Below are 72,089 nucleotides of genomic sequence, written 5' to 3'. Positions count from 1 at the left end.
AAAAATGACTTTCTTACCACAATTAATATATTTGTTTCAAGCGATCCCAATATATATTCCAAAATACTTTTTCAAAAAACTAGATTCCACTATCACTAATTTTATATGGGATTACAGAGCACACGGAATTCAACGAAAGCATTTGTGAAAACCTAAAGAAGTTGGGGGTTTATCATTATCTAACTTTATGTATTACTACTGGGCAGTGCATATTAAGAACATAATGTACTGGCTGGATAGTTCCACTCAGCAGTTGGAGTGGATAAGAATGGAGAAAGAGGAGTACTATCCACACGATATAGGAACGATCCTGCTCTCACCGATAAAATTGAATAGTATAATATATAAGAAGAACCCAATTATTCACAATACAATACGAATTTGGAAACAAATAAAAGTATCCTTGAAATTAAATAATCTATCAGTACTAACCCCGCTATTGAACAACCCCGCATTCAACCCATCTCTCATCGACAAAACATATCAACAATGGGATAGACTGGGGATTAGGAAAGTAGAGGATATGTATGAATTGGGCAAACTGTTATCATTTCAACATTTAAAATTTAAATTTAAACTGAAGGATAATCAATATTTTAAATATATACAGATATGTGACTTTATGAAGAAATATACACATAGATTTCAAACTATATTTTTAGACCCTTTAGAAGAAGCAATGAATATTAAGGCTGATTAACAAAAACTAATATCATACTTTTATAATAATATATTAAATAGAGAATTACCCTCAATAGAAGCACTAAGAGAAGATTGGGAACATGAGCTAATGATAAAGATCTCGAAGGATAGATAACCATATAACCATATAACAATTACAGCACGGAAACAGACCATCTCGACCCTTCTAGTCCGTGCCGAACACATAATCTCCCCTAGTCCCATATACCTGCGCTCAGACCATAACCCTCCATTCGTCCATATAACTATCCAATTCATTTTTAAATGATAAAAACGAACCTGCCTCCACCACCTGCACTGGAAGCTCATTCCACACAGCTACCACTCTCTGAGTAAAGAAGTTCCCCCTCATGTTATCCCTAAACTTCAGTCCCTTAATTCTCAAGTCATGTCCCCTTGTTTGAATCTTCCCTACTCTCAGTGGGAAAAGCTTTTCCACGTCAACTCTGTCTATCCCTCTCATCATTTTAAAAACCTCTATCAAGTCCCCCCTTAACCTTCTGCGCTCCAAAGAATAAAGCCCTAACTTGTTCAACCTTTCTCTGTAATTTAGTTGCTGAATCCCAGGCAACATTCTAGTAAATCTCCTCTGTACTCTCTCTATTTTGTTGACATCCTTCCTATAATTAGGTGACCAAAATTGTACACCATACTCCAGAATTGGCCTCACCAATGCCTTGTACAATTTTAACATTACATCCCAACTTCTATACTCAATGCTCTGATTTATAAAGGCCAGCACACCAAAAGCTTTATTTACCACCCTATCTACATGAGATTCCACTTCCAGGGAACTGTGCACAGTTATTCCCAGATCCCTCTGTTCACCTACATTCTTCAATTCCCTACCATTTACCATGTACGTCCTATTTTGATTTGTCCTGCCAAGATGTAGCACCTCACACTTATCAGCATTAAACTCCATCTGCCATCTTTCAGCCCACTCTTCCAACTGGCATAAAATGACTCTCTGTAGACTTTGAAACTCTACTTCATTACCCGCAACCCCACCTATCTTAGTATCATCTGCATACTTACTAATCCAATTTACCACACCATCATCCACACCATCATCCAAATCATTGATGTACATGACAAACAACAGTGGACCCAACACAGATCCCTGTGGCACCCCACTCGTCACTGGCCTCCAACCTGACAAACAACCATCCACCATTACTCTCTGGCATCTCCCATTCAGCCACTGTTGAATCCATCTTGCTACTCCACCATTAATACCCAACCATTGTACCTTCTTAACCAACCTTCCATGAGGAACGTTGTCAAAGGCCTTACTGAAGTCCATATACACAACATCCACTGCTTTACCCTCATCAATTTCCCGAGTAACACCTTCAAAAAATTCAAGAAGATTAGTCAAACATGACCTTCCAGGCACAAATCCATGTTGACTGTTCCTAATCAGACCCTGTTTATCCAGATGCTTATATATATTATCTCTAAGTATTCTTTCCATTAATTTGCCCACCACTGACGTCAAACTAACAGGTCTATAATTGCTAGTTTACTCTTAGACCCCTTTTTAAACAATGGAACAACATGCGCAGTACACCAATCCTCCGGCACTATTCCCGTTTCTAATGACATTTGAAATATTTCTGCCATAGCCCCTGCTATTTCTACACTAACTTCCCTCAATGTCCTAGGGAATATCCTGTCCGGACCTGGAGACTTATCCACTTTTATATTTCTCAAAAGTGTCAGTACTTCCTCTTCTTTGATCCTCATAGTTTCCATAGCTACTCTACTTGTTTCCCTTACCTCACATAATTCAATATCCTTCTCCTTGGTGAATACCGAAGAAAAGAAACGGTTCAATATCTCCCCCATCTCTTTTGGCTCTGCAGATAGTTGTCCACTCTGACTCTCTAATGGACCAATTTTATCCCTCGTTATCCTTTTGCTATTAATATAGCGGTAGAAACCCTTCGGATTTACTTTTACCTAACTTGCCAAAGCAACCTCATATCCTCTTTTAGCTTTTCTAATTTCTTTCTTAAGATTCTTTTTACATTCTTTATACTCCTCAAGCACCTCATTTACTCCATGCTGCCTATAATTATTGTAGATCTCCCTCTTTTTCCGAACCAAGTGTCCAATTTCCCTTGAAAGCCATGGCTCTTTACAATTTGTACGATTTCCTTTCATCCAAACAGGGACATAAAGATTCTGTACTCTTAAAATTTCACCTTTAAATGTACTCCATTTCTCTTCCACATCTTTCCCATAAAACAAACTGTCCCAATTTACTCCTTTGGGAAAAGTATTTGATGAATACACATAATTGTTCTATTAATGCAAGATAATTTAATTCAATTCAAATTATTACATAGACTATATTTTTCTAAAACGAGGTTGAATAAATTTTATCCAAACGTCGCTCCCAGATGCGATAAATGTTTGTTTCAAAACGCTAATATAACACATTCATTAATAGGATGTACAAAGTTGAATAAATTTTGTAGTGATATATTTGATATATTTACAAAGCTTTTTAAGTCCACAATAGAACCTAAAACGGAATGGATTATATTTGGAATAATAGTAGAAGATATCAATTTAAATAAAGACCAAAATGTTTTTATTTAATTATGGGTTAATAATTGGAAAGAAATTGATACTTAAATTTTGGAAAAATACAACCATACCAACTGTTAAAATGTGGATTAGGAATATGATGGACATAGCACGCCTTGAAGAAATGAGACTCCGACTAATAGATAAATATGACCAATTCTTAAGGAGTTGGTCTCCTTTCATCGACTTTTTGGAATCAAGTGATGCAGCGGTACCGTAAAGATTGCTGATTTCAGTTCATGCCGTGGATAGATCTACATCTCCGAATAAAGATTTGAAAATTTCTCTTTTAAGGGGCCTTCTCTCCTATTTCTACTTTCTACTTTTTCTTTTTTTTATATACACACTTCACGTTTTTCTATTCTCTACCATCTATTTTTCCTCTTTTTCACCTTTCTATTGTTTTCTTTTTCTTGCCTTACTTCCCTTCTCAAAACATAAAAGTAGAGGTTGTACATAGAATGGATTACGGTATGACATAGTTGGCACCTAAAATTAGGTTACACTGTACTGTTTTGTACTGTATTAACTTCTAATAAAATAAACAAAACATAAAAATAAAAAAACTATGATTATGTTTATGTATTTTTACTTGAATGGTATGGAAAAGGGAATGACCTTGTACCTCAGTACATATGACAAATAAGAAGAATTGCAAGTCCCTGGTCCAACCAAGACCCATTCCATAGAAGGTCGGAAGCTACAGATGAAAATGTGGGAGCCAAACTAAGATAAATAGACAATAGACAATAGGCGCTATAGACAACAGGTGCAGGAGTAGGCCATTTGGCCCTTTGAGACAGCACCGCCATTCAATGTGATCATGGCTGATCATCCACAATCAGTACCCCATTCCTGCCTTCTCCCCATATCCCCTGACTCCGCTATTTTTAAGAGCCCTATCTAGCTCTCTCTTGAAAATATCCAGATTCACCAGACTCACAACTCTCTGTGAGAAAAAGTGTTTCCTCGTCTCTGTTCTAAATGGCTTACTCCTTATTTTTAAACTGTTGCCTCTGGTTCTGGACTCCCCCAACATCGGGAACATGACCAGTGAGCCTAAATGAATCATAGTTAATCACAGATGAAATGCCAGATGACTGGAGGGTGATTAATGCTCTGCCCCTATTGAAGAACTTCAAGGAAAAGCCAGGAATCTATAGACCAGTGAGCCTAAATTCTGTGGTACACAAAATTGCTGGAGAAACTCAGCGGGTGCAGCAGCATCTATGGAGCGAAGGAAATGGGCGACGTTTCGGGCCGAAACCCTTCTTCAGACTGATGGTGGGTGGGAGGGAGAAGGAAGGAAAAAGGGAGGAAAAAGGGAGGAGGAGGAGCCCGAGGGCGGGGCGATGGGAGGAGACAGCTCGAGGGTTAAGGAAGGGGAGGAGACAGCAAGGGCTAGCAAAATTGGGAGAATTCAACGTTAATGCCATCAGGATGCAAACTGCCCAGGCGGAATATGAGGTGCTGCTCCTCCAATTTCTGGTGTTGCTCACTCTGGCAATGGAGGAGACCCAGGACAGAGAGGTCGGATTGGGAATAGGAGGGGGAGTTGAAGTGCTGAGCCACCGGGAGTTCAGGTTGGTTATTGCGGACTGAGCGGAGGTGTTCGGCGAAACGATCGCCCAACCTACGCATAGTCTCCCCGATGTAGATCAGCTGGCATCTAGAGCAGTGGATGCAGTAGATGAGGTTGGAGGAGATACAGGTGAACCTTTGTCGCACCTGGAACGACTGCTTGGGTCCTTGAATGGAGTCGAGGGGGGAGGTGACGGGACAGGTGTTGCATTTCTTGCGGTTGCAACGGAAAGTGCCCGGGAAGGGGGTGGTATGGGAGGGAAGGGAAGAATTGACAAGGGAGTTGCGGAGGGAGCGGTCTTTGCGGCAGGCAGACATGGGGGGAGATGGGAAGATGTGGCGAGTGGTGAGGTCACGTTGGAGGTGGCGGAAATGGCGGAGGATTATGTGTTGTATTTGCCGGCTGGTGGGGTGAAAGGTGAGGACCAGGGGGACTCTGCCCTTGTTGCGAGAGCGGGGATGGGGAGAGAGAGCAGTGTTGCGTGGTATGGATGAGACCCTGGTGCGAGCCTCATCTATGGTGGTGGAGGGGAATCCCCGTTCCCCGAAGACGAGCCTAAATTCTGTGGTGGGCAAGTTACTGGAGAGGTTTCTGAGAGATAAGATATAAAAGAATAGTGAAAGGCTTGGAGAGAGTGGATATGGAGAGGATGTTTCCACAAGTGGGAGAGTCTAGGACTAGAGGTCACAGCCTCAGAATTAAAGGACATTTTGTTAGGAAGCAGATGAGGAGGATTTTCTTTAGTCAGAGGATGGTGAATCTGTGGAATTCTTTGCCACAGAGGCTGTGGAGGCAAAGTCGGTGGATATATTTAAGGCAGAGGTAGATAATTGATTAGTATGGTTGTCAGGGGTTATGGGGAGAAGGCAGGAGAATGGGGTTAGGAGGGAGAGATAGATCAGCCATGATTGAATGGCGGAATTCTACTATCACTTATGATCTTATGAATTTTGATAAACAATATCTGATTAGGGATAGTCAGCATGGTTTCATATGTGGGAGTTCATGCCTTACCAGATTGGTGAGGGCAAGGCTGTAGATGTTTCCATATGGACTTCACTAAGGCCTTTAATAAGGTTCCACATGATAGGTTGCTCTGGGAGGTTAGGTTACGTGATATCCAAGGAGAGCTAACTAACTGGATACAGAATTGTTTTTTCCGAAGAGAACGGAGGGTGGTGGTGGAAGGTTGTTGTTTCGGATTGGAGGCCTGTGACTAGTGAGGTGCTTCAGGTATCGCTGTTTGTGGTTTATATCAACAACTTGGATGGGAATGGGCAAGGCATCATTTGTAAGTTTGCAGGTGACACCAAAGGTGGTATCATAGACATTGAAGATGGTTATCAAACATAACAGCAGCTTCCTGATCAGTTGGGCAAGTGGGCTGAAGAATGGTTAATTAAGTTTAATGCAGAGAAGCGCAAGGTGTTGCACTTTGGGTAGTCAAACCAGGAGTGGACCTTCACGGTGAATGGTTGGGCCATGGGGAGTGATGTAGAACTAAGAGTATAATAGAGGTTTTAGGTTTGGATTTATTGTTGTCACATGCACTGAAATACAACTTGGTTTCACGTGCTATCTAATCAGATAACACTACAAATAAATACAATCACGTCAATCTCAAGTACAAGAGGAAGAGGGCAAGACAGAATGCAGAATATAGTTCTCAGCATTGTAGCCCACCAATTCCAGAGACAAAGTTTGATGTCTGTAATGGGATGGAGGCGAATCCTAGCTCAGTTCCCTGAAAGTGGCATCAGAAGTAGAGAGTCAAGATATTGAGTATTACCTTTCACCTCATCACAAACAGCACATAAACAGCACATCATTTTTGCCACCTCCAATGGGATCCCACCACTAGCAATATATTCCCATCTCCCCCTCTTTCCACTTTCCGCAAAGACCGTTCCCTCCACAACTTCCTAGTTAACTCATCCCTTCCCACCCAAACCACCCCCTCCCCAGGTACCTTCCCTAGCAACCCAGGAGATGCAACACCTGCCCCTATACCTCTTACCTCGACTCTGTCCAGGGACCCCAACAGTCCTTTTCAGGTGAGGCAGAGGTTCACTTGCACGTCCTCCAACCTCATCTACTGCGTCCACTGTTCGATGTGTTGATTCCAATATATACAAGATACAAGATACATTTATTTGTCACACCATACAGCCATACAGGAAAAATAAAGAACACAACATAGAGTTGATAGAATTCAACATAAAACATCCCCACACAGCAGAATCAAACTTTCCCACTGTGAGGGAAGGCACCAAAGTCAGTCTCTTCCTCTGATGTTCCTCAATGTTCACCCATGGTCGGGGCTTCCCTGAGCCCTCCGCAGTCGCCGCTACGGGCGGCCCAATGTTCAGGCCCGCTCGCCGGAGTGATGTAAGTCCGGTGTCGGGGCTGGGGGACATCCTCAGCAGCCTGGACAGCCGAGTCGGCCACGGCTCCCAAAGTCCCCTGGCCACGCTAGGCGGAGATGCAATGCTCTATATTCAAGTAATCCTTGCTTTCCTTCTCTTTTTTCATCCCTCCCCCACCCTAGGCGTCGTACTAGTTTCACTGTCGTCCTGTTGAATTTCACTCTCTGTATCACTCGCTATCACCTTCCCCACAGCCAACAATGGACCTGTGTGGGCTCCACCTTTCCTTGATCATCATTGGGGGGGGGGCTTTCTGGAGTGCTAGCATGGGTGGTGTGTCGAAGGGTCTGGTTTCCCGAGGGCTAGTATGGACATTGTGGGCCGAATGGATTCTTGGGCTGGCAGCTCAGCCACTCAGGCATGGCACCTCACTAACTCCAGCCTGGCAGGCTGGCAGCTCAGAAACTGCAGGAAATTCTGCCGGAAACAGGTGAGAGACTGTTGGAGAGAAGGGGGAGAGGGTGGACAATCAATTTTAGACTTTTTCTTCTTTTTTTACAGCTGCAAAAAAAACGCAGTTGCAAAAGGCACACAGTTGCAAAAGGCACAGTTCAAAAACACATAAAGGGCACTCACAGGTCAGTATTCTCAGTTCTGTAGATATCCAGCTCAGTTGCGACACTCTCCCTCGCCCATATTGCAGAGACTGAGCCACGCCCACACATCCGGGTTTTATAGTTCCTCTCCACTCCCACCGGAAGGGGCGTGGCCTTCATGGCATGATTGACAGGAGAGAGAATCTCAACATTTTTTAAACATTAAAATGTATTTTATTTTTCATCGATGGGAATAATTCTCTGGTCCTGACAGCTGGAGGGGGACTCTGAGTAAGGTGGCCAAAAATCATGGCTGTAAGTGGTCGCGTTTTTTCTAAAATTAATATACAATGCAAACAGGAAGTGGTCAAGTTTAAACTTTTACTTGTATAGATTACCCGAACTCGAGGACCTAAGCCATTGCGAAAGTTTGTTCAGGCTATGACTTTATTCCATGGAGCACAGGAGGATAAAGGGTGATTTTTAGGGCCGCATAAATTTTTTGATTAATCCCACTGGACAATTAGTTGGGAAAAGTCTTCTCACAATAATATTGTGCTTTAGAACTTCAATGCAGACCTCAAACTGATAGGGACACTGGTACTGATTGTAACAGGTTTCCAGTTGATACAAAAAAGAGAAGCACCCAAAGTATCTGCCTACACCTAGTTTAACAGCAATGTGTTTGGCAGGATCTGTATTGGATTCACCACTTTCATATATTTATGAGTATGTTGCCTTAGATTCTCAAAGTAATTTAACCTGATAACTGGGTCCCAGACTACATCAAGGGAATAGAGAAACTGGACAATCCAGGAAGGAAGAGTTTCCACCTACTCCTCAGGCAATTAATCATTGTCCTCACAAAGCCCTTCTCCACAAGATCCTCCAAACCCTCCAAGATTGGCTCTCTTTAATGGCCCTGTCCCATGGTACGAGTTCATTCCAAGAGTTCTTCCGAGTTTGCCCTGATTCGAACACGGAGATTTACGGTAATGGCCACTCGTCGGTACTCGGGGCTCTCGTGGACATTTTTCAACATGTTGAAAAATCTTCACGAGTCTTCCCGTGCTTACCTGCCATTAGGGAGTCTTCCCCAGTACCTGCCGTTAGCGTTATGAGCTGCTAAGAAACGTCCCCGAGCTCCAACGTACCCGCTACGTTCATTCTCCGTGCTTACCACGAGTTTGATTTTTTTTTAAACTCGGGAGAGCTCTTGGAATTAACTTGTACCGTGGGACAGGGCCATTATTCTTCTCCCAAATACACAATTGCTGTCCATAGGTTTTACATTCCTCAATGTGATGTTCCAAAAGTTCAACACTCACATTTACCAAGCTGCGGGTCAAGGAAAGTGCATTCACGTCGTGGCCCCTGTTTCCACCAATCTTTCCACCACCACCACCACAACAAGCACAAGAAGTGACAAGACAGACACCATTGTATGCAGATGCCGAGAAGTGTGTTCAGCTCTGGCTGAACAACTAATCTTGTGTCTGGACTCGATAAAAATAAGAAGATTTACCAATCTCTTCAACACCACCATGTCTGCTCAGATCATCCTTATCTGCTGCCTGGTTGGTGTGCGGGCATTCTCTCAGTCACTTGAACAAGTACAGCTATCAAACAAGCAGTCAAGGTAAACAAACAGCAGAAACAAGGAACTGCAGATGCTGGTTGACAATGAAAAGACACAAGGTGCTGGAGTAACACAACAGGTCAGGCAGCATCTCTGGAGAACATGGATAGGTGAGAATTCGGCTCGTTAAGAATAGTCCCAACTCGAAACGCCTCGTATCCATGTTCTCCAGATATGCTGCGTGAGTTACTGCAGCAATTTGTGCAAACAAACAGCCTTGTTTTCATTCAACACTGTTCATGGATAACTGCTTTTAAGTGCCCAGTAATCACATAACACCATGGCAATGAGTGGATAGAGACTGAGAAGAGGTTTCACAGATGATCTTGTTTATAAATACAAAATAATTTTATCCACTAATATCCTTTAACAAAGGATAACTGGCTTGGCTCACGATCAGCTCCAAAACTGCTTTAATGACCCCTAATGACCTGGTTGGAAAATGATGGGTTAACAATGTGAATATTCCTTTCACAGAAATCGTGTGCGTACATTACTGGGAACAAATGTTGGCATATGTAGAAATTCAGGGTATTTCCCCACTCAAATTCATAAGGAAATCTGCAGATCTACAGACCAATAGAATATGCAACATTTGTTGCATTTGCAGAGATGCAACACCTGGCCCTATACCCCCAACTTTGTCCAGGGACCCCACAGTCCTTTCAGCTTAGGCAGGTTCATGTGCACCTCCTCCAACCTCGTCTACTGTACCCGTGATACTCCAATGTATTAGAGTACCTGTTGTGGACTCTAATACATTGGTGAGACCAAACGTAGACTGGGCGATCATTTCACTGAACACCTTTGTTCAGTACGCCTGGACCTACCTGATCTCCCAGTTGCCAAACACTTTAATTCCGCTTCCCATTCCTACACTGACCTTTCTACCCTAGGCCTCCTCCATTGTCAGAGTGAGGCCCAATGCAAATTGGAGGAACGGCATCTCATACAGTATTTCACTTGGGCAGCTTACAACCCAGTGGTATGAATATTGATTTCTCTAACTTCAAGTGCCCTTGCATCCCCCCCCCCCCCCCCCCCACCCTCTCTAACCATCCCTCCTACACCCAAGTTGTACCAGCTTCAAAGTCCCCTTGCTGTGTCTCATTGTCTGTAACTCGTTTTCACCCAGGTCACAGCTAACAATGCCCTGATTCCTTATATCATCATTACTTTTCTGCATATATTTAATTCATTTGTTCTATATCTCTCTACATTACCGTCTACGTATATATTTTGTTATTATTTCCCCTGCGTCTCAGTCTTTGTGACCCTATACATCACCTATTCCTTTTTTCCAGAGATGCTGTCAGACCCGCTGAGTTACTCCAGTTTTTTGTGTCTATCTTCGATTTAAACCAGCATCTGCAGTTCCTTCCTACACAAGAGAATATGAATTCCTCCCCAGTGGATTCCTCCCCGAAGAAATGATCATAAAATATCATCATAAATATGAGGTTTGGCCATTTGCCGAGGTCTCCTTCAGCACTATTTTTGAACAGTTAACTTGTCCAAGTTTGATGATTTGTTGTATATGATGTGATGGGTTTGTATTTGACATGAGTGACACACGATGAAAATAACAATGTGCGTCAAATTACACGACACCTCATGTTGCCAGTTTTTTTTTTAGTTTTTTTTTAAATTTATTTATTAAAAGTACAATAATACACACCACATATATCTTATTACATTTGTTGTACACCTTCATTTTTTGAGCTTTAAGAAAGGTAGAAATAAAGGAAGTATGATAGTGAGAAAGAGTCGTGATAGTGCGAGAAAGTGTTGGGGGAAAAAAAGCCCATTAGAAAAGAGTTAGAGAAGAAAGTTAAGAAATAGACCCTAGAAAAGAGAGGAAAAAAAGGGAAGCAGTTGCTCTATTATAAAAAACTACGCAAAAAGGGATATACCAACCATATTTTTCATCCCCCGTTACCAGATCCTGGCACCATTTATTTTGTAAATTACTGTTGCACCTTATACTTGTAGTAAGTTCATAAATGCAGACCACGTCTTTTCAAAGTGGTCTGCTTTACCTGCAAGGAGGAGTCTCATATCTTCCAGGTGTAATGTTTCAAACATATATATATTATATTTGAATATTTGAAATCCACATATATGTTATATTTGAAATCCACATTTTTATTGTTGGTATACGAGCGTTTTTCCAGAATTTGAGTATGAGCTTTTTTCCCATTATTACCCCGTAATTAAATAAATTATTTTGGAACACGTTTAGTTCACTACCTTCAATTATTCCAAAGATAATCCATTCTGCTTTTGGTATCAGTTTCATTTAAAATAATTTTGTGAAGATTTCAAAGATTTTGGTCCAGAATTTTTGGATTTTTATACAAAAAAGAAATGAGTGCGCTATAGTAGCTTCTTGAGACTGGCATTTATCACAAATGGGTGAGACGTTAGGGAAAAGTTTATTTATTTTGGTTTTTGAATAGTATAATCTATGTAATGTTTTGAATTAAATTAGAGTGTGTCTTACGTTAATCGAGCATTTATGCACATACAGTAAGTGTTTATCCCAGCTCTCGTTTGAAATTTTTATAGCTAGTTCTTGTTCCCAGTCTCTTCTAATACTGTCGGTTGAAGGTATTTCTATATTTAAAATAGTGTTATATAAATATGATATTAAGTTTGCTGATTCGGCCTTTGTCTTCATTGCTTCGTCCAGTAAGTCTGGAGGCATATTATGATAGACTTTTGTATATTTTTTTCAGATAGTCACATATTTGAAAGTATCTGTATTTAAAATATTGATTATTTTTCAAATTATATTTCAGTTGTAATTGTTGGATTGATAGTCATTTTCCCAATTCATACAAGTCTCTGAGCATTTTGATTCCTATTCTTTCCCATTATGTAAATGATTTATCTATACTAGAGGGTTTAAACAACGGATTATTGACTATTGGTGATAAAAGAGATAGATTTCTTAATTTTAGATTCTGTTTTATTTGATTCAAGTTCTAATTGTGCTATGTATAATTGGATTTTTATTGTAATTTATGTTATTCAGATTCATTGGTGAGAGGAGAATCGCTCCTATATTATACGGGGAGCGGTCCTCTCTCTCCATTACAATCCAGTCCACTTGCTGGGCAGAGTTGTCCAGCAGGTGAATCATATTTTTAATATTTACTGCCCAATTACATAAAGTTCCGGAGTGCTAGACCACCCAGCTCTTTGGGTTTGCTCAGATGCGTTCTTTGTATTCTGTGGGATTTATAGTCCCATATAAAATTTGTGATGTCTGAGTCCAGTTTTTTGAAAAACTTTTTGGAAGGTATATAGGGATTGATTGAAATAGATATAGGATTTGTGGTAGAAAGATCATTTTTATAGCATTTATTCGACCTATTAAAGACATCGGGAGCGTTTTCCAGAATTTGATTAAAGTATTTCGTTTCTTAAGTGAGGGATTATAATTGGCATTAAACATAGCTTGATAATTTCTAGTAATTTCAATTCCCAAATATTTAAATTTTTCTGTAGCTATTTTAAAGGGAAATTTTAAGAGATGTGTTGAGTCTTTCGGTTTTATCAACATAATTTCACTTTTGTTCCAATTTATTCTGTATCCTGAGAAAGATCCAAAGTCCTCAATTAGATTTAATATGTTTGGTATACTAATTTGGGGTTTTGTGATGTACAGTAGTACATCGTCTGCGTATAAAGATATTATGTTATTTGAATATTTTGTATTTTAACCGGAAATATCCGGGTGTGTTCTGGTGCATTCAGCTAGAGGTTCAATTACCAGAGCAAATAACAGCGGTATAATGAGCATCTTTGTCTATTGACCCTTGATAAATGGAATTTCGTACATAGTATATTATTAGTTAATATTCTAGCCGTAGGTTTGTTATATAATAATTTTATCCATGCGATGAAGTTCTCTTCAATTTGAAAATTTTGCAATACTTTAATCAAGTAATCCCATTCTACTTGATCAAATGTTCAGTTTTATCAAAATAATTTCACTTTTGTTCCAATTTATTCTGTATCCTGAGAAAGATCCAAAGCCCTCAATTAGATTTAATATGTTTGGTATACTAATTTGGGGTTTTGTGATGTACAGTAGTACATCGTCTGCGTATAAAGATATTATGTTATTTGAATATTTTGTATTTTAACCGTAAATATCCGGGTGTGTTCTGATGCATTCAGCTAGAGGTTCAATTACCAGAGCAAATAACAGCGGTATAATGAGCATCCTTGTGTATTGACCCTTGATAATTGGAATTTCGTAGATAGTATATTATTAGTTAATATTCTAGCCGTAGGTTTGTTATATAATAATTTTATCCATGCGATGAAGTTCTCTTCAATTTGAAATGTTTGCAATACTTTAATCATGTAATCCAATTCTACTTGATCAAATGCGTTTTCTGCATCCAATGAAATAATTGATAACTCTTGTTCCTCAGGTTTGTGTGAATGCATTTTATTAAGCAGATGTCTTAGGTTATTAAATGAGTGTCTCTTCGGTATGAATCCCATTTGATCTGCGTTTAATAATTTACTAACATACTTACTTAGTCTTCTAGCTAGTGTTTTCGCTGATATTTTTTGATCCGTATTTAACAATGCAATAGCTCGGTATGATCCGGGTCTTCTATGTCTTTATCTTTTTTAAGTATTAATATAATCGTTGATTCTGCTAGTGTTTCAGGTAGGATTTGTTCTTTAAAAGCATATGTATACATTTTTTGTAAATGTTGTAAAAACTTTTATAAAATTCATTACTGAATCCATCTGGTCCTGGTATTTTTCCATTCTTTAATGTGTTTATTGTGTCTTCTATTTCCTTAGATGTAATTGGTGCTCCCAATTCCTCTTGTTCCTTCAATTCGAGTTTTGGAAGATTACAATTCTCCAGAAACTTTATTATTGTTTGTTTGCGTTTTGGATGTGTATAAATTCTGGTAAAATTGAGCGAATCTTTTATTGATTTCATTGGGTAGTGTTAATAATTCCCCTCTATCTGATTTAATCTTTAAAATTGTGTGGTCTTTTACCAGTTTTTTCAGTTGGCGTGCTAGAGGTTTGTGGGGTTTATCCCCAAATTCAAAATGTTCCTGTTTTGTAATTTGGAATAGTCTTATAACTTTATCTGATAATAACTTATTTAGTTTAAATTTCAATATTAATATTTTATTATGTTTATCCACAGTTGGATCTTTAGCATTATCTATATCTAGTTGACTGATTTGTTCTTCTAATTGTCTTTGTTTGTTCTTATTCTTTTTGTTTTGAAAAGCTTGGTATGAGATAATGACTCCTCTAATAAATGCTTCAAAGGATTCCCATAGTAAACTGGGCAATATATCTGGTGTATCGTTGGTCTCAAAAAATGAGTCCATCTGTTGTTTTAGATATATACTCCCTTGTGGGTCTTTTAAAATTTGCGAATTAAACCTTCAAAAAGATTTATTCGTAGACATTCCTTTCAGTTTTAAAAAGAAAGTTAGCGAGGAGTGATCTGAAATCATATTGGTGTGACATTTAGGGTTCATAGTATAAGGGATTAGTTTTGTATCCACTAGGAAATAATTTATACGTGGGTATGTTTTGTGTACCATTGAATAAAACGAGTATTCCCTTCCAGTCAGATTCACGATCCTCCAAACATCTGTTATGTTTGTATTTTTTCTGGAAGTGGCTGCGGCTCGCCTGCAGTCCGTTTTTTAAAAACTTTTTTGTGTTGTTATTTTTGTCTTGTTTAGTTAAGTTTTTGGTTTATAGGTTTGTGTTATGTGTGGGGGGTTGAAACAGGGCTTTCCGTCACTCCCTTCGGGGGAATGCAACTTTCTTGTCGTATCTCCTTCTCTGCCTCCGTCTGCGCTGAGGCCTCATGGCGGAGCTGGCAACCTCGGGGCTCCGGAGGCAGAGCCTGTCCGGACTCGCCCTGGGCTCGCTCCCGTGAGGGCGGCCCGGCTCAGGGCTGGACCGGCGCTCCCGTGAGGGGTTGAGACGCTCCCGTGAGGGCGTTCCGGCTCGAGGGTAACGGCGCTCCCGTGAGGGCGGCCTGGCCATGGGCCAGTAGACGACATCGTCAACAGCTGCATCTGCTGGACTGGAGGGCGGTAGCTTCGACCACCCCCGGGCCGCGGAGTTTGAACCGGCCCGTTCGCAGAGCTCGGTGAGCTGCGGGACTAACTTACCATCGCCCGGTGTGGTATCGCCTCAGCGCAGAGGGAGAAGAGGAGGGAAGAGACAGCAGCCCTAAGATTTTTGCCTCCATCACAGTGAGGAGGTGCTTGGTGGACTCACTGAGGTGGATGTTAATTTGTGTTTACTGTCTGTTCTGTTGTTTATTATTGTATGTATGGCTGCAGGTAACGACATTTCGTTCAGACCGTAAAGTCTGAATGACAAATAAAGGATCTAATCTAATTCTAATTCTAATTGTTTGTGTATGTATTTATGAGTTCACTAGTTTTAGATTTCATAATACCTCTCTGTTCTTGCATCGATTTATCTAAATACGGGTCTGAAACACAATTAAAGTCTCCTCCAATTATAACATTTTGGTAGTTGAACTCTGCGATTGTATTCAAGATTTTATTAAAAAATTGAGGATTATCAAAATTGGGCGCATATATATTTACCAAGGTGATTGGTGTAGCATGGATCTCTCCTGTAACTATGAGATATCTCCCTTCCTTATCTGATATAATGTTCTTTGATTTAAATGGTATGCCTTTGCAAATAATAATTGCCGTACCTCTGGATTTCGAGGTGTGGGAAGAGTGATATGTTTGGCCTATCCAATTCGCCCTCAATCTCATCTGATCTTGGTGTTTAAGATGCGTTTCTTGTAAAAAAAAAGTAATGTTCGTGTTTTATGATTTCAACTGAGCTAGTATCTTGCCCCTTTTGATAGGTTCATTAATACCCCTTATGTTCCAGCTACAGAATGTGATTCCTCCCATTTTCTTTTGTTTATTGTCTTGCATTTTAGCTGATTTTAATACCCTTAATTCTTATGATGCATCCATACCTCAGGTCTCTGGATAATTGGGGAACGTTTACGCTACTAAATTCTTCTGGTAGATCCCTTTTGCGATTGTCATTTTAAAGAAAACCCCACATGGTTGTGACATATTGTGATTAAAAAAAATTTGAAAAAGTGAAATGTAAAGTGAAGTGAAAGTGAACAACAAGTCGGTGGGATTTGACATCAATTCGACTTCCAATGTTGATGTTGTATTGTATTGTATTGTATATCTTTATTGTCATTTCCTGAGTATTCGCATACCCAGAGGAAACAAAAAAAAACGTTGCTCAACCAGTGTCCATTCAGTGTGCATGAAAAAATAAATAGAAATAAAAATACATGTATCATGAACAAATTTAACACTCTACTAAACATTCAACAGCCGTTCCGACCGGCAGCGGCACAACAGTGGCTCTGCTGCAGTGTGGGGGTTTGTGCGCGATACTTGGCAGGGGGCAAAGTCCATTTAACAGACTTATAGCCTGTGGGAAGAAGCTGAGGAGCATCCTGCTGGTTTTGCAGCTAATGCTCCTGTACCTCTTCCCAGATGGGAGGATGGAGAAAATGTCATGCGATGGGTGGTAAGGGTCTTTGATGATGGAGATGGCTCTGTTGATACATCTCTTCCTGTATATGTCCAGCAGGAAGGGGAGTGGAGCACCAATAATCCTGCTTGCGGTCTTCACTATCCTGTCTAGTTGGTGCCGTTCGTACGCCTTGCAGCTCCCGAACCAGGAAGTGATGCCGTAGGTCAGTGTGCTCTCGACAGTCCCCCTATAAAAAGTCTGTAGGTGTGTAGTGGGGAGACCTGCTTTACGTAGTCTTCGGAGAGGGTGAAGTCGCTGCTGGGCTCTCTTGACCAGAGCTGTGGCGTTGGCCGTGGACGTCAGGTCATCAGACAGATGTAGTCCTAAGAACTTCATGCTGCTGACCCTTTCCACATCAGCTCCGTCGATGTGCAGAGGTGTATGGTGTTGTTTCCCCGCCCTCCTGAAGTCAACCACCATCTCCTTAGTTTTTCCCACGTTAAGAATGAGGTTGTGGGATTTGCACCAACCTGTGAGCAGCTCCACCTCCATCCTGTACGCCGATTCATCATTGTCACTGATGAGACCCACCACTGTTGTGTCATCAGCGAACTTGTTGATGAAGTTGTTATTGAGTTATTGTTATACAATTAGCTCCGCTCCCTTTATTACTCTTAGCATAGGAGGGCCGGACCTTTTCAAAATCAGTTGTATTTCACCCGATTACACTATATATATATTTCATTAAGACTTATCAAATTGTATGTTCAGCTACTGTGAAACGTATGTATCTAACACTTTTATCTGCTAACTGTTTATAGTTATAGTTATACCTTCGATAATAGGGGTTAAGGGGCTGAAGGGGTTAACCAGAATCAGGCTCTTGGAACTATGCCAGGTGCCTGATTCTCCTCCCCTCCCCCCAGAAGTACATAGCACTAAAACTTAAGATATTATCTACGTTAGTTCTAAAATTTGTTATTTGTTATTTCCTTATCTCTGCTTAACTGTCCCCCTCTATATACGGGATAGTCTGACTTTATAAAACGTTATTACATTCTGCCCCATTATATAGTTCTGGTTAGCCTCCATTTCTATTTCTATATTAGTGTTGTTAATTATTGTTAATTCTCTATGTTTTGTGAAACTATTTTAAAATCTTAAACCGCCATTTGTCCTTGTGATGTTTTCCATGTTTGGCTCTCCTCTTCGTCGCTCCCTTGTTAATCAGTCTTTTCTTCGTTTTAAACAAAGAATGCACTTGAATTAAATTCCAAAGCGTCCGAGAAAGATAAGGTGTCTAGACCAATGCACATGGAGATGTTCCTCCATTTTAGAGAATGGTGTTTCTTCCCTTATCTTCGGGCGTTCTCTGTGAACTAATAAAGAGAAAGAGTTTGTCCATACCGTCCCGCTGCATTCATTAATCATCCATTTCTTCCACAATCTCTTGGGCATATTTGTGTGCTGCCTCCGGATTTATAAACGCTTTCTCCTTTCCCTTGTAAGTAATTCGCATCTTGGCTGGATAAAAAACGCCGTATCTGACATCTTGAACTCCTTGGAGAATCTGTCTAGTCTGTGAGAAATGTTGCCAGTTTTGTATGCAATGAACACGTGTTTTCTTTAAAGGAAAAGGCAGTGTTTGGAAACTAATCTTCAATTCATATTACTAATTGGATCACCGGCAACGCCAACTGAAGTCAAAAAACTTGATACAACTCTGAACCGCTTGAAAGTAACAAATCACCGAAAAATAAATATTTATCAGATAACTAAAAACCATCATGTTCTAGCCAGTCAGGAACCTTTAAATATTTAGTCGTGGTTGACTGGTAATTTCTGCAGTAAACGTACGATGCCCAAACTCCACCTGTAACTTCTACAAGAAACATGTACATATGGTTGCCAGGACTAGAGGGTGTGAGCTATAGGGGGGAGTGGTTGAGCTGGGTCTCTATTCCATGGAGCGCAGGGGGATGAGGGGTGATCTTATAGAGGTGTATAAGATCATGAGAGGAATAGATCAAGTAGATGTACAGAGTCTCTTGCCCAGAGTAGAAGAATCGATGACCAGAGGACATAGGTTTAAGGTGAAGGGGAAAAGACTTAATCGGAAAAGGGTGGTGGGTGTATGGAACAAGCTGCCAGAGGAGGTAGTTGAGGCAGGGACTATCCCAACGTTTTAAGAAACAGATAGACAGGTACATGGATAGGACAGGTTTGGAAGGATATGGACCAAATGCGGGCAGGTGGGACTAGTGTAGCTGGGACATGTTGGCTAGTGTGGGCGAGTTGGGCCGAAGGGCCTGTTTCCACACTGTATCTATGACTCTATGACTCTATGACTGTGGTGGTGGCTGGTCACAAACGACGATAGCATAGTTGTGCATTTGCAAAAACCTGTGCGTGGGAGAGGTGAAGTTGGAGAGCCTGTTGTACACGAGCAGCCCCACCCTCTCAGCCGCAGCAGCTGGATTCCAATAGCAGAGTTAGTCGTTACGGTTGGAAAGTCCCTTGGCTGCACTGGATGGCCACATCTTCTTTCGTGCTCGGACATGCCATTTACTCCACAGTGCGCTGCTGAGCCCACTTCTTTTTTTTTACCAAAATTAATTTTAATCAATTATTTACAAGAATAATATGTACAATACAAACAATACCAACAAACCCACCACCATAGCACAAAGTAAAACAAATATTTTTAAATAATAAATATACTGAAAATGAAACAACTATGTTACAATCCTTGTCAAGGATACATCCCACCCCCTGTGGTATCCAGCTGTCCTGGAAATCTCCAGGAGGGGGCGTGCAGCCCCTCTCCAGTATCACAATAGACAATAGACAATAGACAATAGACAATAAGTGCAGGAGTAGGCCATTCGGCCCTTCGAGCCAGCACCACCATTTTATGTGATCATGGCTGATCATCCCCAATCAGTACCCCGTTCCTGCATTCTCCCTATATCCACTGACTCTGCTATTTTTAAGAGCCCTATCTAGCTCTCTCTTGAAAGCATCCAGAGAACTGGCCTCCACCGCCCTCTGAGGCAGAGAATTCCACACTCACCACTCTCTGTGAGAAAAAATGTTTCCTCATCTCCGTTCTAAATGGCTCATCCTTCTAAACTCCAGAGTGTACAAGCCCAGCTGCTCCATTCTCTCAGCACATGACAGTCCCGCCATCTCAGGAATTAACCTTGTAAACCTACGCTGCACTCCCTCCATAGCAAGAATGTCCTTCCTCAAATTAGGGGACCAAAACAGCACACAATACTCCAGGTGTGGTCTCGCCCAGGCGTGGACGTAACCCCGGGGGCAGACTCATCTACCGTCTGGCGCCGTGACTTACAGATGGGCAACTTGGCCAGGCCTATGAACAAACACAACCAGGACATCTTCAGCCCTACCCTCTCCCCTAAGCACAGGGTGACCAAAGATGAGCATGGTGGATGTGAAGTGCAGCCACTGAACCATCTTCCTGGCCGTTGAACCCTCCAGTGGATTTCCTCCACCCAATCTAGTGGACCAGACTTTGCCTGCTCGGCTGAGCCAGTCTCTAAACTCACTGGAGGGTTCAAGACCCACTGGCTACCCTCGCACCCCATCCAAAGTGGTTTAGGTGGAATAGCAAAGTAACAGTCTACCTAGTTAATTAAAGCTGGTCTGTCAGGACAAAGATCAGTTGTGATTGAAGTAGAAACACATGACTGTGAGACATAAAACCCCACAGTTTTCTGGAAATCTGAAGAAAGAATGTTGAATTAATGCAAGTCAGGCAGTATCATAGCAGAGAAAAAAGTGTGGTAGACTGTTGACCATGCATTTGAACCATCCAGGGAACGGCTGATCAACTGACGTTGAATTCAGTATCAAGTTCTAAAGGTTAGAGGTGCCCAGCAAAGGTTAGATACTCTTCCAGCTTCCACTCAAACAGACAGAGCAACTAGGAATGGGATGAACAATTAAGCTCAGAAATGTTTTGCACATCAAACAGCTAATTTCCATTTAGTTTCTTCTGTCAGCAGCAAATCATGGATATCTGCAGAGGCCAAGAATCAGAGCACTAAGGAAATAGACCAACATTAATCTCTATAATACTAAAACTCTTCATCTTGTTTGTTTTGTGTGTGTGTGTGTGTGTGTGTGTGTGTGTGTGTGTGTGTGTGTGTGTGTGTGTGTGTGTGTGTGTGTGTGTGTGTGTGTGTGTGTGTGTGTGTGTGTGTGTGTGTGTGTGTGGTGTGGGTGTGTGTGTGTGTGTGTGTGGTGTGTGTGTGTGTGTGTGTGTGTGTGTGTGTGTGTGTGTGTGTGTGTGTGTGTGTGTGTGTGTGTGTGTGTGTGTGTGTGTGGGTGTGTGTGTATGTGTATGTTCCCAGAGTGTCTCCGAAGATCCTCCAGTGCTTCTATGCAGCGGCGGTGGAAAGCATCTTGTCCGGGAACATTACCATCTGGTTCGGGAATTGCTCTGCCAAGGACAAGAAGGCTCTGCAGAGAGTAGTGCGTTCGGCCGAACGCACTATGGGAACTTCACTCACCCCCCTGCAGGAACTAAACAACAGGAGGTGCAACTCCAGGGCAAACAAAATCATGAGAGACCTCTTCCACCCCTGCAACGGACTGTTCCAGCCGCTACGGTCAGGCAAACGCCTCCGTTGCCATGCAGTGAGAACGGAGAGGTTGAGAAGGAGTTTCTTCCCAGAGGCAATTCGGACTGTAAACGCCTTTCTCACCAGGGACTAACTGTACAGAACGTTTTTCCTTCTATTATTTATTATGTAAAATAATATGTGTGTTATGATTGTGTTTATAATTTGTTTGGTTGTTTTGTTGTTCCGCGAGCATTGCCACTTTCATTTCACTGCACATCTCGTATGTGTATGTGACAAATAAACTTGACTTGACTTGACTTGATGTGTGTGTGTGTGTGGTTAATCTTCCTATTTTTTACATTATTTTCCTATTTTCTTCCAAACACTAGGCCACAGCCTTCCCATTTTCACACATCTAACATCTTTCCAGTTGAGGCAATAAACATCTTCCCGGCACATTCCCACCTATATTTCCGAAGTTTTTAATTGATTCAGGATCAGTTCCTGTGGATTGGAGGATAGGTAATGTTATCCCACTTTTCAAGAAAGGAGCGAGAGAAAAAACGGGGAATTACAGACCAGTTAGCCTGACTTCGGTGGTGGGAAAGATGCTGGAGTCAATTATTAAAGAGGCATTAATGGGGTTAATGGATTTGGATAGAGGTAAAAGGATTAGTCCAAGTCAACATGGACTTATGAAAGGGAACTCATGCTTGACTAATCTTCTGGAATTTTTTGAGGATGTGACAAGTAAAATGGATGAAGGGGAGCCAGTGGATGTAGTGTATCTAGGATTTCAGAAAGCCTTTGATAAGGTCCCGCACGGGAGACTGGTGACTAAAATTAGAGCACATGGTATTGGGTGTAGGGTGTTGACATGGATAGAAAATTGGTTGGCAGACAGGAAGGAAAGGGTAGGAGTGAACGGGTCCTTTTCAGAGTGGCGAGTGGAGTGATTTGGAAGAGGGAATTCGGAGCAACACTAGCAAGTTTGAAGATACTGAATTCATATGCTGATAAATGTGAGGTGCTACACCTTGGCAGGACAAATCAAAATAGGACGTACATGGTAAATGGTAGGGAATTGAAGAATACAGTTTAACAGAGGGATCTGGGAATAACCGTGCATAGTTCCTTGAAGGTGGAATCTCATATAGATAGGGTGGTAAAGAAAGCTTTTGGTATGCTAGCCTTTATAAATCAGAGCATTGAGTATAGAAGCTGGGATGTAATGTTAAAATTGTACAAGGCATTGGTGAGACCAAATCTGGAGTTTGGTGTACAATTTTGGTCGCCCAATTACAGGAAGGATGTCAACAAAATAGAGAGAGTACAGAGAAGATTTACTAGAATGTTGCCTGGGTTTCAACAACTAAGTTACAGAGATATGTTGAATAAGTTAGGTCTTTATTCTCTGGAGCACAGAAGGTTAAGGGGGGACTTGATAGAGGTCTTTAAAATGATGAGAGGGATAGACAGAGTTGATGTGGACAAGCTTTTCCCTTTGAGAATAGGGAAGATTCAAACAAGAGGACATGACTTCAGAATTAAGGGACAGAAGTTTAGGGGTAACATGAGGGGGAACCTCTTTACTCAGAGAGTGGTAGCGGTGTGGAATGAGCTTCCAGTGGAAGTGGTGTCGGCAGGTTCATTGGTATCATTTAAAAATAAATTAGATAGGCATATGGATGAGAAAGGAATGGAGGGTTATGGTATGAGTGCAGGCAGGTGGGACTAAGGGAAAAAAGTTGTTCGGCACGGATTTGTAGGGCCGAGATGGCCTGTTTCCGTGCTGTAATTGTTATATGGTTATATATGGTTAAGTTTGCGGATGACACAAAACTGGGTGGAAGTGTGAACTGTGAAGAGCATGTTAAGAGGTTGCAGGGTGACGTGGACTGGTTGAGTGAGTGGGCAGATGCGTGGCAGATACAGTATCTATATTGCTAAGTCTCTGATCTTGACCGCTTTTGGCCCGCTGTGGCGCGATTTCCGACAGAACGCCATCACCTATGGCCGTCATTTTTGGCCACCTTGCTCGGAGCCCCCCTCCGCCTTCCGGGAGTGGAGGATTTTTCCCGTTGTTGAAAAATGAGAAAGATATTAATGTTTTTAGAAAATTCCCCATTCTCTCTGCTTCCCCCTGCTGGCGGCAGGGGGAGGGACTATAAAACCCAGTAGTGTCTTGCCTCACTCAGTCTCTGCCAGACCCAGGAAGCAAGAGGATCACAGCTTTCTGAGCTGCGAATAACACTGACCCCACGTCTACTCCACTGTGAGTCCCCTCGATGCGGCTGTAAAGGGGCTGCTGCCCAATTATTTGCCTCGTTTTTTTTTTTTAAGTTTGTGTTCACAAAATTAATGTTGGTTGTCAGGTGGCTGCTTGCTGCCCAATTGTTTGCCTTGGCTTGGCTTTTAAAATCGTTGCAACCGTTGGCTGCCAGCCCAAGAATCCTTTGGGCCCACAATGTCTATACTAGCCCTCTGGAAACCAGTACCTTCGGCCTGCAACAACCAACACTAGCGCAACAGAAAGCCCCCCCCCCACTGGCGAGCAATATTGTAATTGGTGGAGAGGTGGAATATTGCGTTGGTGACCAGCCCTCCCATGTGATGCTGGGACCCAATGGTTTCCACTTAGTCTAGTATACTTTTAAAACTCTGAGTGTGTGGGTGTGTGTCATTTTTGCCTTTGAATTGTATTTCCTCGAAAACCAGACGCAAAACAGCGGTGATTTTTACATATTTCGATAGGGATTTAACTTATTTCAGAAATCCACTCCTCTCTCAATTTGCTCAACTATTTCCCCAGATTTTGAATAAAGTTGTTCACAAAACTCACTTTAAAAAAAATAATCGCCGCTTGCCAGCTGCTGACGTCACAATGCCCACATGCCCACCAATCGAGGCCCACCTGCCTCATGCCCTCTGCCTCTGTGGTGAATGCAGTTGCCATCAATGCACATGCACAGTTTTCCACAAGTCACGTTACTCCCACTCCCCCCCCCCTTTATTCAAAACGCGCAGAAAGAACAAGCGTTCTGCGGATCTGGAGGTCACCGCCGCTCGCTCACAGCCGCCGCTTGCTCACAGCCGCAAACCGAACGCACTGCCAGTCGCAAGTCTTTTGAAAAAACCTTGCGAGCGGGCAAGCGAGCTTTGAAAAAAACCTTGCGACTTTGTCACTCTGACAATGGAGGAGGCTCAGAACAGAAAGGTTGGTGTGGGAATTGGAGGGGGAGTTAAAGTGTTTTGCAACCCTGCCTGTCTTTTTGTCTTTTTTTTGTTATTTTTAGTGTGTTTTAAAAGTATGTGTTAATGTTCTCTGGTTTGTTTTATGTAGGTGGGAAGAGCGGGGGAAACTTTTTTTCAATCTCTTACCTTGCAGGAGATGCGATTGTTTTCCGGATCGTATCTCCGGTTGCTCTGCGGCCTAACATCATGGAGCTGGCAGCCTTGCTCAGGACTGGCTTGATCGCTCTGACGCGGAGGGCCCCGCCGCCGGCTACGGGAGCCAAGATTGTCCCATCATCAGAGGCTTGAGGCCCCCGACCGCAGGAGAACAAAGAAGGGAAGAGATTGAATTTTTTTTCACCTTCCATCAGTGAGGAATGTGGAGGAGTCACTGTGGTGGATGTTTATGTTAAAATGTATTTTGTGCTTTGTTACTTTTCATTGGTATGACTGTCTGGCAAATGAAATTCCTCGTATGTTGCAAAACATACTTGGCTAATAAAGCATGATTATGATCATGATTTGCAGGCGATCCAATACATATCCTTTCACTTACCTTCCACGATCCACATACCAAATAGTCTTTCCTGGTGGCACGGCAATTCACATCTACTCTTCCCAATCTAGTGAACTGCATTCAGTGTTCACAATAAGTTCTCCTCTACATTAAAAAAGTTAAACCCGGATCAGATATCTGAAGATGGACACGAAAAGCTGAAATAACTCAGCGGGTCAGACAGCATCTTTGGTGAAAAGGAATAGGAGATGTTTCAGGTTGAGACCCGTCTTCAGACTGAGAGTCAGGGGAAAGGGAAACAAGAGATATAGACGGTGATACAGAGAGATATAGAACAAATGAATGAAAATAACAACGATGAAGAAAACTGGCCATTGTTAGCTGTGGCCTATCTGAAGGGTGGGGCACCCAGGTTTAGTTGACTGGGACAACTCTGAGTTTCCTGTTGTCGGGCACTTGTTTTCTCTGGAAGTACAACAAGCTTCTTTTCTCTCCTTCCCAGTTCTTGCAAATTTACAACAGTACAGCACAGGAAAAGGCCCTTCGGCCCACAATGTTTGTGTCATACTTGATGCCGTTAAACTGCCAGTACATGATCCATATCCCTCTATTCCCTGCACTTCCATGTGCCTATATAAAAGCCTCTTACATACTACTATTGTACCTGTCTCCACCACAACCCCTGGCAATACATTTCAGGCTCCCACTACCAAGTAAAACATTTGTCCTACACATCTCCATTAAACTTTACCCCTCCCACCTTATAGCAATATCCTGTAGTGTTGGACATTCCCTGTATCACCTCTATCATCCATTTGAGTATAGGAGCAGGGAGGTTCTACTGCTGTTATACAGGGTCTTGGTGAGACGTCACCTGGTGTATTGTGTACAGTTTTGGTCTCCAAATCTGAGGAAATACATTCTTGCCATAGAGGGAGTACAGAGAAGGTTCACCAGACTGATTCCTGGGATGGCAGGACTTTCATATGAAGAAAGACTGGAAAGACTCGGCTTGTACTCGCTAGAATTTAGAAGATTGAGGGGGGATCTTATAGAAACTTACAAAATTCTTAAGGGGTTGGACAGGCTAGATGTAGGAAGATTGTTCCTGATGTTGGGGAAGTCCAGGACAAGGGGTCACAGTTTAAGGATAAGGGGGAAATCTTTTAGGACCGAGATGAGGAAACCATTTTTCACACAGAAAGAGGTGAATCTCTGGAATTCTCTGCCACAGAAGGTAGTTGAGGCCAGTTCATTGGCTATATTTAAGAGGGAGTTAGATGTGGCCCTTGTGTTTAAAGGGATCAGGGGGTATGGAGAGAAGGCAGGTACAGGATACTCAGTTGGATGATCAGCCATGATCATATTGAAGGCTCGAAGGGCCAAATGGCCTACTCCTGCACCTATTTTCCATGTTTCTATTAGCCTTCTGCACTCCATTGAATAAAGTCCTAGCTTGTCCAATCTCTCCCTCTAGCTAAGGCTCGTCAGTCCTGACAACTGTCTCATAAATCTCTGCACTGTTTCTGGCTTAGAGATATCCTATAGCAGGGTGACCAAAACTGAACACAATACCCCAAAATTTAACCTCACTAAAGTCTTTGAACAACTTCTATACTCAATACCGTGACTGATGAAGGTCAATGTACCAAAAGCCTCCTGTACCACCCTCTCTATCTGTGACGCCACTTTGGGCAAATTGTGCATCTCCATTCCTCTACTCTGCAACAAACTCCAGTCTTCTGATATTCATTGTGAAGGTCCTGCCCTGGGTTTGACGTCCCAAAACACCTCACTCCTATCTGCATTGAACTCTATTCGTCATTCTTCAGCCCAGCTGATCAAGAACCTGCTGTGATTTTGATTAACCTCCTCACTGTCTACGACACCACCTACTTTAGTATAATCTGCAAATTGACCAATCACGCCTTGCACATTCTCATCCAAATTGTGAATATAAAAACCAGAAAACAGCAATGGGCCAACACCGATTCCTGAGGCCCACCACTAGTGACAGACTTCCATTCCAAAAAAAAACCTTCCACCAACACAATCTTCCTTCCATGAGGCCAATTCTGCATCCAGTAGCTAACTTCCTTTGGATCCCATGCGAGCTAACCTTCCAGAGCAGCCTACCATGTGGAACATTATCAAAGGCCTTAATGAAATCCATAAAGACGTATATGGCCTTGCCCTTGTCAACCTTCTTGATTACTTCTTCAAAAAACTCGATCAAACTTGCGAGACATGACCTCCCACGCACACCCCTTGCATTGGTGATCATTTTCCAATGTTCTATAGATTCAGGATCAGTTCCTGTGGATTGGAGGATAGCTAATGTTATCACACTTTTTAAGAAAGGCGGGAGAGAGAAAACGGAATCATAGACCAGTTATCCTAACATCGATGGTGGGGAAGATGCTGGAGTCAATTATAAAAGATGAGATAGCCGCACATTTGGATAGCAGTAACAGGATCGGTCCGAGTCAGCATGGATTTACGAAGGGGAAATCATGCTTGACTAATCTTCTGGAATTTTTTGAGGATGTAACGAGGAAAGTGTACAAGGGAGGGTCAGTGGATGTAGTGTACCTGGACTTTCAGAAAGCATTTGATAAGGTCCCACATAGGAGATTAGTGGGCAAAATTAGAGCACATGGTTTTGAGGGTAGGGTACTGACATGGATAGAGAAGTGCTTGGCAGACAGGTAACAAAGAGTACGGATTAACGGGTCCCTTTCAGAATGGCAGGCAGTGACTAGTGGGGCACCGCAAGGTTCAGTGCTGGGACCACAGCTATTTACAATATACATTAATGATTTAGATGAAGGGATTAAAAGTAACATTAGCAAGTTTGCAATGACACAAAGCTGAGTGGCAGTATGAACTGTGTGTGAGGAGGATGTTATGAGGATGCAGGGAGACTTGGGCAGGTTGGATGAGTGGGCAGATGCAGTTTAATGTGGATAAATGTGAGGTTATCCGCATTGGTAGCAAAAACAGGAAGGCAGATTATTAACTAAGTGGTGTCAAGTTGGGAGAAGAGGAAGTGCAACGGGATCTGGGGGTCCTTGTTCATCAGTCACTGAAAGTAAGCATGCAGGTACAGCAGGCAGTGAAAAAAGAGAATGGCAATAGCCTTCATAACAAGAGGAGTATAGGAACATAGAGGTCCTTCTGCAGTTGTACAGGGCCCATAATGAGACCACACCTGGAGTATTGTGTGCAGTTTTGGTCTCCAAATTTAGGAAGGACATTCTTGCTATTGAAGGAGTGCAGCTCATGAGGTTAATCCCCGTGATGGCGGGACAGTCATATGTTGATAGAATGGAGTGGCTGGGCTTGTATGCTCTGGAATTTAGAAGGATGAGAAGGCTCTTATTGAAACATATAGGATTATTAAAAGTTTGGACACGCTAGAGGCAGGAAACATGTTCCCGATGTTGGGGGAGTCCAGAATCAGAGGGCACAGTTTAAGAATAAGGGATAAGCCATTTAGAACGGAGATGAGGAAATACTTTTTCACACAGAGGGTTGTGAATCTGCCTCATGAGACAAATTCTCGGGATGCTTTCAAGAGAGAGTAAGATAGAGCTCTTGAAGATAGCGGAGACAGGGGATATGGGGAGAAGGCAGGAACGGGGTACTGATTGTGGACGATCAGCCATGATAACAGTGAACGATGGTGCTGGCTCGAAGGGCCAAATGGCTTACAGTTGCATCTATGGTCTAAAGAAGGGTTTCGACCCGAAACGTTGCCTATTTCCATCGCTCCATAGATGCTGCTGCACCCGCTGAGTTTCTCCAGCATTTTTGTGTACCACGTTAACTATCTTTAGTCAGCCTGTCTAGCTACATGCATTTACTTCTTATTCGTCAGAATTCTCTCTAGGAACGTATCTACCACAGACATTAGGTTCACTGGCCTACAGTTCCCAGGCTTTACCTTGCAACCCTTTATAGAGGTACAACATTAGACACCCTCCGATCATCTGGTACCTCACCCAAGCACTTTTCTGTTTATTTTTATGAATATAAACAACAAACCAAGGAACTGATTGCGGACTTTGGAAGGGGTAGGAGGGGGACCCACAGCCCCATTTATATCAACGGGTCGATGGTTGAAAGGGTCAAGAACTTCTAATTCCTGGGCGTGCACATCTCTGAAGATCTTTCCTGCTCCGAGAACACTAACGCAATTATCAAGAAAGCTCATCAGCGCCTCTACTTCCTGAGAAGGTTACGGAGAGTCGGGTTGTCAAGGAAGACTCTCTAACTTCTACAGGTGCACAGTAGAGAGCATGCTGACCAGTTGCATCGTGGCTTGGTTCGGCAATTTGAGCACCCTGGAGAGGAAAAGACTAAAAAAAGTAGTAAACATTGCCCAGTCCATCATCAGCTCCGACGTTCCTTCCATCGAGGGGATTTATCGCAGTCGCTGCCTCAAAAAGGCTGGCAGTATCATCAAAGACCCACACCATCCTGGCCACACACTCATCTCCCTGCTACCTTAGAAACATAGAAATTAAGGGCAGGAGTAGGCCATTCGGCCCTTTGAGCCTGCACCGCCATTCAATATGATCATGGCTGATCATCCAACTCAGTATCCCGTACCTGCCTTCTCTCCATACCCTCTGATCCCCTAAGCCACATCTAACTCCCCCTTAAATATAGCCAATGAACTGGCCTCAACTTCCCTCTGTGGCAGAGAATTCCAGAGATTCACCACTCTGTGTGAAAAAAGTTTTTCTCATCTCGGTTTTAAAGGATTTCCCCGTTATCCTTAAGCTGTGACCCCTTGTCCTGGACTTCCCAAACATCGGGACCAATCTTCCTGCATCTAGCCTGTCCAACCCCTTAAGAATTTTGTAAGTTTCTATAAGATTCCCTCTCAATCTCCTAAATTCTAGAGAGTATAAACCAAATCTATCCAGTCTTTCTTCATAAGACAGTCCTGACATCCCAGGAATCAGTCTGGTGAACCTTCTCTGCACTCCCTCTATGGCAAGAATGTCCTTCCTCAGATTTGGAGACCAAAACTGTACGCAATACTCCAGGTGTGGTCTCACCAAGACCCTGTACAACTGCAATAGAACCTCCCTGCTCCTACACTCAAATCCTTTTGATATGAAAGCTAACATACCATTCGCTTTCTTCACTGCCTGCTGCACCTGCATGCCTACTTTCAATGACTGGTGTACCATGACACCCAGGTCTCGCTGCATCTCCCCTTTTCCTAATCGGCCACCATTTAGATAAGTCTGCTTTCCTGTTTTTGCCACCAAAATGGATAACCTCACATTTATCCACATTATACTGCATCTGCCAAACATTTGCCCACTCACCCAGCCTATCCAAGTCAACTTGCAGTCTCCTAGCATCCTCCTCACAGCTAACACTGCCCCCCAGCTTAGTGTCATCCGCAAATTTGGAGATATTGCCTTCAATTCCCTCATCCAGATCATTAATATATATTGTAAATAGCTGGGGTCCCAGCACGGAGCCTTGCGGTACTCACTATTCACTGCCCGCCATTGCGAAAAGGACCCGTTTACTCCTACTCTTTGCTTCCTGTTTGCCAGCCAGTTCTCTATCCACATCAATACTGAACCCACAATGCCGTGTGCTTTATGTTTGTATACTAATCTCTTATGTGGGACCTTGTCGAAAGCCTTCTGGAAGTCCAGATATAACACATCCACTGGTTCTCCCCTATCCACTCTACTAGTTACATCCTCGAAAAATTCTATAAGATTCGTCAGATATGATTTACCTTTCTTATATCCATGCTGACTTTGTCCAATGATTTCACCACTTTCCAAATGTGCTGCTATCCCATCTTTAATAACTGACTCTAGCGGTTAGACTAACTGGTCTGTAATTCCCCGTTTTCTCTCTCCCTCCCTTCTTAAAAAGTGGGGTTACGTTTGCTACCCGCCAATCCGCTGGAACTACTCCAGAATCTAAAGAGTTTTGAAAGATTATTGCTAATGCATCCACTATTTCTGGAGCTACTTTCTTAAGTACTCTGGGATGCAGCCTATCTGGCCCTGGGGATTTATCGGCCTTTAATCCATTCAATTTACCCAACACCACTTCCCGACTAACCTGGATTTCACTCAATTCCTCCAACTCCTTTGACCCGCGGTCCCCTTCTATTTCCGGCAGATTATTTATGTCTTCCTTCGTGAAGCCGGAACCAAAGTAGTTATTCAATTGGTCCACCATATCCTTGTTCCCCATGATCAACTCACCTGTTTCTGACTGCAAGGGACCTACATTTGTTTTAACTAATCTCTTTCTTTTCACATATCTATTTAAACTTTTGCAGTCAGTTTTTATGTTCCCTGCCAGTTTTCTTTCATAATCTATATTTCCTTTTGTAATTAAGCCCTTTGTCCTCCTCTGCTGGTCTCTGAATTTCTCCCAGTCCTCTGGTATGCTGCTTTTTCTGGCTAATTTGTACGCATCATCCTTCGCTTTGATACTATCCCTGATTTCCCTTGTTATCCACGGATGCACTACCTTCCCTGATTTATTCTTTTGCCATACTGGGATGAACAATTTTTGTAGTTTATCCATGCAGTCTTTAAATGTCTTCCATTGCATATCCACCGTCAACCCTTTCATAATTAATTGCCAATCAATCTTGGCCAATTCACGTCTCATACCCTCAAAGTTACCTTTCTTTAAGTTCAGAACCATTGTTTCTGAATTAACGATGTCGCTCTCCATCCTAATGAAGAACTCAACCATATTATGGGCACTCTTGCCCAAGGGGGCACGTAAAACAAGACTGCTAACTAACCCTTCCTCATTACTCAATACCCAGTCTAAAATAGCCTGCTCTCTCGTTGGTTCCTCGACATGTTGATTTAGATAACTATCCCGCATACATTCAAAGAAATCCTCTTCCTCAGCACCCCAGCCAATTTGATTCACCCAATCTATATGTAGATTGAAGTCACCCATTATAACTGTTTTGCCTTTGTCGCACGCATTTCTAATTTCCTGTTTGATACCATCTCCAACTTCACTACTACTGTTAGGTGGCCTGTACACAACACCCACCAGCGTTTTCTGCCCCTTAGTGTTTCGCAGCTCTACCCATACCAATTCCACATCCTCCAAACTAATGTCCTTCCTTTCCATTGCGTTAATCTCCTCTCTAGCCAGCAACACTACCCCACCTCCTTTTCCTTTCTCTCTATCCCTCCTGAATATTGAATATCCCTGGATGTTCAGCTCCCAGCCTTGGTCACCCTGGAGCCATGTCTCCATGATTCCAACTATATCATAATCATTAATGGCTATCTGCATGTTCAACTCATCCACCTTATTACGAATACTCCTTGCATGGAGACACAAAGCCTTCAGGCTTGTTTTTACAATGCTCTTACGCCTTATACAATTATGTTGAAAAGTGGCCCTTTTTGATTTTTGCCCTGGTTTTCTCTGCCTGCCTTCAGGTAGAACGTACAGGAGCCTGAAGACTGCAACAACCAGGTTCAGGAATAGCTACTTCCCCACAGCCATCAGTCTATTAAACCTGGCTCAGACAAAACTCTGATTATTAATAACCACTTTCTGTTATTTGCACTTTACCAGTTTATTTATTCATGTGTGTATATATTTATATCATGGTATATGGACACATTTATCTGTTTTGTAGTAAATGCCTACTATTTTCTGTGTGCTTAAGCAAAGCAAGAATTTCATTGTCCTATACAGGGACACATGACAATAAACTCACTTGAACTTGAACTTGGGTTAAGCTTCCACAACAGATGCTTCCTGTTTAATTAGCTGCAGCAATTGGTTATCAAGGTTCGGATGAAATAATTGCAAATAATCATAAAATAATGCACTTTTCTTAAGCGTGAATTATTTTATCCAAGACTTATCAGTGCCATGAAACAGAAAACACTTATTAAACACTGATAACTGGAACAGAAGCATACAAGATGAGAAGTAGGAAAACTGTAAGATCATAAGAACAAGCAGAATCATATTTTATTTTCTAGTAAAACAAACAATTCATCTATACAATATGGAGCATTCAAATTTTAAATATAAAACTGTAGCCAAAAGTTTTCCACTAAACCATGTACTTCAAGTATATCAATTAAATTCCCATGCACACTTGATACAAACGGGTTCAGTGATTCCCACAGTGTAACCACCCTTGAACCTTTACATGGAGCATTGAATATTGCTCATCAAGGAGGTTCTGCTGCTTTATGCCTGAATGCATTGAAAACACAGGCTTCTGAGCACCAACAGTTCACTTGTCTAATCGTACAAATCTTCTGTTCCAGGCATAACTCCTACATATAGGGCCTTGATTTCAAAATAAACTGTTAATGCTATCATTGGCCAGTCGGAAAATTAGATCCCCCCCCCCCCATAAAACTAACAAACTAAGTCATCCTAAGAGCAGAAACCCAATCAGATTTCTTGAAAAGCTACCAAACACACACACACACACACACACGCACGCACACAACCAAAATATATGCCAGACATGAGCAGGAACATGAAACTCTGCAAGCCAAACACAAGGAATAACTGAACAAAGTGTGGTCTTTGCATCATGACCAGGCTCTGTAGCTACCTTCTCACACGCAAAAAAACACAACTTTGTTTTAAGCTAACTCTATTGTTCAAAAAAGTTTTTTTTGTCTAACATATTTGTTGTCTCTTTCACACACAGGTGCACAAACACAAAATTCATTAAAAAATATTGTGCTAATAATGGCAAAATGCTTCCACTAGACCAGGAAATGAAGATAGGTACCGTTTACAGAAGCTGCAATTTGTCAATCAAATTTCCCCCTATTTTTGCAGTATAATAATGGCATTACTATTTATCATCGTTACTATTTTATCGTACGCACTGTTCTCCAAGGATAATTTAATTTCTGCTTTTTTTTCACAATGTATGGATGCTCTCACAAGATGCACTCTGTTACATGCCTTGAGACTGTTAGCCTTAAGATATGCCCAATTAGATATTATGCAGCATTCAACCAAATTAAATGTGGAATATTTTAGAAGATGTTATCGAATGTATGCTAAAATATCCTATTTGCATTTTCATGTAGTGGAGACACAAGAGGCAGGATGAGTTGAGGTATAATTAATAACCAGTTCAAAGATCCTTCAGTTCCTTCTCACCTACAGCTCGTCATTGCTGAAGAGTACTTGGTAGGTTACATCAGCACAGATGTGGGAGATGGAGAAACCATAAACAAGTCTAGTCCTTGTGTCCACCATACACATGCACACGGCTTCAAAAGAATTGGTGGATAACGATCTGGGCTGAAAGACTTGGCAAAGACTTCCCATCCATCCACTAAAAGCATTCAATAGCACCTATAATGTTATCCAAACAGGAGGAGGCCACGAAGCACGGATCAGATATCAAATCCGTTTTCTCTTTGGTCAAGTGTTAAGGCCTGTATAAACCCGTTGAACTATCACTGAAAGGACAAACTTTCCACTTCTAGCTAAGTGACTAGAATTCTGATCTAGCAGTAAAATCTCTTTGGAAATTATGCTAAGCATCAGCGGGTTTCAAATGCAGAGTCTTAACTAACCAACTAACGGATCCATCCTCTCCTCTCTTTCAAACCTCAGCTATTTAACCATTCTCTTCCTCTTTCCTGCCACTTTCACATACATCCTCTAGATAGTCATCCATTGAGTTCAGTGTAATGGAGGTGTGAGGGGTTTCTGAAGCACATGGATCTATACCTATATTCACATTATCATTACTCTTAAATGGATCCACCGGTGTTACAAGTGTTGCAGAAGGCAGTTTTCTTTTCAACTTGATCACTCGATTCACCATCAACTTCTTCTCTGGCAGTTTGCCTGCTTCTTTACAACCAGGTTCTACCGCACTTTCAGCATTTTGAAATTTGACAGATTTCTGGGCACCTGATCCAGAACACCCACTGTCACTAGAAGATGCTGTCCTGTGGTTTACAAACTCCCCAGTACTTGCTCTCTTTACCGCTACGGTTTTGAGATGAACTGTGGAGTTGAATACAGTCTTAGAAGTTGCAGCTGGAGTCGATAGTTTGACTGATCCGGAATTCTTCACTTTAATCTGGGTGCTGGTGGATGGGCCAGAGAACTCCACAGGTTTGTGGTTTTTTTTGGGTGTTTCCATTTCTGTTTTATTGGCATCAACAGGACATCTAGAAGATATATAAAACTTGCATTTAACGTAAATGTTAAGCAAAACTGAAAACAAAAAAATGGTTGCTGATGTGCTTTAGTATCCCACTCGAAAGCAGCATTAATAAAGCTCAGAAGTTTAGCATAATGCCAAATAGTGAAAAATTAACTAAGGGGAAAGGAAATATTTAAGATTTCTTTTAAGTGAACTTAAATTATCTAGAAAAGGCATAAAATAGCAATATAGCAGATTCTATCTTTTCTTAATTAGAACTTCAAACTCATGGAATTTTGGAATGATTAAAGTTAGAATCACTCTGATTAACTGCCTTTCTCTAGTAGCAACTACCGTATTTCCCGGTAATGAAGACGCTACTTTTTACCCCAAAATAAGGCACGAAAATATACCTGCGTCTTGGAGGCCGAAGGTTAGGGTGTTAGCCAAGAAATATAGACTTGACTATCCCTCAGTACAGCAACATCAAGAACGATGTCAGGTCTATCCCTCATTGCTGGCAGCTGATGGGAAGCGGAGGTAAAAGAGCAGTGCACTGGGGGGTGGGAGAGAGTTCCTTTCACATCATGTGGGGAGTCTGGCCTGGGTCAGCACAGCCTGGGCTGCACAAATTGGCTGGATTGCCAGGGGTAAAGTTGTGGAGAGGGCAGGAGCGTTGAGAAGGAGGGGGTCGGGATCGGGGATCATGCCAGCAACTCACTCACTCGTCACTGCCGCGGTGCTCTGGGCGCGGAGACACCGGATTGTGGCCCGGGAGGGAAGTAGCTCGGGTGGCTGCGAGCAGCTGCCGGGACTGGACTGCGGAACCAGCCGCCTTCTCAGCGTTTTCTTCCGACCTGCCCGCCAGCCAGCTACCGTGTCCTTCAGCACAGGCGCAACCGGTGGAGGTGGTGGTTGGCGGCTCGGTACTGGGCAGAAGGCTGGCTGCTCCGTCCCGGGCTCTCTCTCTCTCTCTCTACTAGTCCCGGGGCAGGCGACCTGGACGCTGCAGCCAGTCCCGGGCTCGCAGGCGACTTGGTAACTGCAGCTAGTCCTGGGGGCACGAGGGATCTGGGAACTGCAGCCAGTCCCAGGGCACATAGGCGATGTTGCCGATCCCTGGACTAAACCAAACCCTTGATCCTGTCTCGCCATCCTTTTCTCAAAATTTAGTAACTTAAATTGGGGGTGCGTCTTCATTGCCGGGAAATACGGTATTTTACATCTAAGCACGTTCCTACTGCATGCATTATAAAGCAATAATAAATAAAATGTATTTCATTTAAATTTCAGTTTTACAAGAGGTAGTTTATGAATTAGCAAATTAAAAAACATGTAGCTTTGGGATATTTAACACACAAAGTGCTAGTTCCACTCAGTTTAGTTTCAAGATACAGTGTGCAAACAGCCCCTTTAGCTCAGCGAGTCCACGCCGGCCAGCCATCACTAGCTTTATCCTACACACAAGGGACAATTTACAGAAACTAATTTACCTACAAACTAGTACGCTTTGTGGATGTGGAAAAACAATTGTGCAGCTGGAGAAGGCCCACGTGGTCGCATAATCAACTCCCTACAGACAGCACCCGTAGTCAGGATCAAACCCGGGTCTCTCGGGCTGTCAGGAAGCAACTTTACTGCTGCAGCACACTTGAGCCACTGAGCTGCTCTGGTGCCAGAGCTGCCACGGTGCCACTGAGCTGTCCTTGTGCCACTGAGCTGCCCCAGTGCCACTGAGCTGCCCCGGTGCCACTGAGCTGCCCCTGTGCTGCCATGGTGCCACTGAGCTGCCCCGGTGCCACTGAGCTGCCCTGGTGCCACTGAGCTGTCCTTGTGCCACTGAGCTGCCCCGGTGCCACTGAGCTGCCCTGGTGCCACTGAGCCGCCCTGGTGCCACTGAGCCCCCCTGGTGCCACTAAGCTGCCCCTGGTGCCACTAAGCTGCCCCTGTGCTGCCCTGGTGCCACTGTGCTGTCCTTGTGCCACTGTGCTGTCCTTGTGCCACTGTGCTGTCCTTGTGCCACTGTGCTGTCCTTGTGCCACTGTGCTGCCCCACTGTGCTGTCCTTGTGCCACTGTGCTGTCCTTGTGCCCCTGCGCTGCCCTGGTGCCACTGTGCTGCCCTGGTGCCACTGTGCTGTCCTTGTGCCGCTGTGCTGTCCTTGTGCCGCTGTGCTGTCCTTGTGCCGCTGTGCTGTCCTTGTGCCGCTGTGCTGCCCTTGTGCCATTGTGCTGTCCTTGTGCTATTGTGCTGCCCTTGTGCCGCTGTGCTGTCCTTGTGCCACTAAGCTGCCCCTGCGCTGCCCTGGTGCCACTGCGCTGCCCTGGTGCCACTGCGCTCCCCTTGTCCTTGTGCCCCTGTGCTGTCCTTGTGCCCCTGTGCTGTCCTTGTGCCACTGTGCTGTCCTTGTGCCACTGTGCTGTCCTTGGGCCACTGTGCTGTCCTTGTGCCCCTGTGCTGTCCTTGTGCCCCTGTGCTGTCCTTGTGCCACTGTGCTGTCCTTGTGCCACTGTGCTGTCCTTGTGCCACTGTGCTGTCCTTGTGCCACTGCCCTTGTGCTGTCCTTGTGCCACTGCTGTCCTTGTGCCACTGTGCTGTCCTTGTGCCCCTGTGCTGTCCTTGTGCCACTGTGCTGTCCTTGTGCCACTGTGCTGTCCTTGTGCCCCTGTGCTGTCCTTGTGCCACTGTGCTGTCCTTGTGCCACTTGTGCCACTGCTGCCCTTGTGCCACTGTGCTGTCCTTGTGCCACTGTGCTGTCCTTGTGCCACTGTGCTGTCCTTGTGCCACTGTGCTGTCCTTGTGCCACTGTGCTGTCCTTGTGCCACTGAGCTGCCCTTGTGCCACTGAGCTGCCCTTGTGCCACTGAGCTGCCCTTGTGCTGCCCTTGTGCCACTGAGCTGCCCCTGTGCTGCCCTGGTGCCACTGCGCTGTCCTTGTGCCACTGAGCTGCCCCTGCGCTGTCCTTGTGCCACTGTGCTGTCCTTGTGCCACTGTGCTGTCCTTGTGCCACTGAGCTGCCCCTGCGCTGCCCTGGTGCCACTGAGCTGCCCTTGTGCCACTGAGCTGCCCCTGCGCTGCCCTGGTGCCACTGCGCTGCCCTGGTGCCACTGTGCTGTCCTTGTGCCACTGTGCTGTCCTTGTGCCACTGTGCTGTCCTTGTGCCACTGTGTTGTCCTTGTGCCACTGTGCCGCCCTAATATGAGAACCACATTTCTGAAACAAAATACGTGAAGAGACAAACACCTACCGTTTCTGAATTGGTGCCACCGTCTCGTTGTTGCCTTGCAAAGGCCGGCCCTCAAGGGTCCAACATTCTATCAGCTCTTGAGGCACTCTCCAATAACTAACACCTGTAGGTAAAACAAAATACTGTGTCTTTATGCAGCAAGAGATATACATCAAGGCTGACTAATCACCTAGTCACAAATTAATTACGCACAAACAGAATGAACACGATAAAGGGAATTTTGCATATTTTGTTCACACAACATTCAAAATATTAAAAATTGAATAAAAATATTTGCTGTTGTGCAAATTATAATATGGAATAGGTTGAATCTTGGGACATATCCTTAACAAGAGAGTAGAGTTTAGGAGCAGAGAGGTCCTTCTGCAGTTGCACAGGGCCCTAGTGAAACCACACCTGGAGTATTGTGTGCAGTTTTGGTCTACAAATTTGAGGAAGGACATTCTTGCTATTAGGGAGTGCAGCGTAGGTTCACCAGGTTAATTCCCGGGATGAAGGGACTGTCATATATTGAAAGAATGGAGCAGCTGGGCTTGTATACACTGGAATTTAGAAGGATACGAGGGAATCTCATTGAAACATATACGATTATTAAGGGATTGGACACACTAGAGGCAGGAACCATTTTTCCAAAGTTGGGGGAGTCTAGAACCAGGGACCACAGTTTAAGAATAAAGGGTACGCCATTTAGGACGGAGATGAGGAGAAACATTTTCACCCAGAGAGTTGTGAATCTGTGGAATTGTCTGCCTCAGAAGGCAGTTGAGGCCAATTCTCTGGATGCTTTCAAGAGAGAGTTAGATGGAGCTGTACTTAATATCCTGATCGATGAAGGCAAGTGCTTCTTCTTCACTATCCTATCTATATGTGTCGCCAGCTTCATGTCCCTGCACCCTTATATCTTGCTGTTCTATAATGTTCTCCAGGGCTCCACTATGTACTGTGCAAGTCCTGCCCCAGTTTGGCCTACCAAAATGCAACACCTTGCGTTCAGTTTAGTTTAGAGATACAGTGCAGAACAGGCCCTTTGGCCTACCGGGTCCGTGCTGACCAGCGATCCCCGCACACTCACACTACCTTGCACAAAGGTTTTATCGTATCGTAAATTATGGACAATTTACAATTATACCAAGCCAATTTAGTCTACAAACCTGTACGTCTGGAGTATGGGTGGAAACTCGAGTACCTGGAGAAAATCCATGCAGGTCACGGGGAGAATGTACAAACTCCGTACAGACAGCGCCTGTAGTCATGATCGAACCTGGGTCTCTGGCACTGTAAGGGAGCAACTCTAGCGCTGCACCACCATGCCGCCTTGATTATCCAAATTAAATGCCATCTGCCGTTTCTTGGCCCATCGGTCCATTGTAATACCTTTCTCTGCCCACTTTATCACCAATTTTAGCGTTATCTGCAAAATCACTAACCATGCCACCTACATTCAAATTGTTAATATAAATAACGAATCGTTTACCCAGCACCGATTCTTGTGTTACACCACATATTAAAGGTCTCCACTCTGAAAAACAACCCTCTACCACCACCTTCTGTTTGTGTAGGAAGGAACTGTAGATGCTGGTTTGTACCGACGATATACACAAAATGTTGGTGTAACTCAGCAGGACAGGCATCATCTCTGGAGAGAAGGAATGGGTGACGTTTTGGGTCGAGACTGACTACTGCTAAGTTACTCCAGCATTTTGTGTCCACCACCTTCCGTTTCCTACATTCCAATCAATTTTGTATCCAATTAGCTAGCTCAGCCTGCATTCCATGTAATCTAACTTTTGAGACTAGCCTGCCATGCTATGGTCCATATACTCCACTGTTCTCATCAATCTTGGTCACCCTCTTCAAAAAACTCAATTAAATGATAATTTTTCGAGTTTGAAAGTGATAGATACAAGTATGCAGCTGTTCTAAGGAAAAATACAATTTTCTTTACTTGGTGATTTATCAATAGCTGTGCCTGACACCACATTGCTCTTGCTTAAGCAGGACATTTGTTTCTATCAGCTGTATATTCAATTTCTCAACTCAGACTTGTCTCTGGTGTCACAATATAAAGCTAATGTTTTGGGTAACACATGGAATTAATAGTGCAGGAAGGAACTGGAGATGCAAAGAAGGTGTAGAGAAGCAAAGGCAATAGTGGATGTGCGAACAAGGTGGAGGGAGGGTGTGGGTGTCCACGAGGGGGAGGGAAGGCGATGGCTCACGCGAGGACAAGTGAGGGAGAGTGTACACAAGGGGGAGAGATGGTGAAAGGGGGGCGCTGGGTGGGATGGAGTGAAATGAAGTGGGCAGGGCCAGGGTGAGGGAAGGCCAGGACAGGCACAATCATTGTTGATGGTGGGCTTGAATGAGCTGGGTGGTGCAGCTGTAAATTCATATTTCATTAATGATTAATATCTCTGGATCTGAATCTGGTCTTCATACATATTGTACCCCATGCCACTGGACCAAGAGTCACTCAATCAAGCCTCTCTGGTAGCAGATATGTAACAGCTCCCTTCAAAGCTACCACTCATACACCTTTTCCGCTCCCTGGTATGAAGTTTCAAACCTGGAATATCAGGATAGTCCCAACAGTGATAATTTCAATATCAGTCCATTTTAATAGTCCTGACATTTTAATAGCTCTGACATAGACAGTGCTGCACGGCACGACAGGAAGAGGGGCAGCAATGTCAGGGGACAAGGGTGCACATTCTTCCGCAAGAGAAGCTCCGCCTGCATTGAATGAGCTTTGCCATCACAAATGTGTTAGTCCAGCATCTCAAGAACTACCCTGCGAGATAAGTGAGCAATCTACGACCCTGCAGATCACTCTAGCATGGAGCCAGGACTCCACCATCGACAGCCAATACCTGGAAAGTTTGAGTGGTGCCACGCAGTCTATCTGCGTTGAATTTGTGAAAATCTAAATACTCACTCCAGATCCTGTAGGATGACTTCAATGCCCAGTTGGAAGAGACACAAACCTCTGGCAAGAAGTTTTGACAAAGACCTGAGGAAAGCCACCTCTAATGAGTCCACGCAATAACCCAATGCATGGGCCAAGGTTCTGCCATAATCAATACCGTATTGTTGGAAAAGGCCAGCACAAGACATCCAAATTCAGCAATTGGCACTGCAGGGTTGTTGTTGTCAACTGTTGCAACAGATCCTAATTAACTTTTGGGCTGACTGCACTAATCTGCTCTGTTATCCCCAAAACAATGACGGCAGAAACTTTGCCACGGGAGAGTCAAAGCCAAAGCTGTTCTCAGATAATGTCTCGCAGACAACATGGTAACCAACCAACAGGAGTTGCAGCATGCCCAATGGCTGGACAATCCTGAAGTCCACCATAAGAACAGGCAGGAACGGGGTACTGATTGTGGATGATCAGCCATGATCACATTGAATGACGGTGCTGGCTCGAAGGGCCGAATGGCCTACTCATGCACATATTGTCTCTTGTCTATAAGAACAGCCAGGAGGTTTAACTGATCACAAACACATCTTCTCAGATTGGAAGCTCCATCACAACTCGGTGGAGAGAAAACAGCCTGATATCGAAGTTTATTATTTATAAATGACTTCAATAATAGATGGCGATGGAAAGGACAGATAAGAATGTCATGTGGTGATACTTCAATGTTGTCAAGACCATTTGTTGCTCAAATATCCAAGAGCCCACCCTGCTATAGAGGAGAGTTCACAAATGCCCTTGGCAATATCTTGCAGCATACTCCCCAGTCCAGGCTTGCTGCCTCTCCAGCCTAGCAAATTAAAATGGCCATAAATCACAAAACACCAAGACTATTGAGAGTAGGCTACATTCCTATTTCAGTTTTAAAATGTGGCAATGATAAAATTCAGACACAAAGTCACTGCCTCCTCTCTCATACCAGGAAAGAGTAGAAGCACAAGAACCGCAGCTGCAACATAATTGTGACTAACTTTATGAATAGAGATATATTGCGATAACTACAAAGAAGTCTACTTGCAAGTTTCATCAAGATCCTCCTCATCCAGCCCCTCCCAGTGATTGAATAACTGCTGTCCAAATCAGTGTGATCTGTGCCTATCAAGAGGTACTATGAGAGTGATCATCAAGCCTCCATCTTCATAACCCCAAGAGAAATGCAGGGAGCAGTATCAATTACTATCCGTTACCTTAGAAAAGACTTTGATCTGTCACTCGGTTGGAACTATGCAAGTCCCTTTGAGATTCGGCCTCAAAGACTTGCATCCATTCTACATCTGTGACGTGAGGCCATACAGATTTGAGATTCCATGCCAATTGGTCCAACACAGATTCACTAACAGTGCAGACTGGAGTCATCAAGATGATTTTCTCAGTCTTTCTAGTCTCAAAATTGCATCTCATTTCTATCAAGCTTCCTGCTGGACTTGAACTAATCCACAGGTGGAATGATTGAACCTACATCTCCTCCATTCTAGAAAAAAAATAGCAGTCCAATCTCAGTAATCGAGCTGCAAGATACGCTTGTGTTGATACATTCTGAAGCTTCAAAGAGAACGGTCCCTGCATTAAATATTCACAAAAACCCTCTGTCAATTTGCCCCCATTCCAAAACACCAATCCAGGGAATAAGTGTCCATAACAAGATGCTGGAAAACAAAGATCACTTCCATAGCCCAGCAGCCACCTTTCAGAGGAGGCCAACAGTTGGAATTCACCATTACCATCAGAGTGCCATAACAGCTTTTATCAGGAAGAGTTCAAAGATCAAGACCTTAAATCCAGCATTACACTAATTGTCTACCAGGCATGAGTGACACCCAGTACGCTTCTGAAACATGGACTATCTACAGCAGGCATCACCAAGTGCCTGAGAAGTATCAACGACAGTGCACCTGAGAAGTCCACCAAATCTATCACCAGGATATGCAACCCAAAATCCTCTCCCACATCAACATCCCCATCTTTGAGGCTATAAAAACAATCTGGCTGGTCTGAGGGGCAGTCCACGTCATATGTCTGATATTAAACACTAGAGCAGATACTGCACTAGGGGATCATAGAAAGGCTTCCAGGTTTTGGATGTCTCTTTGATAAATGTAACATCTTCATAATCCAGTGGGAATCATCCAGGATGGCTTTAAATGAAGGAGGCATCCAGGATGGCTTTTAGTACCTTGAATCATTTGTTGGGAGCACACAGAAGCACACCATCACTTCTTCCTTTGTATCCACCCACATATCATGAACCTGCTGTTACAACCACCACAGAGCCTGCAGATTCCGTAATGGCCTTATGCGCCATCTCAGAACCCACAGGCCTGGAGCAGAAGGAAATACATCATTTTGGATACTGCCCGAGGAGAAGAAGAATTCTGTGAGCTACATTTCCATTTCATCCCCGATATAATAGTTTGAAACTGGACACTCAGCAGAAGAAGACACACATTGATATTTTAAATCTTATCCATCCCGGCTAGATGTAATAAAGAGAAATGATCTAGGCAGTGATTACACATCTTGTCCGGGAACATTACCATCTGGTTCGGGAATTGCTCTGCCAAGGACAAGAAGGCTCTGCAGAGAGTAGTGCGTTCGGCCGAACGCACTATGGGAACTTCACTCACCCCCCTGCAGGAACTATACAACAGGAGGTGCAACTCCAGAGCAAACAAAATTATGAGAGACCTCTTCCACCCCTGCAACGGACTGTTCCAGCCGCTACGGTCAGGCAAACGCCTCCGTTGCCATGTGGTGAGAACGGAGAGGTTGAGAAGGAGTTTCTTCCCAGAGGCAATTCGGACTGTAAACGCCTTTCTCACCAGGGACTAACTCTACAGAACGTTTTTCCTTCTATTATTTATTATGTAAAATAATATGTGTGTTATGATTGTGTTTATAATTTGTTTGGATGTTTTGTTGTTCCGCGAGCATTGCCACTTTCATTTCACTGCACATCTCGTATGTGTATGTGACAAATAAACTTGACTTGACTTGACTTGACATGTGTATTGCCACTTTCTGTAATTCTTAAGGTTTAATCCTACTGCTCTGCAAAACAAGCTGCAATTTGACCGGCAGTTGACGAATATTGTCCCTTGTCCTTGGTTTACCTTTGTAATAATCATCCATCATGGGAAATAAGAGTGCAAGAAACACATCTACAGATGCAGCTGGTGGGGAAATTGGTGATCATCCAAAGCATGATTTCAGATACATATGAGCTCTACAGCTCACCTTCACAGTGTTTAATGGTTTTATGTTGACATGAAGGATAAGTACCTCGTCCCTCCCAAGAGTCAAACGCATCCATCATTTTCTTCAGCTCACCAGCTGAGTAGTAGCTCCATATGTATTGTAGATTGTTTCCAGCTTCCCTGCAAACACAGAAATATGAAGCAGCGGCATACTTGGACATTCAACTGCACGACAGCTGAGATGTAACGTGATCTAGAATGTTTACTAGAATGTTGCCTGGGTTTCAACAACTAAGTTACAGAGATAGGTTGAATAAGTTAGGTCTTTATTCTCTGGAGCGCAGAAGGTTAAGGGGGGACTTGATAGAGGTCTTTAAAATGATGAGAGGGATAGACGGAGTTGATGTGGACAAGCTTTTCCCTTTGAGAATAGGGAAGATTCAAACAAGAGGACATGACTTCAGAATTAAGGGACAGAAGTTTAGGGGTATGAGGGGGAACTTCTTTACTCAGAGAGTGGTAGCGGTGTGGAATGAGCTTCCAGTGGAAGTGGTGGAGGCAGGTTCATTGGCATCATTTAAAAATAAATTGGATAGGCATATGGATGAGAAGGGAATGGAGGGTTATGGTATGAGTGCAGGCAGGTGGGACTAAGGGGAAAAAAAATTGTTCGGCACGGACTTGTAGGGCCGAGATGGCCTGTTTCCGTGCTGTAATTGTTATATGTTTATATCAATTGGTAACGCTGTACCTGCCGTAAATCATTAATACCTTGTACTCTCATGGACTGGCATTAAAATGATGCCTGTTTGAAGGAGGCACCAGTGGGTGAGGGAAGGGTGGGCCATGGGAAGAGGATGCAGGTGCCAGGTAATGGTTGGGCACAAAAGCATTCAGTGGTCTGGGGTTAAAGTGGCAATCTAGAGGAAGGGGATGAGGCCAAACTAAGGTGAAGACATGAGAGATAGAGTGAGTGTGGTCAAGACCAAGGAGTGCATGACTGGCAAAGGAGTGAAGGACAGGATGTGGAATAGGTAAGGAATATGAGGTGTAGGGGAGAGCAAAAGGGACAGGGAGAGGCTGGGCAAGGGATTTGCTACAGGAGGATGAGGTAGAAGGGAGGAAATATGTTAAAAAGAGGAGAAAGATGACAGGGATTGTATATCTATGTTGGACTGAGTTTTATATGCATTTATAATCAACGACACAAGGCTAGTGTTATGTTATCAGTGGACTGCTATTATAAATTTAAATGTTAACTCTGCTGGTTAACTATATCAACTAAATTGTCTACTCAGAGTACTATTTAATGACAATTGTGTTCAATATTGTTATGCAATTCAAATTGAAACTCCTCAATTGTTGTCAGTAAATCCACGTGTGGTCTTTGAAAAGGAATTAAGGAGGCAGAATTATCAGCTTTCTTTTGATTAAATCTAACAGTTAACAATCGTAACATTCTTTATGCAAAGTAAACAAAACATGCAGGGAATAATGCAAATAGATCACACAAATCAACCACATACCTCTTAAAGATACTTTTGCTTTTTATTCTGCATCCCAGCTGTTTTTCAATGGCTGCAATCCCTTCGATCTTTGATGCAAATACACCCAGGATTTTGCTTTCACAGCTGGCACCACAAGTATTGAGATAGTGCAAGATCCACACCATGGGATGTGTACAGATTAAACCATAGGAGTCACACATGTCCGATAGTGCCTGTATATAGTGATGACAAAAAAAGTATTTTGAATCTAAAAAACGTATTGAACTGTTTTACATATTTTTCTGGTGAACACATATGTCAAACACTTATTACATTAGGTAAGTTAGCAATTTTTTTGATCCTCAAGGATTTCACACATGGGAAAAATACATAGGATTCTGGGTCATTCTGGGTTTCCGGGAACACTTTAGGATGCAGTAATGTGCCCACAACTAGATTGCTAGGCTACAGAAATGTGCTTGTCATTGCCTTGGCCAAGATTAAATGAATGATTCACAAACCAAAGTCAGCACAACAGATCAAAGCAAACATAAACACATAATTTTGAGGATAATTAATTGGGAGCTGGTTCTTTACATCATGTATAGGCTCAGAGGGCCATACTGGAATAGGTTATAAATCCCAAGATAGACACAAAAAGCTGGAGTAACTCAGCGGATCAGACAGCATTTCTGGAGAAAAGGAATAGGTGATATTTCAGGTCGAGACCCTTTCTCAGATCCCTTCAGGAAATTTTACCTATCCCCTTCCTGACTAAACAAACATTTAGGATATCTTAAGTGCAGGATGAGGAAAGTTAAAATTCTCCATCTCCAAGAGACTGAAGTTTATTAGAGATTTTCTCTAATAAACTTCTTCTCCTATGACCCACCAGTCTTGGGTCCCGATGATCAGGTACAGATACCTCTAGAGACTGCTGATGACTGCTGATGACCCGGTATGCCTGCTGCGCAAGTTCAGGGAGATTTGCGACCTGCCCTCGAACCGTATTTTAGAGAGGGCGCGTTTTTTCACCAGAATGCAGCTGCCGGAAGAACCTGTTGAACGTTTCATTGCTGACCTGCGATACCTAGCCCAAAGGTGCCGTTTCGGTGCAATGACAGACCAGCTTACCAGGGACATTTTAGTGACGGGGATGCTCGATCAGAGGTTAACATCGGAGCTCCTCAGGAAACCAGATCTGACTTTGAGCGAAGCCATGCACGCCTGCAGAATGGTTGAGGTCGTTGACCCGCAGATCGGTCAGCTGGGTCGGACACAAAATCGATCAATCTGACCGGGTTTAACAGACAGCGTCCTCGGATGGATAACACAAAATTTGTGCCACGGGCCAGCTACGGTCCCGGCGGGGTGCCCCCCAGTAAGTGCCCCAATTGCAACTACATGCATCAAAAGCAGTCGCCGTGCCCAGCTTACGGCAAATCCTGCAACTTTTGTAAGAAGTTAAATCATTTCTCTGCAGCTTGCCGCTCCCGTGGGAAAGTTCCACAGGTTTTAGACCTAACTTAAACATGTTGATGCAAATTGACAACCAGTATGGTTCCCAGTCCTCGCTAGACACGGCCCACGATTCTGATCCAATTAATTCTCAAGGGGAGGCGAGTGTGTTCTCACTCCTCCACGCACCTGGCCGACTACCCGATCCGACTGTCCTGGTTAGTCAACAATTGCAGTTTCCATGCTGAGCTCGACACGGGTGCCAAGGTCAACGTAATGTCAACAAGCCTGTTCAAGAAGATTAGAAACAATGAGCTCCTAACTGCACACCGGTCCACTCTGCATGCTTATGGGGGCGAGGTGCTGAGACCGATGGGAAAGGCCACCTTCAATTGCGTGCTGAAGAAAGCATCGCGGGCCCTTACGTTTTATGTCTTGAATTCTGACTGTGTGACTCTGTTGGGCAACCAGGCATGCCAGGACCTGGGACTAGTGTCGTTCGACCGAACGGTCCACAAAGTGCTGATTTCGCTGGATCCAATATCGGAATACCCCGACCTGTTTAACGATGAGCTGGGCAAGCTGCCCATCACCTACAAAATTACCATTGACCCGAAGGTGGCGGCCGTGGTCCGCGCACCGCATAGAGTGTCCCACGCCATGAAAGACAAAGTTGAGTCGATGTTGAACGACATGGTCGCCATGGGAGTGCTGGAGGCGGTCAGCGAGCCCACCGAGTGGGTCTCCACCATGGTTGCCACCCTGAAAAAGGACAGAAACAAAATACGGGTGTGCATCAACCCGAAGGATTTAAACCTCGCAATCAGGCGCCCCCACTACCCCATGAGGACCGTGGAGGACGTTGCAGCCCAAGTCGGACAGGCCACTGTTTTCTCAGTCCTTGACGCGAAGAGTTCCTTTTGGCAAATACCACTGGACAAGGGCTCCTCCGACCTGACGACGTTCTCGACACGGTTTGGCAGGTTTAAGTTTCTGCGGATGCCATTCGGCATCAATTCTGCAAGCGAGGTGTTTCAGAGGGCGATGGAACAGTTGTTCTCCGGCCTGCCGTGCGCCATCATCGTGGATGACATCCTGGTTTATGGCAAGGACGTTGCCAAGCATGACATGAACCTCAACTGCGTCCTGGATCAGGCTCGGCGGATCAACCTGAAGCTGAACTCTAAAAAGTTGCAGGTTCTGGGTCTCGGAGGTCACGTACGTCGGGCATGTCTTCACTTCGGACGGACTAAAGCCCGACCCATTGAAGGCGGCCGCAATCACCGACGTGCTCGGTCTGCAACGATTCCTGGGTATGGTGAACTACCTAGAGAAGTTTATACCCAATCTCAGCGAGCTGAGCTCGTCCCTGCGGCAACTGACCAGATAGGACACCGTTTGGTCCTGGTTCCCGCAACACCAGCAGGCGTTCGACTGTCTGAAGTCCAAGTTGATCAGCACCCCGACACTAAGGTTTTTCGAACTACGGCGCCCGATCACTGTCACCTGCGACGCCTCCAAGTTCGGGCTTGGTGCGGCCTGCCTACAGTCCTCGGTTGATGGATCGCTGTATCCTGTCTCGTACGCCTCCCGCACCATGACCGACACCGAACAACGGTATGCTCAGATCGAAAAAGAGCTGCTCGCAGTTGTGTTCACCTGCTCCAAATTCAAGGACTTCCTTTTTGGCAGCCATTTTACGGTCGAGACTGACCACCAGCCGCTGGTGACCATTTTAAACAAGCCGATCCATGTCGCTCCTGCCAGGCTGCAGAGCATGATGTTGCAGTTACAGCGCTTTGACTTTAAACTAGTCTACAAGAAGGGCACGGAGATGCACGTTGGACGACACTCTCTCTCGCGCCCCACGGGCTTCCTGCGACCGCCACCCCTACGAACAAGAGGATCTACTTGTGCTCGGCGTTAACTTTGTCCCCACTAAGCAGCTCCAGTGCTCTGCAACGACTTTCTTCCGTGATCAAACGTGGCTGGCCAAGCAAGCGTGCCAGTGCACCGGCTGAGGCTCAACCCTTCTTCCTGGTCCGCGACGAGCTGGTGATCAAGGACGGCATCATAGTTAAGGGTCACAAGGTCGTGGTCCCTTCCTCCCTGTACGACCAGTACTTCAACGTGGCCCACAGCGGGCACCCTGGGGCTGACGCGACCTTTGCCCACGCGCAGTGCCAATTCTACTGGCCTGGCCAAGTACATATGAGACCGCATCTCGTCCTGCTCTACCTGCAACAACCTTGCGCCCCACCAGCAACGGCAGCCACTTTTACAGCAACCGGCGCCTGCCATGGCCTGGACGTCGCTGGCTGTTGACATCTTCGAATGGCGTGGCAAGCAATATCTCGTCCTGGCCGACTCATACTCGAACTGGTTCGAGGTGGACCTTCTTACTTCCCTCACGTCCGAGATGGTTATCCGCAAGCTGCGAAGACATTTCTCCACTTTCGGCTCCCTGGTCCGTTTGCAGACCGACAACGGCAGGCAGTTCACAAGCAACGAGTTCAAGGCATTCGCCAGAAAATGGAACTTCCATCATTTCACCAGTAGCCCGGAGTACCCACAGAGCAACGGTCTTGCGGAGCGGGCTGTTCGAAGTGCCAAACTTTTAATGGAGCAATCGCGCCTGACAAACTCCAATTTTCACCTGGACCTCCTGAACCTCAGAAATATCTCCAGAGACCCGACCATGGGTTCACCTGCCCAGCGCCTGATGTCCAGGACAACCAGGCCACCGAACCATGATTGCTCAACACAAGCTGCTGCCTCAAGTGTTGGAGCCTGCCTCCGTCCAGAGGCGCATTCAGGAAAGACATGACATCCAACGGCGGTCCCATGACAGGTCATGCAAACCTCTTAAGCCTTTGCTGCCTGGACAGGTCGTTCGGCTGCAGACCGCCAGCGGCTATTTCCGTCTCGCAACAGTGGTTGGCGTGGCCGAGTCTCCCCGCTCCTACCTGGTTGACTTTGAAGGAACTGTATATCGCAGGAGCCGTCAGCATCTGCTTGCTGTGAACGAGCCGAGACCGCCGCCAGAGGGACCATACGCTCCGCCGCTGCTGTTCCAGCCACCGACAACCGTCCCGGTTTCTGACCCCTGCATGCCCCAGACCCCTCGCGTGCTGCGATCTCCTCCGCGTGGGTTGCCCTGTGCCGGCCACATTTTCACCCCTCCTGCATGTAGGTAGGGGGTACCGTTTCTCGGTTTCCACTGCGGCTTCGCCGTCTCCAGCTCACGCTGATTCCTCTGTTCTTTCCGGTGAAGGGGGGGGAAGGCATGGTCCGTACGATCTCGGGTCGGGTTAGTAAGCCGCCTGTTCGTTACGGCGATTTTGTTTAATTTTGTTTAACTCTGTTGCCATGGTTCCATGCCATCATGTAACCAATAATATAGCTACCTCAATACCAGTAACCACGCCTTAGTTACCAATTATAATAATGCCTTCTTCTCCTTTTGCGCGGTACAGTAGCAGACTGGAGACAGTGACTGCTGATGTGTGTTTAACCCTGTGTTCTCATTAAAGACTAGTGTAAAGTACAAGTGTGTTTGATCACTTATTTACATGTTGTTTATCAACTTGAGGACCAAAGTTGTGCCAATGAAAGTCAAAGAAGCCATTATGAGTGAGAAACAAGAATAAAACTGTTAAGAGACATCAGCCAAACTTAGGCTTACCAAAATCAACTGTTTGGAACATCATTAAGAAGAAAGAGAACACTGGTGAGCTTACTAATTGCAAAGGGACTGGCAGGCCAAGGAAGACCTCCACAGCTGATGTCAGAAGAATTATTTCTATAGAAACAAAGAAAATTGGTGCAGGAGGTGACCATTTGGCCCTTCAAGCCAACACCGCCATTCATTGTGGTCATGGCTGATCATCCACAATCAGTAACCCGTGCCTGCCTTCTCCCCATATCCCTTGATTCCACTAGCCCCTAGAGCTCTATCTATCTCTATATTATAATAAAGAAAACCCCCCAAACACCTGTCCGACAGATCAGAACACTCTTCAGGAGTCAGGTGTGGGTTTGTCAATGACCACTGTCTGCAGAAGACTTCATGAACCAAAATACAGAGGCTACACTGCAAGATGCAAACCACTGGTTAGCCGCAAAAATAGGATGGCCAGGTTGCAGTTTGCCAAGTACTTAAAAGAGCAAGCTCTGGAAAAAGGTCTTGTGGACAGATGAGACGAAGATTAACATATCAGAGAGAGGGCAAGAGCAAAGTATAGAGGAGAGAAGGAACTGCCCAAGATCCAAAGCATACCACCTCATCTGAAACACGGTGGTGGGGGTGTTATGGCCTGGGCATATATGGCTGCTGAAGGTACTGGCTCACTTACCTTCATTGATGATGCAACTGCTGATGGTAGTAGCATAATGAATTGTGAAGTGTATAGACACATCCTATCTGCTCAAGTTCAAACAAATGCCTCAAAACTCATTGGCCGGCAGTTCATTCTACAGCAAGACAATGATCCCAAACATACTGCTAAAGCAACAAAGGAGTTTTTAAAACTAAAAAATGGTCAATTCTTGAGTGGCCAAGTCAATCACTCGATCAGAACCCAATTGAGCATGCCTTTTATATGCTCAATTGGGTTTATCGGGGAGTGGGTTCCTGTTGGTCCTGACGTCTCCGGCCACCCCCCTGGGCAGGAGCTGAGACTGGGAACTGTACCGCCCTTACCCCTCCCTCTGCAACTGCAAACAACCCCACTCTCCTGCTCACCTGCAAGGGCGGTACAGTTCCCAGTCTCAGCTCCTGTACAGGGGGGTGGCCGAAGACGTCAGGACCACCAGAAGCCGCTCCCCGATGGGCCGCTATGGCGACAAGTGGCTGTTCGCCACAGCCCGAGCTGCGCCCCCTCATCGGGACACCGACCCCCAGGCCCACTGCAAGCACGGAGATCCCAGATCAGCAACTCCAGCCCAGCCCTGCTCCAACTCCAGAGGAACACGCTCCCCGTAGGGGCAGAAGCTGATGGTGTGCAAGGTACGTCTTGTTCTTGGGGTGGCACAGCTCGGGCTGTGGGCGAACTGCCACTTGTCGCCGTAGCGGCCCATCGGGGAGCGGATTCCTCTGGAGTTGGAGGGACAGGGAGACACAGCGGCTTTTGAGAATGGTGGGCAATCACTTCCAAAGTTCTGCCCACACAGTCAGTACACCTCTCCTATACTTGTCTCCCGCACTAAGATTATCTCCCAGAGAATGATCACAGCCTAACCCTCCCTATTCTTTCCTATTCTGCAAGAAAAAAACTACATTGAAGACTCAAACTCGCGATCGAGTAACTGCCGGGATCGAGGCGCAAATTCGCGACCTTGCGGATATGAGCCGAGCACTCAACCACTGAGCCAGCCGTTAAAATCTACGCTAAAAATCTTCCAATCCGAAAGCCGAAAAATTCCGAATTACGAAAAGTGTCTGGTCCCAAGGCTTTTGGATAAAAGGTTGTGCACCTGTATTAAAATCTGACAGTGTGCACTTTTTTTCTATTACAAATCTCAAATTGTGGAGTACAGAGGCAAATAAATAATGATGGATCTTTGACCCAAACATTATGGAGGGCACTGTATGTGATTTCATCATGATGGGCCTTCTGGAATGAGCAGGGGATTGAGCAATAAGAGACAACTACACCAAGAACTATTGATGCATGTAGTAGGAATTAGTTCAGTTCAGTTCAGTTCAGGATATAATCTGTCTAGATCACAGTGCATGTACACTGTAGAACCAGTTTGCAATTTTGGAAAACAGACGTTAAAATAAAGTATTACTAGAGCATTCTCCAAAGGACCTTTCATCCACCAAAGAATAAGCGAGTTCGGTATTCCGAAAAACGCAAGGAATCATGGGATTTGTCAAAGGTTGTAAGCTATAGGGCCTGTTCCACTTGGCTGTCATTTACGCGACAGGCCGGTAGTGACATCATGCATCAGCACTGACGTCATTTGAATACCCAGTTTATGATATTTACCCAGTTTATGATATTTATGGTGATTTTCTAAAATGTTCTAGTTTCTTGAGTGATGGAAAATTGGCAATTGGAAAACTGCAGACGTAATGCCCCTATTCAAAAAAAGAGGTGAATGAAAAGTAGCAAGCTGCAGACCAAATTAATCTGTGGGAAGGAACTGCAGTTGCTGGTTTAAATTGAAGATAGACATAAAATGCAGGAGTAACTCGGCGGGACAGGCAGCATCTCTGGAGAAAAAGAATGGATGATGTTTCGGGTCAAGACTCTTCTTCAGTCTGAAGAAGGGTCTCGACCTGAAACATCACCCATTGCTTCTCTCCAGAGATGCTGCCTGTCCCGCTGAGTTAATCCTGCATTTTGTATCACTTATCTGGTTTGTTCTTCCATTTCTATATTGGTATGTATTAGTATGTAACCTTTCAGGAATTTGTGTGCAAGGATTTCCAGCTCGTTCTGAATACAAACATCTGCCAAACCCTCAATGTCTCATTCCTCATGTGAATTGCCTGTTGCCAAAGATTGCCAACATTCCCATTGTTCTGAAAATGCTAAGTAATTATCCACAATGTACTCTTAAATCGCGCGCGCTTATATACATGACATGTAAAAAGCTGCGTATGGGCGGCGCATGGCAGCGCATGGTTACGCACGGTGACGTAATCATGCGTCACCATGCACTACATGTACAAGGTCAGGACGTCAGCGTGCGACCACAATACGTCTGCGTGTGTAAGCGATACGCCACGCCGGTGGTGTGTGAAGATTTCGTGCAGCACGAAATCCTGGAGCGCCGAGCAATACCTCGCGCAACTCCACACTCCTCCACGCCTCTCCATGCTCCCGTCCCGCGTTACCCACATGCTACCCGTGCAGCACAACGCGGCGACTACATTTTTGAAGGTCCTGTAAATGGCGGGCAAATGACGGCCAAGTGGGACCGGCCCTTATAACGGTAAATAGATCTCAGCACTATAGATACAGTGAGTATAGGTTTGGTCCGAGTTTTTGTCTTTTTTTAAACTTCTATTTGTCATGGCTGATTCAAAGTACCAAGATATGAAGCTGGAAGATTTTATGTCATGGAAAGTAAATGCTTTGAAGATTTTTTAGCGGAGAGGGGGATAAAAAAAAGGGAAGAAAAGCTGAACATGCAGCTCTTGCTGTAGCTGCAGCAACCATGAGGAAGCCTGTGCTGCCAAATGCAGGTAAAGAGAAAAGGAGCAATCATTACAAAGAACTCCTTAAAGTCTATTGAAAGTTATAGAAATCATACATTTAATTTCATTCCCACCACCCTCAAGAAAAAAATTAAAAATGCGTGTCATTTATCTTCGCTCACTCACAGAGGCATGAGCCAATAAAAATGAGAAAAACATCGCAGCGTTGTACAAAGGCAAAATAAATGCAACTCATTAATAGTTTTAAAACAGTATTTACCTAGAATAATGAAAGATCGAAAATATGGAGGAAATAAAGCTCCGTATTACACAAAGCAGCTCAGCGCCGCTTAAGGGACCGGAGGGAGAGACTAGGGTGGGAGAAGACCGGGGGGGGGGGGGGGGGGGGGGGATGACTGGACCAGCTCTCATTCCGGTTCTCCCCCCCCCCCCCCCCCCCCCCCCCCCCCCCCCCCACTCGAGTGTCCCATCCCTGCCCGGGGGGGCGGTCGGAGAGGTCCGGACTGATGGGACACCGGCCCCCAGGCCCAGCGCCAGCACAAACTCACAGACCCACAGCCAGCGCCATCTCCAGCCCAACCCCGCTCCAACTCCAGATGGTGCCGCTATGATGACATGTTAGTTCACCCATGGTACTCGCTGCCACTTCATCCAGCCGGCTGCTGCCCATCTTCAGCAGCACCTCGGTGTCGGACTGAGGGGAGGGGGGTGGAGGTGGAGGGCTGTCGGCCAACCCGGCAGGACAGGCAGAGCCGAGCAGGAGCCAGTGGCTGCAAGTCCAGAGTCGCCCTGCCAGCCCAGGGCCACCTCCGGACAGGGACGGGACACCGGGGAGGGGATTGGGACGGTCCAGCAGCAACAAGAGCACCCCGATCACGGACAAAACGCAAGCCTGTATACAATGCAGCACCACCGTTGCCGAGACTTTAGAGCTAGTGACCTATGACCTGGGTATGCGCAGTTGGAATACTGAACTCACTTATTCAGATGAGACTAATGTTTCATCCATAGGCAGCATTTCTGACAGTGCAGTACTTCTTCTGTGTGGCTCTGAAATATCAAGCTATGATCTGCATCCGAATGATCCACAATCTCCTGATTCAGGAGTCAGTTAGCCATGATAAGAACAGCAGAATGTAACCGGGCCGTGGCTATCTCCCAGCGGCAGGCCTGGCTCTCCCTCTGCAGAACCCAAACAGTGAACAGGGAAGCTGCTGAGCCTGTCCCCTACTTGACCCTGCGGACCGGAGAATCAGAGGGAGTCGGTGACGGCAGACGCAAGAACAAATGGCTGATAAGTGGATCCGGGGTCTTGCCTTCCTTGCCCTAGAGTTCAGTTGCGAGAGACGACAATGGGGCATAACGACTGAAGGTGGCCGGGCGATGAGAGTGATGATAGTTCGCTGGACAATCGGGATCAAGATGATGGCTGGAGGCCCTGCAGCCAAGTAGGCGACCAAATGGCCACCTACAACTTGGACTTTGAAATTACGTTAAAATCTGGTGACTCTTCTACACGGTCTCAGTGGACTATTTCTATACATTGTGTACTTTATCTGGGATTGTCTTTATGTATAGTCATAATTTACTAAATTGTATTAAAGCAACGACCAAGAAAGCACACTGACGCCTCTACTTCCTAAGAAAGCTTAGGAGATTGTACATGTCCCCAGCAACTCTCGGCAACTTCTACAGATGCGCCATAGAAAGCATTTTATCAGGATGCATCACAGCTTGGTTTGGGAACAGCTCCATCCAAGACAACAAGAAATTGCAACGAATTGTGGACGCAGCCCTGACAATCTTCTCCCCTCTCCCATCAGGCAAAAGGTATAGAAGTGTGAAAACGCACACCACCAGATTCAGGGAAGTTTGTTCCCAGCTGTAATCAGGCAACTGAAACATTCCACCACAACCAGAGGGCAATGCTGAACTACTATCTACCTCTTCGGTGACCCTCAGACTATCCTTGACTTTGCTGGCTTCACCTTGCAGTAAATGTTATGCCATGTATCTATACACTGTAAATGGCTCGATTGTAATCACGTATTGTCTTTCTGCTGACTGGATAGCATGCAACAAAAACTTTTCACTGTACCTCAGGGCATGTGACTGAACTGAACTGAAAAAGAATTGCACTGTACCTCAGTACGAGTGATAATAAAGAACCATTGACATTGGCAAACACACAGAGCTGCGAGGAAGCTCTAAAATGCAAAGATGGGAGGAACTGAGTATATGGGGGCTGGTATTGTTAACTTATAAAATCCAATCTCGATAAAATATGACATTTTTTATATTGTTATTTAATAGAAATAAAAATTACCCTAAAGTAGCAGCCTGCTGATTTGGCACAGCTTCAACAATCAAACAAATGCCTTAACAATCAATTGTAAAAATACTTGGCATGGACTTTTGTTCATTTCCCAATATTCAATCAATATATATCATTGAATAAAAACAGCATACCTCAAAATAAAAGTACATTTCAGTCTACTGGATAAAATAGTCTCAAATGAGCATGACAAACCTTTTTGATTTCAATATCCGATTTTGAGCAATGTCTCTCCATCTCACTAGATAAATAGTCGGTCAAACTGCAGGGGAAGGGAATGCCAAAGTAATCTGCCTCTTCCTGCAAAGCCACACGAGTTCTTGCTTCGTCAGGAATGCAGAGTTCTCCATGCAGATAATCCAAGAGATATTTAAAGAGGTTTCCATCCCGTTCAATAAGACAAGCTCCTATGTTAAAAAAAAGACAGTACATTAGACACTTTACACGGTAAATTTCATATTCAAAGAATTTAGTTCTATCTTAGACTTAGACTTAGATCCTTTATTTGTCATTCAGACCTTTCGGTCTGAACGAAATGTCATTGCCTGCAGCCATACATGTAATAATAAACAACAAAACACACAATAAACACAAAATAACATCCACCACAGTGAGTTCACCAGGCACCTCCTCACTGTGATTGAGGCAAAAATCTTAGGGTTACTGTCTCTTCCCTCCTCTTCTCCCTCTGCGCTGAGGCGCAGTTAAACAGTTTATCTTAAACAGTTTATCTTCCAACCGGTAAGACTCACATCTGTATTAAGGGACAGAAGTTTAGGGGTAACATGAGGGGGAACTTCTTTACTCAGAGAGTGGTAGCGGTGTGGAATGAGCTTCCAGTGGAAGTGGTGTCGGCAGGTTCATTGGTATCATTTAAAAATAAATTGGATAGGCATATGGATGAGAAGGGAATGGAGGGTTATGGTATGAGTGCAGGCAGGTGGGACTAAGGGAAAAAAGTTGTTCGGCACGGACTTGTAGGGCCGAGATGGCCTGTTTCCGTGCCGTAATTGTTTTTTTTTTTGTTTTTTTAATTTTATTTTTATTAGCAGTACAGTAAATCACATTAATACATCGCATATATCTTATTACATTATGTTGTACCACTTCATTTTTTGAGCTTTAAAAAAGAAATAAATAAAAGAGGTAAGAAAAGTAAGCAAGAATCGTGAAGGTTCCGTGCTGTAATTGTTATATGGTTATATCTGCACCACATCTTGCCTGCTGTCCATTTAATATACAAACAGCAGAAAAAAAAATCAGCACACAATGAAGGGATGAAAACAATTTAAAAAGAGATGGCAAGCACACACAAAGGGAATGCCACACTGGCCGATTTTATTTAAAACACAAAAATCATGTTGTTTAAAGGTCTATTGTTGTCGCGATGAAACAAAACCTATAACATGACAAAAGCTTATTGATAAAAATATTATCTTGTAAGGTAGACACAAAAAGCTGAATTAACTCAGCGGGACAGGCAGCATCTCTAGAGGGAAGGAATAGGTGACGTTTCAGGTCGAGACCCTTCTTCAGACCTATCCCTCCTCATCTTTCTATAGATATGGCCTCAAGACTAAAAGGACATATCTACAGAAAGATGAGGAGGGATTTCTGTGTTCAGAGGGTAGTGAATCTGTGGAATTCATAGCCATACACGCTGTGGATGCAAAATCTTTGGGTATTTTTAAAGTGGAGATTGACAGGGTCTTGATTAGTGTAGGTGTCAAAGGTTATGGGGAGCAGGTAGGAGAATGTGGTTGAGTGGGAAAGATAGATTAGCAATGATTGAATGGCGTGTGGACTCGGTGGGCCAAATAGCCTAATTCTGCTCCTATAACTTTTGAACTTATGAAGAGTCAAGGTGGCCTGCTATAATCATCTAAGGCCTACACGAGATCCAAGAATGATATTTCCCTTTCTTATACGTGGGATCATTCAAGGCAAACCGTTATACGTACAGGTTTGAAAATGCATACTCCAAAATCAGGTAGTTTCTCCCCAGCTAACATCAGGCAACTGAAAGGTCCTCTCAGCAGCTAGTCCCACCCTCCTATCTATCTCATTGGAGACCTTTGAACTATCTTTAATCAGACTTTATCGTGTACTAAATGTTGTACTCTTTATCATTTATCTGGGACTGTGGACGGCTTGATTGTAATCGTGTTTTATCTTTTCTTTGCCTGGTTAGCACGCAAAAAGCTTTTCACAAAACCTCAATACACATGATAATAATAAACTGAACTCAATCTGAACGTTAACTATCAGTAATCCATAGACACCCCAGTCTTTCTACACACTGACAGGTTTTCATTTCTCTAAAATACTCTGCTTTTGTTTTTATTGCATTTTAAAGCCTTAGAATCGGATAAGAGGAAAGACATAATAATGTCAGAAAAAGTAGTAACCCTAAAGATTGGGATGCACATGATATAAAAACAGAAAATGCTGGTAAAACTCGGCTCGTCAGGCAGTTTCTGTGGAAAGCGAAACAGTCAGTGCTTCAGGTCAGAGATGTTTCATTAGATTTTCTTTCCTGACCTGCTTGGTGTTTCCAGCTTTGCTATTTTTATGTTAGATTTCAAAAATGTTTGCCTTTATTGCAGGAGGATTTGAATGTGAATAGCGGCATCTTTCCGCCAATCCACAGAGTTCTGGTGAGATCTAAATTATCGTGTTCCACAGGCTGGATGCAGTAAAGATGTTTATACTGCCTGGGGTGTCTAAAACCAGAATTCATGGTCTCCAAGTACAGGGCTGGCCATTCAGGTCTGAGATGAGAAGGCATTTCTTCACACGATCAAAATCTTTGGAATTCTCTGCACAAGTGGTCTGATGTGGCTTAATTATTTGAGTTTAGTCAAAACAGATCAGGTGATTTTTAGTTTTAGTTCAGAGATACAGCACGGAAACAGGCCCTTCGGCCCACCGAGTCCACACCGACAAGCAATCCACGCACATTAACACCATCCTACACGCACGAGGGACAATTTATATTTATACCAAGCTAATCAAACTACAAACCTGTATGTCTTTAGAGTGTGGGAGGAAACCAACGATCTCAAAGAAACCTGGACTTCAGGACGTGAAGGGGATCAAGGAACAAGGGGATAGTGCTGAAACAAGGAGCTGAAGTAGGCAGTCAGCAGTGATTCTGATGCACAATATGCTTGAAGGTACAAATGGTCTACTTTCACTCCTGATTCTTAAGTTATATTCTTATGTTTCCTCACATCCCCGTGTCTTTGTCAAGTTACTTTGAATCTCGTGTTCCTTACGTGTTCAAATCACTTGTCAATAGGAATAGCTTCTTATTACTCTTTCTAAGCTCATCATCACAATCTATGCAAATCACAATTTAAACATCCCCCCCCCCCTTAACATTTATGCACCAAAATTGATGTTTTTTTATACAGAGATAATCAGGTGCTTAGAATGTGCTGCCAGAGTGATAATGGAAGCAGATAAAATAGTGGCATTTACAAGGCTTTTAGATTGGCATATGCAAGTAATAGAGGGGTATGGTTTACATGCAGACAGAAGAGATTAGTTTAACTTGGCATTGTGTTCAGACACTGTGGGCCAAATAACCAGTTCCTGTGCTGGATTACAATTTGTAATTTATTGATAAATAAGTTGCTGGTGTTGTGGGTATTAAATTAAGTTAATGCTCCTAAAGAACACAATGTGCTGGAGTAACACAACAGGTCAGGCAGCATCTCTGGAGAACATTGATTGGTGACGTTTCGGGACGATTTAAAATAAACATTTAATTGAACATCTTCCGTTTAATTGCAAATAAATCATTAATTGCCTTTTAGTTTTAACAGCTTCCTTCTTTGCTCTTGTTGTCAGTCAGTAATAAGGGTCGGACGCAGACTAGTGGAATTAGGTTGGGCAACTATCAGTTAGGGTGTGCATGGATGAGTTGGGCTGAAGGACCTGTTTGCTGCATAGCTCTATGACTAACGGTACGGTGGCGCAGTGGTAGAGTTGCTGCCTTACAGGGCCAGAGACCCAGGTTCCATCCCAACTACGGGTGCTGTCTGTGCGGAGTTTGTATGTTCTCCCCGTGACCTGCGTGAGTTAAACTATGACACTGGTATACAACAACCAACTGCCATCTTTACAAATTTCCAATTGGTTCAACAGCAATATCCAGATGCATGGTCTCTGTTACTAACATACGAGCCGCCATCAGGGAACCTTCAATGAGCCACGGACAGTGAGAGAGGGTGGTGAATCTGTACAATTCTTTGCCACAGAAGGGTGTGGAGGCCAGGTCAATGGATATTTTTAAGGCAGCGATAGATAGATTCTTGATTAATACGGGTGGCAAGCATTATGGGGAGAAGGCAGGAGAATGGCGTTATGCGGGAGAGATAGATCAGCCATGATTGAATGGTGGAGTAGACTTGAGGGTCTGTCCCACTTGCCGATTGTTTTCGGCGATTGCCGGCATCATTGACTGACATATCAGGGACGCCGAAAGATTTTGAACAGTTCAAAATCCAGCGGCAAAAAAAAAATAATAAAAATGGATGGGATTTATATAGCGCCTTTCTAAATACTCAAAGCGTTTTACATCGCATTATTCATTCACTCCTCACTCACACTCGGTGGTGGTGAGCTACTTCTGTAGCCACAGCTGCCCTGGGGCAGACTGACGGAAGCGTGGCTGCTAATCTGCGCCTAAGGCCCCTCCGACCACCACCAATCACTCACACACATTTACACACATTCACACGCAGGCAAAGGTGAATGAAGTGTCTTGCCCAAGGACACAATGACAGTATGCACTCCAAGCGGGATTCGAACCGGCTACCTTCCAGTCGCCAGCCAAACACTTAGCCCATTGCGCCACCTGTCGTTGCGACACTTGAGGAGACACCGTGCGTCAATACATCATCACACCGCGTCACGCCGCGACTTTTTCGGCTACCTGATAGGTCAGTGAATGATGCCCACAGTCGCCGAAAAAAATCACCGTGGGACAGGCACTTTGATGGGCCAAATGGCCTAATTCTGCTCCTATCACATGAGATCAGATACAACAACAATGACAAACTATTTGATGTTATAAGTGGTAGAGCCGGAGTTTGTTAAGCTGAAATGGCCACCGGTCATGTCACAACACACCTAAGATGAGCTGAGCAATAGCTGAACATCAACGTGGGATGCTGCCGGCCTAAAGCCACAGGGAGATACTTATCTCCAACATTTTCATTATCATTCCACAGCGAGAATATATGGCGAGCCACACGGTACGCATGCCCACAACTGAAGATGTGGAGATTAGCTGCAGTAACTGCCAGGGCACTCATGCCAAAGAATCAGAAGTTCACATCACAGAAAGGAGACTTCTCAGCCCATGGAGTTCTTGTGCTGTCATTTGGGAATTGATGGCCACACCTTTTCACAAAGTTTCTCGGTAATGCTCACCTATCTTGATTCTCAGTTCTCCCATGAGTTATTGAACACATGCTAGCCTTCAGCAGAGTGGAAGGAACAGCGCAGGATAATTTCCCTGCCTACCATACTGTCGAACTGGCTGATAGCGAATACTCACAAACAATGGTCATTTTAAAGCCTAACAGTATAAGAGGGGGTGCAGTTCAAGGAAAATATAGAAAATCATTGTTATCTAGGAGAAGGTGACAATTAAACATACAGAGATATACTTCAAACCAGGGGACACTCAGACAGGGCAGGGGGAGGGATGGAGAGAGAGAGGGAAAGCAAGGGTTACTTGAAGTTAGAGAAGTCAATTTTCTTACCGCTGGGGTGTAAGCTACCCAAGCGAAATATGAGGTGCTGTTCCTCCAATTTGCGCTGTGCCTCACTCTGACAATGGAGGAGGCCCAGGACCAAAAGGTCAGATTGGGAATGGGAGGGGGAGTTAAAAGTGTTTAGGAACTGAAAACAAAAGATATTTGCTTTAAGCAGAATCCTAAATGCCAATGTCCGCAAAAGCAATATAAAGCATTTTGACCGATAGATGAAAACTGAAAATAAAGCAATCCAAACTTATGGCAGTAAAAAAAAACAAAGTAAATATGCTTTCAAAAAATCAGTTGTTCATATTACTCAAAGAAACATTAAAATAATGTTGTATTACATAACAAATTATTATCCCTGCACGTCAGTTAGTACTTGTCCATAAAAGTTCATTTTCATCTACCCATTTTGTCTAATTGTCCCTGAAGACTTATGAATTGTTATGCTTGACAAAATAACCCATGTTACCTGATTCATCCAGTTTCAAAGGAAATCGTCCACTAAACATAGCACTAAGCATTGAGTTCTTAAAACGACAGAGGGAGTTTCGTCTGGCTGTAAAGTAACAACCTCCCACATTCAATCGCAGGATCTCAGAAATAGCTTCTCCCTCACAAGCCTCCATGATATGCCACACTGGTCACTCCATCACTGCGATTCTAACTGTGGAAAGTAAAGATATAAGAGTTGGTTGTCAGCATTACAACTCAAATGTTTCTCAGGATACAGAAAGCCACTTTAAGGCAAGTTAGTCGCCAGATGTACTTCCAGTAATGATACACTTCTAACAAAAACTGATTTAACGCTAGTAGTATTCAAGTTAGCTTGATTATACCTTTTGCGGATTTAAATAAACTGCTTTATTAGTGTAGTGACTTTTTTTTCACATCTGGGGAGTCTACAACCCTCAGTATGAACATTAAATATTCAAATTTAAAGTACAACCCCCACCCCCCACAAACACACTCAACCCAAAAGCTCGTGTGTCCATTCCCTCCACAGATGTGTGTGGCTGAGTTCCTCCAGTGTTTTGCTTTATTAACGCATGTGGCCTATCGTGTGTAAAAGATTTGTCCTCATTTACACCCCACCCTGCACGGACACAGCCACAGGTCAATGTGTTTTTTTTAAATGTTGGTTTTTAAAAATAAGAGTACTTATAGACTTCTGGTGAGAGGGAGGGAGAGTGAGTGAGTTGGAGGGAGGGAGAGAGAGTGAGTGAGTGAGTGAGTGGGAGAGTGAGTGAGTGGAAGGGAGGATGAGGGGGTGAGGGGAGGATGAGGGGGAGTTGAGGATGAAGGGGGATGAGGGCGAGGAGGGGAATGAGGGTGAGTGGGGTGAGCGTGAGGGGAGGTGGGGAAGGGGGAGAGGGTGATGGTGAGGGGGGAGATTTGGGGGGGGGGGGGGGTGAGTGGAGGTGAGGGTGGGGTAAGGGGGGGGGGATTGAGGGGTGAAGTTGAGGGGTGAGTTGGTGGGGGATTGAGGGGTGAAGTTGAGGGGGTGAGTGGGTGGGTGGGGGAGGGGTGAGGATGTGGGGGCTGATTGGAGATGAGGGGGGTGTGTGCAGAGTTTGTGCTTCCAGTGAGGAGGGAGGGGAGGAGGGGGGAGCCGGGCCTCCCCGGGCCGCCGGTGGATGGGGGGGTGAGGGGGGGGATTCCTCGCCGCTCTGACCCCGACCCAGGAGAGCGCCTCCACTCGCCCCGCCTCCACTCGCCCCGCACTCACCTCCCCGTCGCCAGGCGCCGTCCGTCCCGGCCCATGGAGGCCGCAGCCCCGCCCTCTGCCGCCCCCAGCCCAGCAGAGCGGTACTACAGCCCAGTAAACCCGCCCTGTGCTGCCCCCAGCCCAGCAGAGCGGTACTGCAGCCCCACAGCCCCGCTGCAGCCCCGCCCTCTGCCGCCCCCAGCCCAGCAGAGCGGTACTACAGCCCAGTAAACCCGCCCTCTGCCGCCCCCAGGCCCAGATAGAGCAATAATATACTAAATGGCAGCCCCACCCAGCCCCGCCCTCAAAGCCGCCCCCAGCTGAGCAGAGCGGTATCTGCAGTGCCCCACACATCCCCGTTCCGCTCTACACCAATCCCCCCACTGTGTGCAGAGCGGTACTACAGCCCAGTAAACCCACCCCCTCTGCTGTACCCCAGCCCAGCAGAGCGGTACTGTCAGATTTACAATCCAAACAGCCCCGCCCTCTGCCTCCCCCCTTCCCAGCTCCCCAGAGCGGTACTACTTCTGGCCCCGCCCTCTGCCACCCCCCCACCCCCGATCAGCTGAGCGGTACTACAGCCCCGCAGCCCCGCAACCCCGCCCTCTGCCGCCCCCAGCCCAGCAGAGCGGTACTACAGCCCCACAGCCCCGCCCTCTGCTGCCCCCAGACCAGCAGAGCGGTACTGCAGCCCCGCAACCCCGCCCTCTGCTGCCCCCAGCCCAGCAGAGCGGTACTGCAGCCCAGTAAACCCACCCTCTGCTGCCCCCATCCCAGCAGAGCGGTACTGCAGCCCCGCCCGCTGCTGCCCCCTGCCCAGCAGAGTGGTACTGCAGCCCGCTGCCAGGGATGCACTCTGACCTCCGGGGGAGAGGCAAAAGTGTTTTATTGTCATATGGCCCAGATAGAGCAATAATATTTTAATGGTTAGGTCTGAGGGAGGGTCTGGACCCAAAACCTCACCCATTCCTTCTCTCCAAAGATGTCGCCTGTCCTGCTGAGTTACTCCAGCTTTTTGTGTTATCTTCAGTGTGAACCAACTTCTGCAGTTCCTTCCTACACACAATCCTGCTCACTGTGAGTGGGAGTCATTCAGCTCAGAGCCACCCAGCACTGCATCTTTGTACATCTCATGCTGCTAATATGTGCTGTAAATCTTTATTGTCAGATTTACAATCCAAACTATTTACACTCATGTCTGAAGTAGGGCCACAACCCAAAACATCGCCTATCCATATCAGTTTGGTTTATTATTGTTACGTGTGAAAAGCTTTTGTTTGCATGCTATCCAGTTAAAAAAGACTATACGTGAATGCAATCAAGCTGGCCACAGTACACAAATAAAGGATAACGGATACAACATTTAATACGATAGATTGCGATTAAAGATAGTTTAAAGGTATCAGATGAGGTAGATGGCTGATCAGGATCGCACTCTAGCTGTTGAGAGGACCATTCAGTTGTCTGATAACTGCTGGGAAGAAACTGTCGTTTAGAAACTGTCCCTGAATCTAGAGGCATGCATTTTCACACTTCTTGCCTCTTAGAATACAATACAATTCATTTGTTGTCATTTGAACCTCATTGAGGTTCAAACTAAATTTGGTTTCTGCAGTCATACACACAAGAAAAAGAACCAAGACACAACACAATTTACACAAACATCCATCACAGTGAATCTCCTCATCACGGTGATGGAAGGCAAAGTCTTATCTCTTCCCTGCACTCCTCATTCTCCTCCCAATGTCAGAGTCAAAGCCCCCGGCGGGCGATGGTAAGTGTCCCGCGGCCATTAAAGCCGCGCCGTGCGATGCAAGGCCGTGCTCCGGGTCTTGGTGTTGGGGCCCCCGGCGTGCGCTAGCAAGTCCCGCGGCCATTTAAAGCTGCTCCGGGCAATGTAAGGCCCCGCTCCAGGTAATTTTCAACCCCGCAACTCGGGCGGGAGAAGTCGCCGTTGCGGAAGTCCCGAAAAGCGGTCTCCCAGCAGGGACCCGCGGGCTCCCGGTGTCACTGTCCACCAGACCTGCGGTTGGAGCCTCCGAATCTCTGGGGTCAGGTCGCAGCAGCGCGCCACCACAGCTCCTCCCGCTCCGAACTCGGCCAGCTCCACGATGGTAAGTAAGTCCACAGCTCCGCGACTGGAGCCCCAGGTCGTTCCGGTTGGAGGCCGCTCCACGGTGCTCGGCCCCAACGACAACGGAGACCCGACAGAGAAAAGGTCGGGTTCTCCGTGCAGGGGAAAGATTTTAAAAGTTTCCCCCACCCCCCCCGCCCCCCACACACATACCCAGTTAAAAAAACCCCACTTTAAACTACATTCAAACGAGACAAAAAAAAAAAAAAAACAGACGGACTGCAGAGGCCGCTGCGACGTGAGTCGCGCCGCCCACCCACTGCCTGATGGGAGAGGGGAGAGGGGAGAGGGAGTTCACAGGATGAGTCTGGTCCTTGATTATGCTGCTGGTATTGCAGAGGCTGCGTGAAGTGTAGATGGAATCAATGAAAGGGAGGTTGGTTTGTGCGATGGTCTGGCTATGTCCACAATTCTGCAATTTCTTGTGGTCTTGGATGTTCTCCTGGGATGCTGCCTGACCTGTTGATCTACTGAGCACTTTGTGTCTTCTTTTGTAAACCAGCATCTGCAGTTTCTCTTTTTAAACACCTCCTCGTGTAGGCAGCTCCTCTCACTGAATGAGCTCTCCCTTTGGATAGGCATATTGCCTTTTGATAGGTTGATGGATATGGAGGAAAATGAATCATATGCAGGCAATTGAGGTTAGTTTATCTTGACATTATGGGCCAAAGGGCCTTTTCTGTGCCAAACTATTATATATTCTATGTGCAAAGCTCACTCAAGAGAAAGATATTTTGTTCAAACCCTTCACAAAACAAATTAAGAACTAAGTGACAGGGAACATACTGCAATGGCAAAATCTCTACATTTACACCCATTGATGAGTTGACAGGTTAATTCATCACTAAATTGACCCTGGTGGGTGGTTTGCTCGTGGGGGAGTGGGTTGAAGAGAATGTCAGGGGAATAAAACAAGGGATTAATGTTGGATTAGTTAAAATTGTGGTCGATACTCAGTGAGGACAAAGGTCCTGTCTCCAGGCTGTATCTCTCTATTATCCCACCACAGGCTAATGCTAACCTAGCGCTAGCACAGCTGCACTTGGCCATCAGTAAGCAGCAGGATGCTCACCCCGACGGTGCCTTCATTGTTGCAGGGGACTTTAATCAGGTCGATCTAAGAGCTACACTCCGCAAATTCCACCAGCATGTGCAATGCCCTATCAGGGGCTCAAACACGCTGGATAAAGTGTACACCAATATCAAGGACGTATACAGAGCTCTCCCCTGCCCATCCCGGGGGCAATCCGATCACCTCTCACTGTTTCTACTGCCTGCATACAAACCCCTCATCCGCAAGACCAAACCTGCAATAAGGACGGTCAAAATATGGCCCGAGGACACCACCCTACAACTCCAGGACTGCTTTGATCGCACTGACTGGGACCTGTTTGCACAACAGGCAACCAGTGGTACAGAGGTAGACTTGGAGGAGTACACATCCACTGTGCTCTCCTACATCAACTGCTGTGTGGAGACTGTCACAGTGGACAAGCAAATAAAGATGTTCCCAAACCGGAAACCCTGGATGAACAAGGAGGTTCAGGATCTGCTAAGGGCATGCAACAATGCCTTTAAATCCAGGGACACTTCTGCCTACAGTGCGGGCAGGTCGAACCTGAACAAAGGCATAAAAAAGGCCAAAGACTTCCACAGGCAAAGGGTGGAAAACCACTTCAATACCGCGGACACCAGAAGCATGTGGCAGGGTGTCAGGGACATCACTGACTACAAGAGCAGCTCAGCCTACCCCCACGGTGATATCACACTGGCCAACGAACTAAACACCTTCTTTGCCTGCTTCGAAACTGGCAACACCACCAGGAGTGGAATAACCCCAGCCATGGCGGAGGGGCAGGTCTTATCACTGAGCACTCAGGAGGTACAGTGCGCTCTGCGTAGGATCAATCCACGCAAGGCTGCTGGCCCGGATGGAGTCCAGGGAAGGGTACTAAAGGACTGTGCTGCACAGCTGGCGGAGGTATTCACGAGAATTTTTAACCTGTCTCTATCTTTGGCAACAGCCCCCAAGTGCCTGAAAACAGCCACCATAGTGCTGGTGCCAAAAAAGCCTAAAGTCACCAACCTGAACGACTACCGCCCGGTTGCCCTAACTCCAATCCCAATGAAGTGTTTTGAAAGGCTGGTCCTCTCCCACATCAAATCCAGCATCCCTGCCTCACTTGACTCTCATCAATTTGCATACAGGGCAAATAGATCAACAGAGGTTGCCATCTCTCTGGCTCTTCACACTGTCCTGACTCACCTGGACAGACAGGGCACGTACGTGAGGATGCTCTTCATTGACTATAGCTCTGCATTCAATACAGTCATCCCCACCAAACTCACCACCAAACTCCACCAGCTAGGCCTCAGCTCGCCGATATGCGATTAGATCCTGAACTTTCTGACGGAGCGACCGCAGGCAGTGAGACAGGGCCCGCACCTGTCCTCCACTATCACCCTGAGCACCGGCACACCACAGGGCTGTGTACTAAGCCCCATGCTCTACTCCCTCTTCACTCACGACTGTGTTCCTGCATTCGACACCAACACTATCGTGAAGTTTGCAAACGACACAACAGTGATTGGGCTGATCACCAACGGTGATGAAACAAAATACAGAGCGGAGGTGCAGAACCTGGCAGACTGGTGCGCACGTAACAACTTGTCACTAAACACCTCCAAGACCAAGGTGCTGATTATTGACTTCAGGAGGTCCCATAATGGAGAATACGCCCCAATCTCCATCTACGGGGACAGTGTGGAGAGAGTGTCCAGCTTTAAGGTTTCTGGGCACTCACATTTCACAGGACCTCACATGGTCCACCAACACCGCTGCGCTGGTCAAGAAGGCACAGCAACGACTGTTCTTCCTGAGGACATTAAAAAAGACTGGTCTGCCCCAACAGCTGCTGACAACCTTCTACCGCTGCACCACAGAGAGCATATTAACATGTGGCATCTCTGTGTGGTATGTCAGCTACACGGAGAGGGGAGCTCTTCAGCGCGCCGTCAACAGAGCGCAAAGGATTATTGGGACACAGCTACCAGACTTGGAGGGCATCTACCACACACGGTGCCTCAGGAAGGCGGTCAGCATCCATAAAGACTCCTCACACCCTTGTAATGGACTGTTCAAAATACTTCCCTCCAGCAGACAATACAAGGCCTTTTACTCCCGAACCTCCAGACTCAGGGACAGCTTCATTCCCAGAGCTATAGGGTGATTTCACTAAAGGTCACTGGAGCGTAGATCCGCACCCACGTGACCAAAATTCTCAAGTGGAGGACACTCGAGGGTTCGGTACATGTTAGTGGATGGGAAAAAACGCATTTTCCCACCCGTTAAAAACATAGAAAACGGCGAGGTTGTGAGCTGCAATTTACTGTGCCAGTCGGGGTGACCGTGAGGCACAGCTACCTAGATTTACAGGGGAAAAAAAAGATAGCAAGTAAGGTAAATTCAAGAGGGAACTGAAGGTGCCAAACCGGCGGAAATGAACAGCCGACATTTGCCGTGGATATTTAAAGGTCCAAAATATCGGGAATTATCGCGTTTGCTCGCTGAATTTATCAAAAGTAAGTTAATAATGCCTTACTTTTGATGAAATTCAGCGAGCAAACGCGATAATTCCCGATATTTTGGACCTGTAAATATCCACGGCAAATGTCGGCTGTTCATTTCCGCCGGTTTGGCACCTTCAGTTCCCTCTTGAATTTACCTTACTTGCTATCTTTTTTTTCCCCTGTAAATCTAGGTAGCTGTGCGTCACGGTCACCCCGACTGGCACAGTAAATTGCAGCTCACAACCTCGCCGTTTTCTATGTTTTTAACGGGTGGGAAAATGCGTTTTTTCCCATCCACTAACATGTACCGAACCCTCGAGTGTCCTCCACTTGAGAATTTTGGTCACGTGGGTGCGGATCTACGCTCCAGTGACCTTTAGTGAAATCACCCTATAGCGACTCTGAACCAGCCCTGCTGAGTGCCCTCCACCCCCCCCTGGACTGTCTCCCTCGGATGGTCACGTCGCACAGACACATCTGCACTTTAGTCTGTTTGAACTGTTTTGACTATTTTACTGTTCTTTTACAAACCATGTTCTCGGGATATCTAAATATCTAAATCAACATTTTATTAGTTATTTATGTTATGACATCGGATGGAAGCTGCATACCAAAGCTCGTTGCGCTTATGTGCAATGACAATCAAAGATATTAGTATTATTATTATTATTATTATTTTGTATACTTCAGGTGGCACGATAGCACAGTAGTAGAGCTACTGCCTCACAACGTCAGAGACCCAGGTTCAAATCTGACTATAAGTGCTGTCCGTGCGGAGTTTGTAAGTTCTCCCTGTGACCATGTGGGTTTTCTCCAGGAGCTCCGGTTTCCTTCCACACTCTAAAGACATAAAGGTTTGTAGATTAATCGGTTTCTGTAAATAGCCTCTAGTGTGTTGGACATCGAACTAACGTACAGGTGATCAATTTGTAAGAAGGAACTGCAGATGCTGGTTAAACCAAAGATAGACACAAAAAGCTGGAGTAACTCAGCAGGACAGGCAGCATCTCTGGAGAGAAGGAATGGGTGACGTTTCGGGTTGAGACCCATCTTCAGACTGGTTAGGGATAAGGGAAATGAGAGATGTAGATGGCGATGTTGAGAGATAAAGAACAATGAATGAAAGATATGCAAAAAAAAGTAATGATGATAAAGGAAACAGGCCATTGTTAGCTGTTTGTTAGGTGAAAATTAGAAGCTAGTGTGACTTGGGTGAGGGAGAGATTGAGGCAGAGGGAATGCCGAAGAGAAATCAATATTCATACCACTGGGCTGTAAGCTGCCCAAGTGAAATATGACTGGTCTGAAGAAGGGTCTCGATCTGAAACATCACCTCTTTCCTTCGCTCCATAGATGCTACCTCACCTGCTGAGTTTCTCCATTTTTTTTGTCGACAAGCGAAATATGAGATGCTGTTCCTCCAATTTGCATTTAGCCTCACTCTGACAATGGAGGAGACCTAGGACAGAAAGGTCTGTGTA

At 44.9% G+C, this 72,089-nt stretch overlaps 1 protein-coding gene and 1 long non-coding RNA gene across 3 annotated transcripts in view; both read right to left on the bottom strand.

The window, feature by feature from the left end:
• Positions 1-8,958, bottom strand: part of LOC129715013 (uncharacterized) — a 12,224-nt gene extending 3,266 nt beyond the window's left edge. The window contains exons 1-2 of the long non-coding RNA XR_008726433.1: positions 7,885-8,958; positions 6,900-6,986 (exon numbers count right to left, since the gene is read on the bottom strand). This is a non-coding gene — a long non-coding RNA (uncharacterized LOC129715013). The remainder of the gene's footprint in view (positions 1-6,899; positions 6,987-7,884) is intronic.
• A 24,411-nt stretch (positions 8,959-33,369) lies between these two features.
• LOC129715015 (BTB/POZ domain-containing protein KCTD18-like) lies at positions 33,370-65,010 on the bottom strand. 2 transcript variants are annotated; one of them, XM_055664832.1, is made up of 7 exons: positions 64,926-65,010; positions 63,669-63,863; positions 57,618-57,829; positions 46,498-46,691; positions 45,012-45,151; positions 38,801-38,903; positions 33,370-35,579 (listed from the first exon to the last, which is right to left on the bottom strand). In XM_055664832.1, exons 2-7 carry the CDS (start codon positions 63,823-63,825, stop codon positions 35,018-35,020), a joined length of 1,368 nt encoding a protein of 455 aa, XP_055520807.1. In that variant the 5' UTR covers positions 63,826-63,863; positions 64,926-65,010; the 3' UTR covers positions 33,370-35,017. The 2 variants fall into 2 exon arrangements, with proteins under 2 accessions (XP_055520807.1, XP_055520808.1); XM_055664833.1 differs by lacking the exon at positions 64,926-65,010 and having other exon boundaries at positions 45,057-45,151.
• Positions 65,011-72,089: the final 7,079 nt, after the last annotated feature.

Source organism: Leucoraja erinacea, chromosome 46 (genome assembly GCF_028641065.1).
Source record: "Leucoraja erinacea ecotype New England chromosome 46, Leri_hhj_1, whole genome shotgun sequence".
Classification (NCBI taxonomy): Eukaryota; Metazoa; Chordata; class Chondrichthyes; order Rajiformes; family Rajidae; genus Leucoraja; species Leucoraja erinaceus.
The sequence above is the reverse complement of the archived record's forward strand: the minus strand, read 5'-3'. Positions and strand labels throughout refer to the sequence as shown.

Bases quoted from the DNA above. Each gene is read 5' to 3' on its own strand.
- LOC129715015 (XM_055664832.1), bottom strand. From the start codon at position 63,825: ATGGAGGCTTGTGAGGGAGAAGCTATTTCTGAGATCCTGCGATTGAAT. The intron at 57,830-63,668 runs GTAACATGGGTT...TTTTTAACATAG, and splicing joins TTTGAAACTGGATGAATCAG to GAGCTTGTCTTATTGAACGG. The intron at 38,904-45,011 runs GTGAGCTGTAGA...TTTTACCTACAG, and splicing joins AACCATTAAACACTGTGAAG to GTGTTAGTTATTGGAGAGTG.